Consider the following 69983-nt stretch of genomic DNA (forward strand, 5'->3'; position numbering starts at 1 on the left):
ATGCTTGTCCTTGGTGGTCTCTCTGGGGGTTACGATCTGGGCACAACACCATGTCCTAGGGGGCACCACCCTCCACAGCTCCCATACCCGGAAGCTCTCCAAATCCCACAATTCCTCTCTGTTACTTTTCTGTTGCTCTGATAAAACACCGTGAACAAAGCAGCTTATAGAGTTTATTTGGGATTACAGTTCCAGAGGCATATGTGTCCATCGCAGTGGCCGTAAGCAGCAGGCACGGGGGCTACAGCAGGAAGCTGAGACCTCCGGTCTTGAAGGTCTTGAACCACAAGCACAAATCCAGAGGGACCCTAGGGGGCACCCACACAGGTTTGTTGTTTGTTTTCATCTCAGAAACTCCCCACCCCCCACCCCCACGTACTTCCTCCAACAAGGTCATAACCTCTTTAAACCCCACAAACAGAACCACACCCCAGGACAGGGACTAAGTATTCAAATGCCTGAGACTATGGGGGACATTCAAACCACTATATTTCCTTCTCAAAGGAGGAGGGGGCAGAAAGTCCTAGGCTCCTAATCAGAGCTGGTATTTTTGGTGGTCTTCCCACATTTATGAGCCACCAAGAGTTGCCTCCTTAAGACAGAAGATGCTCCTATCTCCCAGCAAATCTCAAGGGTGAAGTCAAGGGCTCTGTGTCAGGAATCAGAGCCAGAGGCCAAGGATAAGAACAAGTGTGCTGGATAGTTTTAAATCAACTTGACACAAGCTAAAGTCATCCGAGAGAAGGGAGCCTCAATTAAGCAAATGCCTCCATAAGATCAAGCTGTAGGCAAGGCTGTAAGGCATTTTTTGGTTGTTGTTGTTGTCCGCCCCCCACTCCCACCCCCACCCCCAGGGTTTCTCTGTGTAGTTTTGGTGCCTGTCCTGGAACTCCTCCTGTAGACCAGGTTGGCCTTGAACTCAGATGGCTCCCCCTCCCCTCCCTGCCCCCTGCTGGGATTAAAGGCTTGGGCCACCCCTACCCAGCGGCTTTTCTTAAGTAGTTATTGCTGGGGGAGGGGGAGGGCCCTCTGGGTGGTGCTAGCTATCCTGGGGTTCTATAAGAAAGCAGGCTGAGCAACCCATGGGGAGCAAGCCAGTCAGCAGCACCCCTCCATGGCCTCTGCATCAGCTCCTGCCCCCAGGTTCCTGCCCTGCTTGAGTTCCTGTCTTGACTTCCTTTGATGATGAATAATGATATGGAAGTATAAGCCACATAAACTCTTCTTTCTCCCCATCTTGTTTTGGTCACGGTGTTTCATCTCAGCAATAGTAACCCTTACTAAGATAACAAGTAATGCTTCCCAGTGCCCGTTACCCAGGAAACTACAAAGGTGCTAGGAACCAGGATAAAGCCAAAATGTCCATTTTGAGTTATTGTTGATGAGAAACAAGGTACTAGGAACCAGGATGAAGGCAAACTGTACATTTTGGGTTATTACTGATGAGAAACATAGCTGTCATTCTAAAAGGAATTAAGAGACAGTTCAGAGTCAAATCTGAGAACAGTGGCCCAGGGACACAGATTCAGACGATAATGAATGGCATGGCCTGCTGTGGAAGAGGTTACATGAACAGAGGACAGTCATAAGTCAGTGTATTTACCAATGGTTTGCATTGGCGGGGCTTGAGGTGAGCAGACAGAGGGATCTCTTCTTAGGTCTCACATGCACTCTGATGATAATTTTAGCTTTAGGGCTGGCATGGGTAGTGGTCTGCTATGTTCAACAATGCCTTCCCACAGCTTCCCCAACAGTCACAGTGATTCAGGACATACATGAAAGTGCTCAGTAAATGGCTCATGGGGGTAAGGAAGACACGGTCAGGGTAATTCTCAATAGTACCCATCACCAAGTTAGAATGAAATCCTTAGGTGGGCACTGATCCAGTCTGGCCTGTGTCCTTACAAAGGAGGGGGAGGAGCTTGGATGCTGAACACACACAGGAAACGTACAAGCAAAGGTGAGCCCAGGGTAAAGCACCTGGGGATCTTTACCTCCCACTGTCAAAACCTTGAGGGAAGCCGGGCGGTGGTGGCGCACGCCTTTAATCCCAGCACTCGGGAGGCAGAGGCAGGCGGATCTCTGTGAGTTCGAGGCCAGCCTGGTCTACAAAGCGAGTTCCAGGAAAGGCACCAAAGCTACACAGAGAAACCCTGTCGGGAAAAACCAAAAACCAAAAAACAAAACAAAACAAAAAAAAAAAACCTTGAGGGAAGCTAAGGCGCTGAGGGCAGACCTTCCCGCAGAGCCTTGTGAGTGTGCGTGTGAGTCGGCCCTGCCTGAACCTCAAAGCTCTTCTGGTCTCCTCAGACCGTCAATCACTTGGTAGTTATGGTGTCCCTAGGAAACTTGTATACCTGTCTGTATAAAGAGACTTGGAGCTAAAGAAACACTCTAGGACCTGGAGAGATGGCAAAGTACTAGCAACACCGGCATGATCCTCGCCACTGGTGTGAAGTTTCAAGATCCTTTACACACCTATAATCCCAGAGCTGGGGAGACAGAGACAGGGCATCCCTGAGACTTGCTGGCCAGCCTATCTAGCTGAATTGGCAGGTAGCTATAGGTTCAGGGAGAGACTTCGCCTCACAAAATAAGGTGGAGAGTGACTGAGGAAGACATTCAAGGTTGGCCCCTGGTCTACACACACACACACACACACACACACACATACACACGCGCGTGCGCATACACACCCCCAAACGCACGCACAAACGCACGCACACAAACACATACCCTCATATACTACACACTATACACAAAGATAAAATTAAAACAGAAAAATAAACAATTCCAATGGAATCTACACATCCTAGGTGATTGATTGATTTGAGTTTTGTCTTTTTCATTGTTTTGGAGACAGGGACTCATATAGGCCTGGCTGGCTGGCCGGGAACTCACTATGCAGCCAAGGACGTTCTTGAACTCTGGTCCTCCTGCTTCCACTTCCACAAGTGCTAGGATTACAGATACCAAACACCAAGCCTAGATGGTTGATTTTGAGATGGGTGTGTGTGTTGATGAATCCCTCAGGCTGGCTCTGAACTCCCAATCCTCCAGACTCAGCCTCCTGAGGAGATGGGATTCCAGGTACCCTATACCGCAGCAATCCCTACACATACATCATAACTCTGCTTCCAGATCCCCAGACCCCTGAAGGACACTCAAAGTCCGCCTCTTGTCCACATGGTGCAGCAGGGCTGGTTGTGTGCATCTGACTGTTGCTGATTCCATGCACTGGGCTGATATGCGCACTGAAGCCTTGTTTGTCAGGGATTGTATCCTCTTTCTATGAGGTCCCCTGCAAGCCTGAGCCCTGGCTGGGCCAGAGGGAGAGCTCAGTCCCTCAAGCTACCATCTCTGTCAATTCTGACCTTCCTGTGCATTTGCATGGGACACCTGTCTGGCCCCATCCCAGTCTGCTGCCCCTCTACTGCCCAATGTGTCTGCTCTACACCCAGTGCAGGTGGCTCTCTGGTCCCTCCCATCCCCTGTTACACCTGCAGACTTGTGTACACTACAAGCACCTCAACTCAGAGGACTAACATCCTCTTTTCAGTAAATGACAGTTGGGATAAAATCAGAAGCAGGAAGAATAAAAAGACTCGATGAATTTTTAGGAGAGTAATGATGAAGGTGTGCCAGCCAAAGTGAGGTCACGGCCAGGTGCTTCCTGAGTGGGAAAAGCAGGTTGCAAACTTAAGTCCCAAGATCATTCCCTTAACCCCACAAGTTGCATCCAGTATTGTAAAAATGGGGAAAAATTACACTCTTGAATTCCTCATACAATTACTGTGTGTGTGGTTTTTCATTTCATGCCCTGGAACATGGTCCTCAGGAAAATAGTGATGAAGCTTTTAAAAATAATTTATTTGTATTTATGGGTATGTGTACATGTGTTTCTGTATGTACCCACAGATGCCAGAGAGGATGTAGGATTCCCTTGGAGTTGGAGTCACAGATGATCTGCCTCTGGAAGGGCAATATCTACTTTTAACCATGGAGCCTTCTCTTCAACCCCTAATAATGAAGCTTTAAAAAGCTGCCGGGCCGGTGGTGGCGCACGCCTTTAATCCCAGCACTCGGGAGGCAGAGGCAGGCGGATCTCTGTGAGTTCGAGGCCAGCCTGGGCTACCAAGTGAGTCCCAGGAAAGGCGCAAAGCTACACAGAGAAACCCTGTCTCGAAAAACCAAAAAAAAAAAAAAAAAAAAAAAAAGCATTGCAAAGATACAGAATGGATGGTAAAGAGTTAAATGTATAATATTCTTTTCCTTGGAAGCCACCGTGGATCTCAGCTCTAGGAAGAGGTCCTGTGTGGTCTCACAGTTGTGAGAGAAGCAAGGGCCCCCATGTGAGAGTCTCTGCTCCCCTGATGGGTGGGTCACACATGCAGCGTAAACAAGAGATTTTTCCTTTTCTCACAAGGAAACGAATAGCAGAAAAGGCAAAAAAACAAAAACAAAACAAAAAAAAAAACAAAAAAAACTAGATCCCTGAACTCTGAAGCCAGATTCAGGGAAGGGGACTTAGCGGGCTCCGGATTCTGGGACAGCAGCTTGTATTCGGGTGACCATGCACCTGGATCCTCCGGACAAACTCAGCTGCTCCAAAGGGCTGGATGGAAGAGAACTGAAAGCCTCTGCCGATGCCAGGATGAGGTGAAGCCGCTATACCTCTTCCTCGGACACCAGCCACGGCCATGGCACAGGACCCTGTTTGTGAGGGCTTGCACCTTCAGTGCTCGTTGGTTTTTGTCATCTTGACAAACTGGAGTCACCTGGGAAGCCAACACCTCAAAGGAAGACCTGCCTTCATCAGATTTGGCTTGGGCATACCTGTGGGACATTTTCTTAATTGCCGATTGATGTGGGAGGGCACAGATTATTGTGGGTGTTGCCCGGGCAGGTGGTCCTGGGTCGTATAAGAAAGCAAGCTGAACAAGCAAGAGGGCAGCAAGTCAGTAAGCAACGATCCTTTGTGTTCCTGCCTTGACTTCTCTCAATGACAGGCCATAATGTGGAAATGTGAGCCAAATAAGAGCTTTCTTTCCTCTCCTAGGTGTTTCCGTCACAGAGATCCGCCTGCCTCTGCCTCCCGAGTGCTGGGATTAAAGGCGTGCGCCACCACCGCCCGGCCTTAGTAACTTTTTGTTTTGAGACATGGTCCCATGTATGCTGACCAGGATTTCAGTATGTAGCCAAGGATGACTTTTTTGTTGTTTTGTTTTTTCGAGACATGGTTTCTCTGTGTAGTTTTGGTGCCTGTCCCAGATGGATCTCGCTCTGTAGACCAGGCTGGCCTCGAACTCACAGAGATCCGCTTGGTTCTGCCTCCCGAATGCTGGGATTAAAGGCGAACACCACTACCACCTGGCCCAAGGATAACTCTGAACTTCTAATGCCCCTGCTTCTACCTCCCAAGAGCTGGTATGACAGGCATGCACGTCATGTAGGGCTTTGTGTATGTGTATGTGTATTATGTATTGTGTTATGTGTATGGGGATCCAAACTAGGGCTTTGTGTATGCTAGACAAGCACTCTATCAACTGAGTGATATACATCTTCAGTCCCCCAAACTCATTTTTCTCAAATTGTATTGTTGTTATTGTGTATGCATGACACACTTATGTGATAGTAGTTGGTTCTCTCCTTCCACATGGGTCCCATGAATTGAACTGTAGCTACAAAGAGAGCAATGGTCTGGCTTCCTAGTGTCTGTGGGTTCCTGAAGACACAAGTCCTCTGAGCTGTGCATGCTGGGTCTACCTCAGGCCCCTTCCAGCCACCAGTCCTGTTGTACAAGGTTCCTCGTGAGGAGTGTGGGGCCGTCAGAACCGCTTTCTTTAAACTGTGCGTGGATGAGAAGCACTGATTACACACACAAGCGGCCATGGCACAAAATGAGTGAACCTAGACAAGCCAGGCAAACTGAGGGCCTCCCTATCTCTGTCTTTACGTCTTTCAGTGAAGCCACGGAACCCGTGGGTACGCTGATGCAGATGGCATTTTCCAGTCCTCCTAGAAAGGGCAAATTATTTGCCTGGAGCTCGGGTCCACTTGAGTCCCCAAGAAGGGAGGCGGAGCGGAACAGAGGCCAGTCTGCAGCCACTTCCCAGACATCATGATCCGTGTGTGGCGGAGGGCTCAGGAGACAGCAAGGCACTCAGTCCTCAAGAGTGTACCACCCGCAGATCCCCGCGCCTACACCCAGCTCCAGAATCTGGACTGCTAGGCGCTGCACAGGGCAGAGGGGCTGGAGCTGGTTCAGAGTCGCAGGTCTTCAGATGGTACAGCCCGTACTCCCCGCCAGAGGTGCAGATGGTTCCACCCGGCTCGGCAAACCTCTCTCCGAAAGCGGAGGCGGGTGCAGAGGGGGCGTGGTCTGTAGCGCTTTGGGCCACGCCTCCTGCATAGTCATGAGATGGTAAGCTCTGCCTCTGGGGCGGGGCAGGCAGCTACTGGCGGTGGGGCTGGGCCGCTGGGTGGGGCCGGGCTGAAGGAGCGCGGCGGGGCGGGACCGGCCTCCGCCCCGCCCCTTCTGGGCCCGCCCCGCCCCCTGCCTCGCCCCCGCTCGCCGCCGCCCCGCCCTGGGCCAGCCGCCGCGCTGGGCGGGGGCGGGGCCCGGGGCCGGCAGGCCCCGCCCCCGCGGTGAATATTGATGCGGCGCGCGTCGGCGTCGCCCTCCTCCCATTGAGCGAGGCTGTGTCGCGTGGCCCAGCGTCGGCGTGACGGTTGGACGCGGGCGCGGCACTGCGGGTCCCGATTGCTGCAGCCGCTTGTCAGTGTGATGAAGATTGGCACCCAGGTAAGCTGTCACTCAACCGCTCCGCCGCCGCCGCCGCCGCTCTCGCCGCCGCCGTCCCTATCAATCACACCGGCCGAGGCCGCCGCTGCCGCCGCCTCCGCCGCTGCCTCTTCCGCCGCGGGCCGGGCGGGTGGTCGGGCGGGCGGTCGGGCGGGCGGTGCCCGGGGCCGCACTTGACCCGCGCCCGGGGCGGGGGCGGGGGCGGGGAGGGGAGCGCCGATGGGGGGAGGGGGCGCTGCGGCCGCGGCGCGGGGGCGCGCCCGGCTTGTTTTCCTGTGTGGGTTCAGGGGCGCGGAAATTTCTGGAAGGCGGCGGGGCCTCCGCGCTTGGGCCCGCTCGGGGCGCGCGCCTAACCGTCGCTCACGGAGCGCGGCGCGCGGGCGGCGGGGGCGCGCGGGCCGGCGGGGGCGCGCGGGCCGAGGGCCGGGGGGCTGCGAGGCAGGAAGATGGCGGCGGGGTCCGCGGCCCGAGGGGCGGCCCGAGCCAGCGTGGGGCTTCCCGCGGGAGTCCGCGGACGGTGACAGCGTGTCGCGCGTGTCCACGGCCCATCGGGAATAGCTTCTTAGGGAGCGCTTGGCCCGCCGTTCCTGCTCCGTGTGTTCCGGGGAAGGGAAGCGGTGCAGATGGAGGAGAGCGGAGCCCGCCGACCTCGGGGCTCCGGGCTCCTGAGGCCTGCGCCGTCGGTCCCGCCACGCCACCCGGGAGCGCGGGCCGCGGGGCCCATGTTCGAGCGCACGCCTGGGATTTAGGATAGCCGAGACCTAGGTGTCAGGCTCGACACGGAAGCTTCTTCCAGAAGTGACTGCTTTTGCTTTTTCTTTAGAAGTGGGTGCTTTCCGCTAAAGGATGGGAGAACCCGCCCCTAAGCAGGGCTCCTGTCATGGCATTAGAAAAAAAAAAAAAGAGCTTTCTCTAAACACTCCGGGGAAGGATTTGACTGAGGCGGGAACGCGTTGCTAGCACACTTTGTTGCTCAGGTGGTGTCCAAGGGATGCAGCGGAGCATCCCGCTGCAGGAGCGCGGTGAACAGTCTAGGATCCACCATTGTGCGAGGTACCGCCGAAGCTCCCGGATTCTCCTGGCAAACTTTGTCGCCAGGGCACCGGGAGTTGAGGCGCTTTAAGAGAATTCCCTGTGCTTTAGAATTGAGGAAGCATGGCAGCTGGAAGGATAGCGCGTCCCCCACAGTCTGATTCAGGTTGCAGCAGGCTTACGTTTAATTCAGTCTCTCTGGTCTTGTAGCCTAACTCTAGGAAAAATCCTAACGGTGAATTGTGGAAACAAAGTCACCACAGGAGTAGTAACATTCAGTTACAAGCTTGATTTGGGTCGGGTATTGTTAAAACTAGAACTGTTGAGAAGAAAAGAAATTTGCCCAAGTTCCAAGTGTGGATCCAGGAGCTGTAACTTCCCCAGGGTCAAACCGAGAACCAGCCGTATTGAAATAGCTCTCAAAAGTATCGGGCCAAAGTGGAGAGAGTCTCATCTGAGCCCCGGATTAGCTCACTGTGCGGCCACGCTGAGCAGGGCTCTCCAGGTCCTTTGGGAATGTGGGAGGTTTCCGTGACAACTCAGATGCTCTGTGGACATACATCAGCTCACATACATCTGGCCCTACCAGATCTCCTGATCTTACTGTCTGCCTTCCTCCTCCAAGAGCTGGAGATTTTTGGGTTTGGTTTTGTCAGTTTCAGAGCCTTAGTTTAGAATATTAGAAACCCATGTACATTGAGCTATCTTTGGTAGGATGGGTGTACTCCTCCCCCCTTTCCTGACATGGCTATTTGGTGGCAGAGGTGACAGGGAATTCAAGTAATTCAACAGTCAGGGGGACTTGATGTTCTGAGGCAATGGTGTGGCCTCATAGTGGTTGAGGGTAAGAGTCTTTGGATTAGACTGTCGTCCTACAACTAGCCGGGTTGAATCCATGTGTATTACGTTCTGTTAGATCTTGTACAAAGTGAAGTATGCTGTGTATAGAAAAAGTTGATGGTGAAGATTGGTAGGATGAACAAAGTCTGGGCTGGACGGTCATTTGGTACACAAAGGCTGCTAAGTCTTACTTACTGAGAGGATGCTAGGTACGTAGCCTGCTGAAGCCCCTTGTTCATTTTGTCAGCCCCTGCTGTTCAGCTTTTGTTTCTGGAAATTTTCTGCAGAAGGCAGTCAATGTGGTGGCTGGCCTGTGGTTGAAAACTCCTGTTTCTCTGATGTTCTGTGGTTCTTAGGACATTCCTCAGGAGCATGAGAAGAGGATGGAGTAGTTTTTAATTCCAAGTGTTTTCAGGGAGGTGTGGGGCTGAGGAGAAACATCTGCAGTGTCTTCATAATCTTGAAAACCACTAGGTAGGGTTGTAGCTCATTGACAGAGCTCTTGCTTTACAAAGCCCTGAAGCTGATTCAAACATCCCTACCCAGATGATTTTATTGTCTTGGGCCTTTCTCTGGAATGATAGTATAGTTATCCCAATGTGTGAAGCCACAGACAGACCTGTCTTCCCTCTTGAGGAAAGATTAGTGTGGATTGTCAGTGCTCTGTGTGTAAGGTAATTTCTGCTCAGGGTAATCGTGCATCCTAAAGGCCTGTTTAAGTTATTTGGCCCATCTTCTAATAGAGTAAAGCCTTCTCAGGTGACACTGTATATGTGTGCTCAGTGGGATAAGACAACAGGAGTCTAGTGGGTTCCCTCTGTAACCACCATGCCGCCTGGTCCTCACCCAGCTCCCCCTCATATTCTCTCAGTCCCCATTTCTGCCTTTTTCATCCTCTTCCCTTTTCCTTGCCGTGGACTGAGACTTCTGAGTTCTCTTTCCCCACACATCACCGTTCAACACTGACCTCTGGGCTGGGGGGCTGCCTTTATAAATACGAAGCTCCTTCTTCCCAGCAAGCACATTTTACTTTCTGCGTGTGTGAAGGTGCCAGTTTTAGGTATTATTAGGAGTAATTCCCCTCTTTGTGATTGGCTCGTTTCACTTAGTACAATTTCATCGTACTTCAGCTTGTGCCAGCATCTCCATATTTTGAAGCCTAATAAAGTTCCATCCTATGCATGCCCTGCATTTTGGTCATCCACCCATTCCTGAACACCTGGTCCCTTCCTCTTGGCTATTGTGAACGCTGTGGCCCTGAACGTGAGTGTGTGGACATCTGAGACTCTGCTCTCGGTGCTTTTGATAGAGTTTCAGAAGTAGATCGTGTGTCGTGTTAGTTACAGTTTAAAGACTGTTTTTCCACCATGGCAGAGCTCTGCTCAAGGCTCCCGGCTTTGGGGTGTGGAGCGGTGTGAACAGTAGGCAAGCACCCCTGCCATGGAGCCACACTGCTGGCCCCGGTTTTCTCCATCCTCGTTGTCTTGTTAATTTTTTTTTTTTTTGGTTTTTCGAGACTGGGTTTCTCTGTGTAGCTTTGTGCCTTTCCTGGAACTCACTTGGTAGCCCAGGCTGGCCTCGAACTCACAGAGATCCGCCTGGCTCTGCCTCCCGAGTGCTGGGATTAAAGGCGTGCGCCACCACCGCCCGGCCGTTTTATAATTTTAATACATTTCTCTAGTGATTAGTGATGTTGAGCATCTTTTCCAGGGTTTACTTGCCATTTGTGTGTTTTCTTTGGAGAAATTTCCTTTTTACGTTTGCCCACTTTAGAATTTATATTATATACATACATGTTATGTATAAATTGTTGAACTACTTCTGTATCTGGCATTATCGTGTAATTTTATGCATGTTAACAAAAATGTTTCTTATTTTAAAATTTTAAAGTTGGGCCAGAGAGGTGGCTCAGCCGGTAAAGGAAGGCCTTTGTCACCAAGCCTGACAGCCTGAGGTCAGTCCCAGATCCCACAAGGTGGAAGAAGAGAATGGACTTCTACAAGTGACCTTTAACCTCCACATCAGCTGTGGCATTGTACATGCACACAATAAAGAAATACATTTAATTTAAAAATGTGTCACAACTTTCTTTCCTTTCTTGAATATCTGACGGTTATGCCTGATGTGCCAGGCCTTTGGGCATTTGCCTTTTGACATTGTGACATTTTTCCCTCTGAACACTGGCTTTCCTCTGATCCGCTCCACATGGTACTAGCTACGTTACAAGGCCTCTTTCTGCAGGGCACTAGTGATGTTCTGAGCGGCACTGGCAGTGCCAGAGGGAGAATGGTTGTCCTAGGAAGGCTGCTTAGCTTGGAAGAGTGAAGTCCCTATTTTCCATCCTTCCGTTGCTTCCCCTGTGCCAGGGATTGAACCCGGGACACTGTAATCCTAAGCACATACTACCACTGTGCTCTAGCACCTAGCTCTCACAGGACAGTTTCACTGATCTGATAACAAGGACATTACATAAGTTTTGTGTGTCGGTTTGTATTGATGCCAGTGATAGTCATGTAGCCTTAAAAAGCTTTGATAATGGATTTAATAGCTATGATAGACCATCTAATTCAGCCTATCAGAACAGATTCTAAAACCTGTAAAATGCCTTTTGTTAGGTCCAAGGAGATAACAGGTAAAGTGCTTGCTACACAAGTGTGAGCCAAGCTCAGATCCCCAGAACCCACATAGAGCCTGATGTGGTAGCACATCTGGAAGTCCCAGCACTCCTGTAAGATGGAAGGCAGAGGGAAAAGAGACTCCTAGAAGTGCATGGGCCAGCTTGCCTGGCAAATGCAGCAGCAAACAAAAAAGTAGAAAGTGAGGACTGTGTCTCAAGATTGTCCCCTGACCTCTACACACTCCTGCTGCAGCCACATGCCAGCACTCACACCCTTGCACCAACACACACAAGTGTCTTTGTTATTAGAAATTTGCTGTCTTTAATTTGATTCTGTAGATTAATTTGATTCTGTAGATTTTTATTTCGTTTTTTCGCTGTGGAGTTGGGCTTGCTTCAAGCCATTCATTCTTCCGTCTGAGCCTCCCATGTGGCCGAGCTGTCTGAGTGTGGGGATTGTAAGTGTGCCACTGTGCCTGGCACAGGTTTGTTTTAATAGGATTTAATATCTGATTTTATTTGGATATTAAGTTTTAAATGGCACCTTCTCAAGCTTTGTTTGAAAACTAAAGTGTTTTCTTGGCAGATGTCTTCCTTCAGATGAGTTACTTATTGACTGTCTCTGTGCCGGGGGAAGAGAACCTGGCTGTTTATGATTTTTGAGCCCTAGTCACCTGAGACTTCTTAAACAACGAAACTCCTTGGACTTTATGTGAGGTGGTTAATTCCCTTAAAAGCTCCTGGAGAAGGTGTGCTTTTGAAGACAGACCTTGGCCAGTGTTCTTAGAATGCCTTGGCTTTGCAGGTGTATTAAAAAGCAGGTTGAACTTGGACAAAGACCATCAGTTCTTTGGAGGGTTAGTAACAGGAGAATGAAGAGCAGCCTGGCACTCTCGGGTGCTGTCTTCAGTCTTCTGCTGTCAAGTCTGTCTCTGTTAGTGCTTGTCTTGTTCTTTGCAGATACTAGAACTGAACTCGCCTAGAACACCCAGCTTTTCTGGGTTGGGGTGGTTAAGGCTCACTTTGACAGCAGGTTGGACTGGGGAAGTTGTCCTGTGTTGGTGTGGCAGCTGGAAAGGAGGATAGAATGCTAGGGCTCATCCAATGGCTTGACTTATCACCAACTGAGCTGGTAAACATTTTAAGTGGGTTAAGAGGAATATTCTGGGACAGCCGGACTACACAGAGAAACCCTGTTCCAAATAAATAAATAAATAAATAAATAAATAAATAAATAAATAAATGAAAGAAAAAGATGTTTCTCTTTGGTTAGCTATACTTTATTTACACCAGAAGTTAGCACACTATGAAATCCCACTGTGGCCTGCGTGTGTGTGTGTGTGTGTGTGTGTGTGTGTGTGTGTGTGTGTGTGGGCGCGCGCGCGCGCGCGCGCGGTAAAGACCAGAAGTCAAGGTGTTTTTCCCATTTTTTTTTTTTTTTTATCTTTTTAGAGACAGGGTTTCTCACTTAACCTAGAGTTTGGCTAGAATGGCTGGCCAATAAGCTTCAGGGGTCCATCTGTCTGTCCACATGGCCCCACCCCCAGTGCTGGGGTTACAGATGCATGTTACTGTGCCTGGTCCTTAGATGGATGCTGAGGATATGAACTTGGGTTCTCAAATTTGAACAGTGGACACTTTGCCCATCAGACTGTCTACCCAGCCTGATTCAAGCTTTTTCTTTTTTTCAAATGTTCTCTTTTCTCTACATTTCAGTGATTTGTTTTTGTTTTTGTTTTGTTTTTCTTTTTTTTCTTTTTCTTTTTTTTTTTTTTTCTTTTTTGATTTTTCGAGACAGGGTTTCTCTGTGTAGCTTTTTGTGTCTTTCCTGGGACTCACTTGGTAGCCCAGGCTGGCCTCGAACTCACAGAGATCCGCCTGCCTCTGCCTCCCGAGTGCTGGGATTAAAGGCGTGCGCCACCACCGCCCGGCTTGTTTTGTTTTTCAAGACAGGGTTTCTCTGTGTGGCTGTCCTGGAACTGACTCTGTAGACCAGGCTGGCTTCAAACTTAGAGATCTACCTGTCTCTGCCTCCCGAGTGCTGGGATTAAAGGCATGTGCCGCCACCACCTGGCTTTAGAAGATAATTTTAAAGATTTATTTTTATGTGTATGAGTGTTTTTGCCTGCCTGTGTGTAAGTACACCACATGTGTGTCTGGGGTCTATGGAGGCCAAAGAGGGCACTGGATCCCCTGGAAGTGGAGTCTTCCACTTGAACTGCCACGTAGTTCACTGGTTGTGGACTGCCATGTAGGTTCTGGGAAGCAAACCTCTGTCATCTGGAAGAGCACTGTGCACTTCCATGCTGCCCAGGCTCATCTGGAACTCCTGGCTTCAAGGGATCCCGCTGAAGCAGCTCTTGGGCAGCTGGACTGCAGTGAGCGCCTGCACAGCTGGCTTGTAAACATGTTTATGTGTAACTGGTAATACAGGGTTGTTATGGAAACCAACAGGGTAGAGTGTTACTGTTGGCTTTAGGTATTGTAGTGTTAAAATAACCAGTTGATAACTGAAGATAGGTGAGGACAGGGAACATACCACAACATACAAGATGACTGAACAGAAAAACTTTAAGGAAGGAGAATCGAGAAACAAAACCAATCAACACAAACCCAAAATATCAGGAACCACAATTAGTTTAAAAGGGCTCCAGATTAAGCCAAATGATCTGGCTATATAAGGCATCTAAGACTGTCAAGTAGATGGGAAATGGGTAGAAAACTCAATCTACCCGGAGCAACTGCCAGGCAAGACAAATCAAACTCCTGGTTGAAGTACTAGAGAGAGGAGAAAAGCAGTGAGGACCACTGCATGCCACTCAGAGGATCAATTACTAACGTTAAACTTCATAGGCCTTGTATTCTCCTTACCAAGATTGATTATAGCAAGTAAATTAAGTGCGTGCATGCACACACACATCCATGCAGACAGACAGACAGGAACAGAGATCTCCTTGAGAGAGAGAGAGAGATCTCCTAGATGTGACTTCCAGCAGCTCAATGACCAAGAAGTCATCAAAGGAGTGAGAGTGTGAGGCAAGACATGAGCCAGTTCACTGTCAGGATCTCACATGCTTCAATCATCAGAAATGTCTCTGGGCATTGCCAGATGTCCCCTGGGTGCCAAAATTGTCTCCATTTGAGAACTGCTGATACAGAGGATTTAAACAATATGACAAATGAGCCAATAAAGAAGGACAGAAATTTGTGGTAATAAATAAAATGTAGATTGTCTTCATCACATAAACATTTAACAAAATTAGCCATGTGTTAGGATAAAAAGAAAATCTCCAGTTTCAGAAAAGTAAATCCTAGCCAGGTGTGGTGCACCACTCTTGTAATTCCAGCATTTAAGAGATCAGGAGGATTGCTGGGAGTTCAAGGCTAGCCTGGGCTACACAGTGAAATCTTGTCTCAAAAACAGACCCCTCTCCTAAAACTGGAAGGAGAGGTCAAGTATAGTAACATCTGCCTGTAATTCTAGCTCTAGGATGTAGAGGCTGCATCAGGGGTTCAAGGTTCTCTTCAGCTACGAGACTCATTCTCAAAAACAAGTAAACCTGAACAATTAATTCCATGAATGAGAATCTGAGACCACAGTAACACAACCTAGCTTGAACTTTGAAAATGGGCTAAAGATTACTATATGGAAATTTTGAGCCAGGCAGTGGTGGGCACACACCTTTAATCCCAGCACTCAGGAGGCAACGGTAGGTGGATCTCTTCCTTCTGTATATTTCTTGGAATAAAGAGGAGATTCAAAAACTATCTCAGTGAGATGGGACACACCTTTAATCTTAGCACATAACAGGCAAAGGCAAGAGGATCTCCGTGAGCTTGAGGCTAGTTAGGGTTACACAGTGAGACCCAGTCTCAAAAACCAAAAATATTTCCTGCCTCTGAACAAATGAATGACTGCTGCTATTCTCTGATTTACCAATGAATAACTGCATTACACATCCTCACCTCCAGGATAAAGTAGGGCTAGTCCTCAGGAGAAACCAACTCCACAAGTGCAATTACTAGAAAATTAAGAAAGGGGTTGGGGATTTAGCTCAGTGGTAGAGCACTTGCCTAGCAAGTGCAAGGCCCTGGGTTCAATCCTCAGCTCAAAAAAAAAAAAAAAAAAAAAAAAAAAAAGAGAAAATTAAGAAAGGAAGCAGATTAAGCTTTCAGCTTAAGACACAAGAAAAGTAAAATTAACCCAAAGAGGAACAAATCTGATTTTCAGCTTGTTAAATTTGATTATGAAGAAATTAGAGAAAAATAGTTATAAAAGGAGATATGAAGATAGATTGAAGGTGATAAAAAGGAACACCCTAGTTACTTGATGGCAATGCCTTTGAAGAGCTGTGGGTAGTGGATGAAAGCAGAATCTGAGCTGACCTTTTAGTAGAGCATCTTGAACGGCTCCAGACACAGATGAGTGAGTTCTATGGAATCCTCATAGAACAGATCATCCCTATGTTGTGCAGACTTTAGGAATCACTTTCTAAATAATTGAGCTCTGCTGTGTACCCAGCATTGTGATAGTGCCTGGGAGTGTGGGGTGAATAGAAGCAACTAAAGCTCCTGTCTGGAATGTACAGAAGTTGGTGCCTGCAAGGAAGGAAATGCTCCTCAGTGCCTCGTCAGAAGAAGAGGTCTATTACAGCTGTGGTAAGGACTGGGAGGGAGGGGACGGGGTGACTCATGCCATGAGATGACCAGGGGAGTGGGAGTGAAGCCAGTCTAGACAGAAGTGGACGCTGTGCCTTTGGAGGAGCCTGCAAGAAACCTGAAGTGACTGGTGGGCGCCAGGGAGGGAGGGAAAACCAAGGCCCAGCCATCGTTGGATATGCCCAGAATGATGGTCTTTATCTCGTGGCTACAGAAAATCCCTGAAAGGTCTTAGACAGGTATGTTAGTGTCAGGCTGAAGTTTCGGGAGTCTCCTTAAAGACTTGGGGTCGAAGCAAGACTGAAAGCTAGTAGAGCGAACACTAAACTTGGTAGGGCGTGTGCCACATCTCCTCCTTATGTCCTGAGGGGCCTTTGAAAGGGCTTAGGCAGCCCCATGTTTGCAGTCGTCATATCCTCCCTCCTTCTTAAGCTGGTTCCACTCATTGCTTGTAGCTTTCCCCTGCAGAAATTCTACATCATCAATGTCTCCCACATCATAGGGTCTCCCTTCCAATGTCAGTTAATGCTCAGTTTCACACTTCCCTCAAGTCTACATGCAGGGACTCCACCCCGTGTCACACTTTACCTTCCTTTGAAAACTGGGGATAAGACGCAGCAAGACTCTCTAAACCTTGCATTTGTCAGGTTGCAAAGCTTGATTCATATGGAGAACAGCAAACTCCCAGAAGCACTCTGTTCTTAGTCAAATGAATGTTTGTCTTTACAGCCTTAAACCTGGGGGTACCTGGGGCCTGGCAAATTCCTGAGATGTCTTCATGGCATCTTTGTTATTGTCCTGATGAAAAGTACTTGGCTTCTTTTTAACGTCTCTAGTCTTTTCTACAGTTGTGTTTTTGTCTGTATTTTTGGTTTTCTGAGACAAGGTTTCTCTATATAACAGTCATGGCTGTCCTGGAACTCACTCTGTAGACCAGGCTGGCCTTGAACTTACAGAGATCTGCCTGCCTCTGCCTCCCGAGTGCTGGGATTAAAGATGTGTGCCACAACCACCCAGCTCTTATCTGTAATTCTAAGTGAGCTCCTTTTGTGTCTAACCTGTTTTTTCTAAATCTTTCTCTTCTGCTCTTTACTCACAGTTTTTACTGTAAACTTGGCTAAAAGTACCCACCAATAAGCACATCCACAACGTTCATTAGGCCATCTGCTTTCAGTTCAGCCCACACAATTCATCTTAGACAAGATGTAGGCAAGTTCTTTGCCAGAATGTACACAAATAGCCTCTATTTTAATTCTCAGTGGAATTCTCCTTCCTGTCAGAAACATTGTAGGCATACAATATTTACTGTCCACATTCCTGATAACCATTCAGCCTGAAGCAGTTAAGAGCTTTTAACTCTCATCTTCAAGCTTTCCCAAAAATCCTCCCACAAACAAGTTCCAGAGGTTTATGAACCGCTGTGGTCAGGTAGTCGGAGTAATGCACCAGCTTCTTGGTGCTAGTTCTCTCTGTCAGGGGTTGTCATCACTGCAGCAAGACACTGCACAGCTTACAAGAGGAAGGATGACTTTTGACTCAGACTCGGGTTTCAGTCCGTGGTTGGCTGTCATAGCTTTTAGGCCAATGGCAAGACAAACATCATGGCAGGTCATGACAGGATACCTGCTCATCTCATGGCAACCAGTGAGCAGAGAGGCAGGAAAGGATCAGGCTAGCTAAATCATTTAAAAAGATGCCTCTAGGCATACTGCAACAAGACCCTCTCCTCCAAATAGGCCCCACCTTTGTATAGCCTATTCATTATGAATTTAATACATTAACCATTGATGAACTTAGTGCCCCCATCACCCAGCTGTCTGTCAATAGTGTCACCAGCTAAGGATCAAACACATGGTCCTTTAGAGAAGGATACTTCATGTCCAAACCCCACACAGATGCCCGGGAATTCTCTGCTCAGTCACCCTCCTTTTTTTTTTTAGTTTTTCGAGACAGGGTTTCTCTGTGTAGCTTTGCGCCTTTCCTGGAACTCACTTTGTAGCCCAGGCTGGCCTCGAACTCACAGAGATCTGCCTGCCTCTGCCTCCCGAGAGCTGGGATTAAAGGCGTGCGCTGCCACCACTGCCTGGCTTTTTTTTTTCAGTCACCTTCCCAACTGACTCAGTTTGAAAAACACCATGAATGGAGTTGATGAAACTTAACAGGCACCAGAGTTGATCAAGTTACAGAATTCTTCCCTGATTTCCTTGTGAAGTCTCTATATATTATTATATAGAAGAAGAAACTGGAGGACCTTAGAGCTGGATAGAGTGACCTCAGGAAGCTGGTTAACCTTAGACCATGAACTTCATCCATTTCAAAAGTATCTGATTATTTCTGGTATAAGTCTAGTGGCATAGAACAACCATTTTATCATATGCATGCTTTCTGTAGGCTAGAGTTAGAAAAGTCATAGGAAACACCCTGCATGTCCATGTTTGGGTCCTCAGCTTGGGGGCTAGGGTGACTTGATAATAGATGAAGTCTCTTAGGGACATCATTTCTTCTTCTCTTCCTCCTCCTCTTCCTCCTCCTGTTCCTCCTCCCTCCCTACCTTTCTTCCTTCTCCTCCTTCCCCTCCCTCTCCCTCCCCCTTCTCCTCCTCTTCCTTTGTTTTCATCTTCTTTCTTCTTCTTCCAAGGTCTCTCTATGTAGTTCTGACAGTCCTGGAACTTAGCATGTAGACCATACTGGCCTTACAGAGATCCTCTGGTCTCTACCTCCTGAGTGCTAGAATTAACGGTGTACCCACAATACCTAGCTAGGGACATTTTCTTAAATCTGCCAGGTGTATCTGTGAGCTGTAATGTAAGGAGGGGATGTTGGCCAGAGCACTTAACCTGTAGAGGTTCCATGTGAGCTGGGATTTCTTTATAGTCTTATGGGGCTTTCTTAGAGTCTTGTGGGGAATAACCCACAGAATTAGTGGGTTATATAGAATCAGGGAAGCTTCCTCACAGCCTTGGGAAGGTTGCTCATAAAATCAAGGGCTCTTCCTTAGAGCCTAAAAGGCGTCCTCAGTTTTGTGACATTTGCTCCCAGGCCTAGGGGACTGTCACAGGTTTGATGGCTTCCACACTTAGGGGCTTCAGGACCTTCTCACTGCTTCAATACTTGACAAGAAGTAATTTAAGGGAAGAGTTTTGACTCCCAGTTTAAGGGTACAATCCATCATGGTGGGGAAAACATGGAGGTTGCTTGCTCATCTCTGGGAGGATCAGGAAACAGATGAGTGACAGTGGCACGCGCCTTTAATTCCTGCCCTCGGGAGACAGGTGGATCTCTGTGAGTTTGAGGCCAGCCTGGTCTACATACTGAGTTCCAGTGAGTTGGAGGCCAGCCTGGTCTACATACTGAGTTCCAGGACAGCCAGGACTACATAGAGAGACCCTGTCTCAAACAAACAGATGGGGATAGGGTATTTGTGCTCAGCTCCCTTTCTCTTTTTTCCTGTTTGATTCCATCTGAGACCTAGCCCATGAAATGGTACCCCTGCTATACAGGTGTGTCTTACCCCTTACCTCACTGAATTACTGAGCATTTCTTAATTTAATCCAGTTGACAAAACCATCACAAGTTCATCCTTGTCAATCGATACCCAAGCACATCACTTAAAGATTTACTTTTATTGTTTTTCAAATGTGTGTTAGGTATGTGCACGAGTGCAGGTATCCATAGAGGCCAGAACCATAGATTGTACCCAAGTTTCTTATGTTGAGAACTACTGTAGAGAAAATACTCTGTCGGATGGTAGTGGCACACGCCTTTAATCCCAGTACTCGGAAGGTAGAGACAGGCAGATCTCTGAGTTCGAGGCCAGCATGGTCTACAGAGCAGGATCCAGGACAGGCTCCAAAGCTTCTCGGAGAAACCCTGTGTGTGTGTGTGGGGGGGGGGGGAGTGAGTATTTCAGGGGCTGGTGTGGTGGCTCAGTAGTTAAGAACACTTGTTGCTCCTGTAGAGGACCTCGGTTCAATTCCAGTGCCCACATGGTGGTTCCCAACCATCTGTAACTCCAGTTCCAGGGGATCCAATGCTATCTTCTGACCTTCGCAGCCAGTACACACACATGGTCCACCTACATACTGGTATACTGTGGCCAGTATATTTTGAAATTTAGTATTTAGCTTTTTTTTTTTTTCTTTTTTTTCAAGACAGGGTTTTTCTGTTTTGGTGTCTGTCCTGGATCTCCCTCTGTAGACCAGGCTGGCCTTGAACTCACAGAGATCCACCTAAGTGCTGGGATTAAAGGGGTGTGCCACCACCGGCTGGCTGCATTTAGCTTTTTTTTTTTTTTTCCTTCGAGACAGGGTTTTCTCTGTGTAGCTTTGCGCCTTTTCCTGGAACTCACTTGGTAGCCCAGGCTGGCCTCGAACTCACAGAGATCTGCCTGGCTCTGCCTGCTGAGTGCTGGGATTAAAGGCGTGTGCCACCACCGCCCAGCTGCATTTAGCTTTTTAAAGAGTAGTTTAGCTATTTGTGGATTGCTGTTACTCTTCCTTTACATTTGAGTGTAGTTGGAGTATCTCAAAACAGATTTTCCTTGGGATTGTATCTGCATGGCTTACAATAACATTTATGTAGAAAACCCATGGAATCTGCATAAACCATAGAGTCAAAGGAGTCCACTAACAGCAGATCCAAGGTCAGACTGCACAGTGATGCTCTGTCCATCAGCATCCAGCAGCAAGAAGTGCAGTTAAATGTGTGCAGCAGCTGCAGGGAAACTGTGGGCTGCTTTGGGGCCACATCCAGTGAATGACACAGAAGACCTCTACAAGAAGACATTAAACTTAGTACCGGATAGAGATGAAGAACTGAGACAACAGAGGATCCTGTGCTCTTTGAGTGGTTGACTCGGTATTTAAAGACCCTGTCCTCCCTAAGTCACTCATAAATCTGTTACAACAGTTGTTATAAAGTGATTTCTGTATGGTAGCGACTTTGTTTACTGATCCATCCCTGCACTCAAGGCAGATCCCAGCAAGGAGAACAACCCCCCTTCCCCAGTAAATGCACAGATGGATAAATGGTGCAGTGAAGTGCATGCAGGCTGCATCCCTGCCTTTCCCACTCACTGGCTGCTGTAGACTCATCCACACTGCTTTGGGGTTAGTTTGGTTTTGATTCTGGGGACTGAATCCAGGGCCTCAGCATGCCTGCAGACTTGCACATGCTAAGCATGTGTTCTACCACTAAGCTAAACCCCCCAGACCCTTGCTGTGAATTTTAAATGATTTTAAGTAATGAAAATATTACTTGATAGAGCTACGCATGGTGGTGCATGCCTTTTAACCCCAGCAGTTGGGAGGCAGAGGCAAGTGGGTCTCTGTGAGTTCAAGGCCAGCCTGGTCTACATAATGAGTTCCAGAACAGCCAGAGCTACATAGTAAGACTCTATTTTGAAAAAACAAACAAAAATATTATTTATTGAAGTTACTGTCACAGGCCCAAAGAATGTTTTTTTTCTTTTTCTTTTTCTTTTTTTGTACAGTCAGTAAAGCTATTATATGTCTCTACCCTCATGACTTTACATGAAACTGATTACTTCTCAAAGACCCACCTCCAAATAACATTAATAGGAACTGGGTGTTAAATTTTAGCCCATGAACTTAAACATTTTTTTTTTTTAAGATTTATTTCTTTATTTTTGGCTTTAGTTTTTTGGTGACAGGGTCTCTCTATATGGCCCTGGCTGTTCTAGAACTCACTCTGTAGACCAGGCTGGCCTCAAACTCACAGAGATCTGTCTGCCTCTGCCTCCCAAATGCTGGTATTAAAGGCATATGCCACCACACCTGACTAGATTTATTTATTTTTAAATGTTATTTTATGTGTATGAGTGTCTTACATATATGCATGTGCACTAAATACCTGCAGTGCCCAAGGGGGCTAGAAGAAGACATTAGATTCCCTGGAATTAGAGTTATGAATGATTGTGAACTGCCATGTGGGGGCTGGGAATTGAACCTGGGTCCTCTGGAAGAGCAGACAGGGCTCTTAACTAGCCATCTCTCCAACCCTTATTTATTTTATTTTATGGATATGGGTATTTTGCCTGAATGTGCATCACTTACGTACTTGGTGCCTGTGGAGGCCAGAAGAGAATATTGAATCCTGGACCTGGAGTGACAGGTGGCTCTGAGCCTCCATATGGGTGCTGGGAGCTAAACCCAGGTCCTTTGGAAGAACATCCAGTGCTCTTAACCACTGAACCATCTCTCCAGCTCCCTAGCATGAGAACTTTTGAAGAACACATTGGGACCATAGCACAGCTTTAATGCCCAGCAGATTATTTTGATGTTCTTTGTAGGTTTTGTTGTTTTGGGTTTGTTTTTTGAAATGAGGTTTCACTGTGTACCTTCTGGCTGGCCTGGAACTCACAAAGCTCCCCATGTGCTACCGTTTCTGTCTGATCTGGATGTGTCATCGAGTGCAATCAGAAGCGCACTTGCTGTGTTCTGGGACTGTGGCATTTGCTTTGGGAGGGTCCCCAGTACTCTGTTCTGGAACACGGGCATGGAAACTCTAAATCTCTGGGTTGCTACACTGACCCTGGCTTCCCAGATGTGTTCATTGGCCATCATCTTTAGCCAGATTTGCCCAGGAAGGCTCCTCAGTGAGACTGGGAAAACTATCTCCTACAGGGCGGCACCTTTGCGGTATATTACTTTCCCTCCAGGTGCTTGCATGGGAAGTGTTCTGTGAGAGCTGTCTGGAAGCAGTACAGGACCAGCACTGAGTCTGTGACACAATCACTTCTAGACTGACCTGATTTTGATGTTGAACCATCAATAGACTGTTGCTACCCTGGAAGATATGCCTTAGTGGCATTCACAGCAGAGTTCCTTTCCACTCAGCATGGCCAGGGAAGGAGATTATCTATGTAAGGGAGTCCAATGGCTCCTTAGTTTAGCTATTGTTTGAATGCAAATTGTTTAAAATACTTTTATAAGAGGCTAGGTGTGGCCTGGCAGTGGTGGCACATGCTTTTAATTCCAGCATTGGGAGGCAGAGGCAGGTGGATCTCTGAGTTTGAGGCCAGCCTGGTCTAGAGAGTGAGTTCCAGGACAGGCTCCAAAGCTACACCCTGTCTTGAGAAAACAAAAACAAAAATAAAAAAAGGCTGGGTGTGGTGGCATTTAAAATACTTTTATAAGAGGCCTGGCATGGTGGAAAATGCCCTTAATCCCAATACTCAGAAGCAGAGTCAGGCAGATCTCTATGTGTTCTAGGCCAGCCTGGTCTACATAATGGGTTCCAGGACAGTCAGGTATATAGAGAGACTCTGTCTCAAAAACAAACAAACTGCCTGTCCGTGGTGGCACACGCCTTTAATCCCAGCACTCGGGAGGCAGAGGCAGGCGGATCTCTGTGAGTTCGAGGCCAGCCTGGGCTACCAAGTGAGTTCCAGGAAAGGTGCAAAGCTACACAAAGAAAACCCTGTCTCGAAAAACCAAAACCAAACAAACAAACAGCTTTTTATAAGGCTGGAGAGATTGTTCAGTAGTTGAGGGCACTTGACCCAAATTCAGTTCCCTGTCCCTCAGTACTGGCTTCTTACAACCTCCTGAAACTCCAGTTCCCGGAGATTCAGCATCCTTTGGCCTCTACATGGTGCACATAAACTCACACAGGAATGCATACATACACTAAAATAACTAAATTAATCTTTAAAATTACTTTTATATCTTAAGCATCTCAGCCCTTTAGAGACTTATTCCTCCAGTTTACTGATGGTTGAAGATCATTGTTTCCCAGGCTCTCTGTGGGCTTCTTGGTCCCTAGGCAAGACCCAGGAGGAAGGTGGTATGGGTGATAAAGGTACTCATAGCTAGGCATGCATACAGATGGGGAGAGAGGTGGGCAGAGCTTCTAGGGAGGGGGAGGCCCTGTGGTGGGAGAGAGTGCTGCAGGAGGAGGGCGACAAGGTGTTGGGTGGGAGGGTGTACATACTCTTGGTGCCAGGGAGCTGGGGTGGGGGTGGGCTGATGCCTAGGATGGGCTTGGGTAGAAGCACCTTATGAGGCTGGTCATATGACCAGATTTGCATTTCAGAAAGCCTGGAGAATGGTTTGGAGCAAGGCCGGATTGGGCTCTGGCAGCCACGGGCGATGGAAGTCTGAGGAGACTGCTGGGCCGGCTCTGAGGGCGGAAGGGCAGGTGGAAGCAGAACTGAAGGGAAGTCAGGATTTGGAGGAGAACCAGAGTTTAGTCACCACAAAGCCATTAGGAGATGTCTGGATCGAGTTGGAGATGTGTGGGTCTCTGTCCAGAATGGGGTCCTGGGTGGAGGGAACACACAGATTTAGAAGATTTAACAGAGTTTTAAACATTTTAATTCAGAGGCTGGGCTTAGTGGGTGAGGCATGACTTTAATCCCAGCACTTGGGAGGTAGGGGCAGGTGAATCTGTGAGTTCAAGGCCAGCCTGTTCTACAAAGTGAATTCTAGGACAACGAGAGCTACATAGTGAGACCGCATCTCCAAAAAAGAAAAACCACAAGTACTGAACTTAGTTTTCTCACTGCACTCACTCCCATCTTTGGAACGGCTATCTGGAGAGCCACTGCTAGTAGAGTGTTTTCCCACGCCCTTGTACAGACAGCTCTTAGGAGAGTGCCAGGCCAGTACCATCACTTCCGGCGACAGAGTCTGAGGCCATGGTTCTTGTTCCCCCACAGACCTTCTGTTCATCAGCTGCTGACCCGGCCCTCCTCTTACTGATCCTGAGGACGTCCTGACATGGTCGGCACTCGCCCGCCATGGCTCCCCTCCTTTATGTGTGTAAGCAGTTCTGTTCTGCTTCTCATGTCGTGCAGTGTCCACGACATGACCCCCAAGCTATCCCCTAGCACACCATCTTCTCTCTTCCTTTTGGTCTCCTCCGGTCTGTTGGCTTTCCATCGTGCATTTATGTGTATTTTTGACTAGGGCCGCTGTGCCAAATTACCACAAACTGTATACTAAACAGTAGATTGCTCACCTAGCATGTGTGAGGCCCTGGATTTAATCCCTACCACCCCCAGAAAAATGGGTTCTCCTGTGGTTCTGGAAATCATGATCAAGGTGTAGACAGGGCTACACTCTCTCTCTGGAGGATCTAAGGATCTGTGATCTGTCCTTGCCTCTTCTGGCTTTTGGTGATCCTGCTTCGGCTTCCTGGGCTTAAGGGTGTATTCCTACTGTGTGTGCCTCCATCTTCCCATGGCAAACCTCTTTGTGTGTCTCAGATCTTCCCCGCTCCTCTTAAATAGACAGCCAGTCGCTCCATCCCGAGTCCCAAGGCATTTCATCTCAAGACCCTTAGTGTCATCCCATCTGTAAGACCCTGTTCCTACATCTGGTCCATGTTCAGGTGCTGGGTTAGAGTGGGACGTGTCTTGTGAGGACTCAGCTCATCTCCATGTGTACCCACTGTACCCTGACGATGACCAAGTGATTCCAGCCCAGGCTGCTCCGCTCAGTTTCCGAGAAGGTATCTGAGACTCGCCTGCAGCCTGAGATGCCCTGCCTTGTCTCCCTCCCAAGCCGAGGAGCTGTCCTTAGCTGTCTGCTCACCTCAGGACCTGCGGCTCTATTCTTCCAGGTGCTCAGGTGGGAAGCTTGGACCCATCCCTGCTCCTTTAGTTCATCTGCAGGTCCCTGGCTCACCTCCTCTGACTCTGGTGCCTAGGGTTCCCCACCTTGGCTCCTCTGCCCCTCAGCCCTGCAGTCTGGTGTGTCCACGTGGTCAGAGCATGAGTCACCCACTGCTCAGACCTGTTGTGGGTTTCTATCCACTGACTTGCTGTCCTCATTGTAGCCACAAACCCACCTGATCAGTCACATCCCTACCATCTTCTCCACTCTGTTCAGCCATCTTGTCTCCTGGCTTCCTTCTGTACAGGGGTGGTAGGTAGCCTACTACTACTTCACCGGTCAGACTTCTACTTACCTCCTAGTCAGCCTCTATCCCAACCTTGCTCATGGACCTCATCACTCCTGACATTGACTTGCCAGTGTTTGTCGGTAGTTTGTGTCTACCTCCATACCTCTCCCTTTCTCCTCGTGCTCCTGTCCTGTGGGGGCCCTTGGTGTCTCCTACTAGTCTCCTATTCTGCCCGCCACTGCCATGCACTCAAGGAAGGCTAGGTCTCTCTAGGCTAACTCCTGTGCTTCTGGTGTCCTGCCCCCCTCCCAGCATCCTGTATGTGACAGTATTTTCTGGCTCCTTATGAGGGGATGAAGGAGTGTGGTTGACCATATAATAGCAGGTTGGGGCCCAGCTTAGTAAGATGAGTGACTGCTAAGGAAGTGTAATGCTGCCAGGGCGGATTTGGCTTGGAGTTAAGGGGTTGCCCCTCTCTGTATAAAAATACACAGTTTTTAGAAATTACAGATGCTGTGGGATAAAAGACAAGAAATGCCGAGGAAGTGTTAACCAGTGCTCTTCTGCTTTTGTTTTCCTAGACACCACTCACTTTTGACTCAAGATGATCTGATGTCTGAAGTGAACTCTCATCAACCATGATGGCTACACAGACGTTAAGTATAGACAGCTATCAAGATGGACAGCAAGTAAGGGCCTGACCTTTGTTCTGCATCCCGATCATTGCCAGGCAACCCGACACGAAATGTGGACAGTACTCGGTGTGAATGTTCAGTTTCCATGAGCTCACACGACACCTTGAAATGTGTTAGGCATCCATTACAGACCAGAGCTCAGTGCTGTCAGCTGCTCATGCTTGCTCTTTAAGTGACACCACCTCCTGCCCAGCCACGAATGCATGGGTGCATGGAAGCATGTGGTGCTGGGGATTAAAAACTGGGCACTTTGGGGGTGGGGTGGGGTGGCAGTGCATGCCTTTAATCCCAGCACTCAGGAGATGAGGCAGAGGTAGGAGGATCTCAGGGTTTGCAGCCAGCCTGCGTACAGAGTTCCAGGACAGCCACGGCTACACAGAGAAACCCTGTCTCGAAAAACAAAACAAAACAAAACAAAGACCAAAACTGGACACTTGGCAGCATTGTGAGCATTTGGGTTGCTCTCCAGCAGAGGGAAGAAAAAAGGAAAGAGAAGCTGGGTGGGTTTTTGTCTGTTTGCAACACTAGTGATTGAGTCCAGGGTCTCAAGCTTGACAAGCACCTTCCCGTAGCTGGGCCCCTTAGGCGGGGTGTCCTAGAGGTTTTGTTGTTGTTTGGTTTTGAGACAGTCTTTCTGCGTAGCCTAGACTTACCTTGAACTCACAATCCACCTGGCTTGGTGTCCTAAGTGCTGGGACACAAGTGTACACCATGTACCTAGCTCTGTTTTTTTTTCCTCTTCCCGCCCCTCCCCTTAGTCCCTTTCTTCCTCCTCCTGCTCTTCCTTCCCTGATACTCTCTTCACTTCTTTTGTTATTATTTTGGGACAGAGTCTCTGGTAGCTAAGGCTAACCCCAAACCTTCTCAGTAGCTGAGGATGACCTTTAATACCTGATCCTCCTGTCTCCCTCCTGAGTACTGAAATTATAGGTATATGCCAACACAGCCAGCTCTGAGTAATTCTTTTTCTTTTTTTCTTAAAATGCAAATCTAATAGTATATCTTCTCCCTGAGCCCTGAAGTGGCTCCCCGTAGGTGTCAGGCAAGGTCCAGACTGCCCTAGCTCTGTGCCTGCATGCCCCGATGTCCAGACTGCCCTAGCTCTGTGCCTGCATGCCCCGATGTCCAGACTGCCCTAGCTCTGTGCCTGCATGCCCCGATGTCCAGACTGCCCTAGCTCAGTGCCTGCATGCCCCATGGACTCCCAGGCATCCAGCACCTCATGACATGGCATACTCAGGTGCCTCTTTACCTCGAGGCTCTGCTTGTGGTTGTTCCAGTTACTCTTCCCCTCTTGTCCTCTAGGTCTTTGTTCAGACTAGCCTTCTATCCGCCATCTGTGTGTATCCCCACACCAGAGGGAGCAGTGCAACCTCCTGTGGCAGGGCCTGATGCTCTTTAAGGGACATTCCATGACCCTTTGTGGACAGTCACACCATCCTGACATAGAACACTTGGGTTCCTCCTTCAAAGTCATTTCAAAGAAGACTCAAATAAGTCTTGTAATGCTTTTTTTTTTTTGTCTTTTTCCAAGACAAGGTTTCTCTGTGTAGCTTTGGTGGCTGGCTGTCCTAGATCTCGCTCTGTAGACCAGGCTGGCCTCGAACTCACAGAAATCCACCTGGGTCTGCCTCCCAAGTGCTGGGATTAAAGGTGTGCACCACCACCACCCGGCTTGTAATGCTTTTTTATACATACAATCTGATCACCTTTTTAAAGAATAGTTTGGGGCTGGAGAGATGGCTCAGAGGTTAAGAGCACTGGCTGCTCTTCCAGAGGTCCTGAGTTCAATTTCCAGCAACCACATGGTGGCTCACAACTATCCATAATAGAATCTGATGCCCTCTTCTGGCATAAAGTTGTACATGCAGATAGAACACTCATATACATAAAGTAAACAAATCTTTTTTTTTTTTTTTAAAAGATTATTTTGTATAATGCCACACAGTGGCGCACGCCTTTCATCCCCGCACTCAGGAGGCAGAGGCAGGCGGATCTCTGTGGGGAGTGGGAGTAGGACACACTTGGTTAGTGCTTCCTCAGGATGGGCAGAGGCAGGGTGGTCTCTTCTTAAGGACAGGTAAGAGATTCAAAGGAGTTTTGCTGCTAGAATTCTTTGTGTTGCTATTGGCAGTTATATAATCTTCCAGCTGTAGGGTAAGTAGCCCTTTATGTTTTGTATTTTGTAACAAAATATCTCCTTTTACAGATGCAGGTGGTAACGGAGTTAAAAACAGAGCAAGATCCCAACTGCTCTGACCCGGATGCAGAAGGAGTGAGTCCTCCTCCCATGGAGTCTCAAACCCCAATGGATGCCGACAAGCAGGCCATTTATAGGTAGTGCCAGGGTGTGGAATATGTGGTTCGCAGAGAACCAGGGAGAATGCAAACAGTGAAGTGGAGCCCAGTGCTGGGATTTAGTCTGAGCGGGGAGGTACCATCGGGATATTGCAACTCCTGGGGAAACCTTTTCAGAGATGTTACTTCTAATAAGAAGAGAAAAGGTTTTATAATATAAATCTACATGTTGGGTAACCTTTCAGAGAAGTCTTCAGGCCAGGCATGGTGGTGCACACTTGGAATATCAGCACTGGGGATAGAGAATTCAAAGCCAGTTCCAGGCTAGTCTGGGCTATATAACAAGACTCTCAAAGGGAAAGGGGGCCTTGAGATGGGTCAGCAAGGAAAGCACTTTCCATGTAAAACATGATGACCTGAGTTTGATTTCTGGAACCCACAGAAAGTGGAGAGAACTCTACAAAGTTGTCCCCTGACCTCCACATGTGCAGCTCTAGAAATTGTCATTTTATTCTGTAGACCTCAGCTACCTAGGTGACTCCTGAGTGAGGTCATGTCCTGCTGTCTGGACCTCAGCTACCTAGGTGTCTCCTGAGTGAGGTCATGACCTGTAATGAGGACTCACTTCAGTTATAGGATATCTCCTTGGTTTTCTTTTCTTGACTGGCTTCTTTCACATAAAATGTTTTAAACATGAATCTGTAATATACAATCTTCTGGGACTTTCTTCCTTTTTGAGGCTAAATAGATTTTTTTTTTTTAATTATGTATACAATGTTCTGCCTGCAGGTATGCTTGCTGGCCAGAAGAGGGCACCAGATCTCATTACAGATGGTTGTGAGCCACCATGTGGTTGCTGGGAATTGAACTCAGGACCTCTGAAAGAGCAACCAGTGTTCTTAACCTCTGAGCCATCTCTCCAGCCCGGCTGAATAGAATTTTGTTGTGTATATCTATTTATCTATTTGGGTTACTGCATTTTTTTTTTTTTTTTTTTTTTTTTTTTTTTTTTGAGACAGGATCTCTCTTTATAGTCCTGGCCTGGCCTGGCCTGGCCTGGCCTAAAACTCCCTTTGTAGATCGAGCTGCCCTTGAACTCATAGAGATCAGCCTGCCTCTGCCTCCCTAGTGCTAGGATCAAAGGTGTGCCACCACTGCCCAGCTGTTCTTTCTCCTTTTGACTGTTAGTGCACTCTGAACGCATATGTAGATGTACATTAGCTGTACACAGTGTACTAGGAGCTTCTGTCAGGATTGTCAGACTAGAAACATCCTATATATTTCTCATAGAGTAGTGGGTCCATGCAGTATATGCCACTCAGCATTAAAAGGAAGGAATTTGGCTGCATGAAACTTCTTACATGAATCCCAGCTGTCTCATGCTGAGTGAAGGAAGCTCTTCTCAGAAGGCTTGCAATTGTATGATTGCTTTTACATAACACCAAAAGAAAACTTGATGATGGTGACCCCTGCTGGGCTAGGGATTCCAGCATGGTGCACCAAAGGGGGGAAAGAGGAGGTTTGGGGTCCTGATGTGACTAGACACACACATAAGAGTCTAAGCACCAAGAACGGTCTATTTTAAGTTGGATAGTTCACAGATAAAAATTTAAATACCTTGGCGGGGCAAGAGTAGTGTGAACGAGGCCAGCAAGGACTGTGGTGAGACCCTCTGTCATGAAACAAATAGCAAACAAATGATAAAAAAATTATGAAAAGATCACGAGTTTTGAAAAATTATTTTCACATAGCTTAAAATTAATCCAGTTAAAACTATTTTGCTGGGTGGTAGTGGTGGAAGCCTTTAATTCCAGCACATTGGAGGCAGAGACAGGCAGATCTCTGTGAGTTCAAGGCCAGCCAAGACAGAGTGAGTTCCAGGATAGCCAAAACTACACAGAGAAACCCTGTCTCAGAAAACAAAAAATAAATAAATAAAATAAATACTTCATGAAACACTTCCACTCAGACTAGCCATGCAATATAAAACAAATTAAAAACAAGTAACAGATGGATTAAGAGAGATGGCTCCGGGTGGAAGAGCATGGCTGCTCTTCCAAAGGACCCAGCTTCAGTTCCCAGGAGATCTGATGCCTTATTCTGACCTCCATGGGTACCAGGTGTGTACATAGTGTGCATACATGGAATAAAAAAAAGTTCTTTGTATGTAAACAAGTAATGGACTGTTTAAAAATCATTCATACAGGCCAGACAATGTGCACACCTGTAACTTCAGTACTTGGAGGCTGAGGCAGAAGAGCCTCCAGTTAGAAGCCAACCTGGCCCGGGTGATGGCTCCCTGTCTAAAAAGGGTGGAGGCTCATTGGTGCACACATCCCAAAGCCTTCCTGGAGAGATGTGGCACACCTTTCCTCTCTTCCCCCGCAGGCATCCGCTGTTTCCATTACTAGCTTTGCTCTTTGAGAAATGTGAGCAGTCCACGCAGGGCTCTGAAGGTACGACGTCTGCCAGCTTTGATGTGGACATTGAGAACTTTGTCAGGAAGCAGGAGAAGGATGGGAAGCCCTTCTTCTGTGAAGATCCGGAAACTGACAACTTAGTGAGTAGAGTCCATGCTTTGCTTCTTCGTGTCTTTGTGTGTGTGTGTGTGTGTGTGTGTGTGTGTGTGTGTGTGTGTGTGTGTGTGTGTGACTTAAACCCCGCCCACGTCCTTTACCTTCCTAGTCTTCTAGTTTCTGACTAGTTTCCCCTTTAACAATCGTACTGACTTGTGCTCCCTCCCGAGGTGGGGGCTCAGTCCTCTCATGGGTGTCTGTAAAGACTTGCTGGAGCAGGCTGCTTGGTCCCACTGGTGTTGTGAGTGCAGATCTAATCTTAGAAGCAGGCTTGAGTCACCAGCGAAGCAGCTCCCTCCTGGTGCTGATCCCAGCCGCTGTACCCTCTTCCTGTCCGACCCAGTAGCAAGGGCTTTGAGGACACAGGCAGTGCCAGCGTCCTTTGTCAGGGCACCCATACTGTCTGCCCTTCTAGCCAGAGCCTCTCCCCGATTCACATGACCTCAGAGCCCCACAGCAAGGTGTGTTCTCCAGGTTTTGTGAGTACCTGGAGGACTCCAGCCTTCAGCGGGTCTTCATCATCACGGATAAATCGCGTCGGCCTTAGCTCTAATACTTTTGACAGATGGCTGTGTTCAACTTGGCCCTGTGGTCTCTAAAATGCCTATCTTTTGAGTAAGGATCAGAAGCGCTTTTGGTCCTGGCCCGTCCCTGGCCTGACTCAGTCGAGGGGACAGGTGTCCTCTACACCCTGCCAGTACCACCTCATCTAAGCCCAGGATCTAGCAGAGCTCATGCTCCATAGCTCTTGTTACTGACTGGTTTCTCACAGCATCAAGAATGTAGGTGACTTCATACTCCAGCCTGTGGCTGAGGGTCTGGGCCTTGTTCACGGCAGGGGATGCCAATGACATGGCACTGTTGGTATTAGTGACTCATTGCTAGAGTGTAAGTATGCTCAACACTTGGTGACTTCCTATTAAACAACGGAGAAATAATAGGAGAAGAACTTGGGGATGTAGAGCTAGGCAAAGAGTTCTTAGACTTGACACCAGAAGTATGATCAGAAAAAGCAGAGCTGGCGGGTTGAACTTTGAGAACCGCCTCTAGGATAGGTGTGGATGTTGAGATGGAGTAGAGTGAGGCTGTAACCCCGTCATCTGCAAGCATTGAGCACACTCCCAGGAGGGCCGTGCTGAAGGAGGCACCTTGTTCCTGTGTCCGTCACAGGTGCAGCCGGGCTGGGCAGAGGCACTGGAGTGCTGGGACACTTTGTCTGTCTGTGTAATTGCTAATGCTGCTCCACTTCTCTTGTCGTTTCCACCTAATAACTGAGCAGTGTGTGTGATAGTGGTGACTTCTGATAACGAATGGCACGTTTTTCTCACTTAACGGTCTTTCTTTTCTCTACCTCTAGATGGTGAAAGCAATCCAGGTCCTGCGCATTCATCTTCTTGAACTGGAAAAGGTTAATGAACTCTGTAAAGATTTCTGCAGTCGGTACATTGCTTGTCTGAAGACAAAAATGAACAGCGAGACCCTGTTGAGTGGGGAACCCGGGAGCCCGTACTCCCCTGTGCAGTCCCAGGTACCTGCTTTGGGCCCATCGTGCTTCTTGGTCACTGTAGTATTGATCACGCATTGACTCCTTCAGAATTGCTGGCTGCCTTGATGACAGCAATTTCTTAAGTCCAGTGGCATTAAGTGCCTTGTCACTGGTGTGCCGCCATCACCACCGTTGTTCACTTTCCCATCTTCCCAATTAAATACTAACTCGTCCTACTTTCCCCTGGCCCTGGCCCTCTCATTCTGCTTTCCATCTCTGTGAACTGATGATTCTAGGATCCTCACAGAAGTAGAATCATCCGGTATCTGACTAATTTCACTTCTCAGAACGTCCTTAAACCTAGGCAGGGATGAGGCACCGTTGTATGTTAGCCATTCTGCTGTGTGGTGGTATTTCATCGAGGACTTTATTTGTGTTTCCCTGATAGCAAATGATACTTTTATGTGCTGATCTGCTGCTATCTGTGTGTTGTCTTTGCTAGGAAAGTCTGCCTGTGTCTTTTGCTTGTTTTTTGTTTTTTTTTTGTTTTTTTTTTTTTAACTTTTTTTCTTAAGTTTCTGAGTTTTGCAAGTTCTCATTGTTTGCAGATATTCATCTGCTTCAGCACCTGTTCTTAGCAGCTCCTACTGAACTGCTTTTCCCCTTTTGTCAAAAGCCAGATGGGCATGTTTGAGGAGCCTCGATGTCTGGGGTTCTGTTCCATTGTCTGTGTGTCTGTACCACCAGGCCTTGAATACTACAGCTACCTGGCAAGTCTCAGCACTGAAGAGATGCTTTCCTCCATTTCATCATTTCTTAGAATTGTTTTAACTCTCTTCTAGTTACTTTGACTTTCTTTATAAATTGTCAACGATGGAGTGTAGATCTACAAAACAAATCTCACTGTGGGTATTGATAGCATTGCAGTAACCCTCTACGTCAGTTTAGGGGAACTGACATCTTTACTGTGTGACTCTTCAATCCAGAAACATGCCACATCTCTGCCTTTATTTACATCTCTTAGGGCTTTTTCTTCAGTGTTTTGTAGTTTTCAGCATAATGAACCATGTGCTTTTAGAAGTACATCCAAGTAGCCAGATGTAGTGGCACATGCCTTTAATCCCAGCATTTAGAAGGCAAAGGCAGGCAGATCTCTGTGAGTTCAATGTCAGGTCAGCCTAGTATACATAGAGAGTTCTAGGACAGCCAGAGCTACACAGTGAGAACCTATCTAAAACAAAATTACACACAAGTATATCTTTGAGTGACTGTAAATGGCTTGTGTTTTTAAAGATTTATTTATTTTTAGATGTATTAGAGTTTGCATGCATCAATGTATGTGTACCTTGTCTGGTGCCTGAGGTAGCCGGAAGAAGGTATCAGACTCCCTAGAACCAGAGTTTCCAACAGTTGTGAGCTGCCGTGTAGTTCCTGGGAACCAGACCCGTCCTCTGTAAGAACCCCATGTGCTCTTAACTGCTGAGCTGTCTCTCCAGCCCCTGGATTGTGCTTTGTAGGTTTTGTGTTCATTGCTAGCCTATAGAAAAGCAGTTGATTTTTAATGTCCTGTAGAAAGATCCAGAAGAAAATCAGATAAGCCTGTGTGTGTTTGTGAGCAGATGTCAGCTGTAGAAAGCAGTGGATTGCATTTTGACTCTGCACGTGTGTGTGGTGCTTTGGTAGCGCTCACCCCTTGGTTACTTCCTCAGCCTTCTTCCCTGCCCCTCAGAGCCCCTCTGACATTGGTGTTTGCTCTCATAGCCTATGACCTGACCTTCTAAGTAAGGTATTCATTCGGTCCATTCCCTAGATCTTGACTTCCCCTGTGTCCTGCACCAGTGGGAACAACTCTGTTGACCTCTGTGCATTGCTTCCCTTCTCTTGCCTCATTGCATTGACTGAAATACCCCTTGCTGACTAAGTGGGAGAGCAGAGTTCTTTCTCTTGTCTCTGGTCTCTTCTGGTGCCTCTAAGCCTGTGGCGTCACCTTTGAATGTGTTCATTCTGTCCTGAAGGGTCTGGTTATGGAGAACTGTCAGCCTGAGCCAAACCTAGGAGACAGTTGTGGTCTGAAAGTACCTCCTGGGCTTGGACAGCAAGAGGAAAGCCACATACACACTCTTGCTTTCTGAAAACCGTCGACTGAGTCTGCTGTGTGTTCCCCGCCTGCCTTGCCTTATTGCAACATTATGATACTGCTTCCTTAGACGTTTTGAACATGTTTTCTGTGTTCTAATAATCCCCACAATGTGTGTGTTCTGACATCCAGCAGATTCAAAGCGCCATCACAGGCACTCTCAGCCCCCAGGGGATCGTGGTGCCAGCATCAGCCCTGCAACAGGGAAATGTAACCATGGCAACAGTGGCAGGTAGGACCACCTAAAAATGGACATCTTTTCCATGAGCTTTTGCAGGAAACAGATCCATTATATTAGAACAAGCACATATATAAATGCCTTTTAACTTCTGGGTTTTTTTTCCCTCCTTGATTTCACTGTATTTTACTCCATGCCAGTTACTGATACAATAGTGCTAGAGTCTAGAGCAGTTTGAATACCTGCTTCTCGTTGATTTTCAGCAAGGATGCTGTACAGATTGAGTTTTTCTAGCAAAAGCATTTGGGGGAAAGGTTTTTATATAAGAATTGACTATATAAAGCAAGGGGCTGGAGAGGTGGCTGAGCTTTTGTTAAAGCACTTACTGCTCTTCCAGAAGATCCAAGGCTGATTCCCAGCACCTGCATCAGGCTGCTCACTAGCTATAACTCCACCTCCAGGGGATCCCCTGTGGGCACCTGTGCATACACACACACACACACACACACACACACACACACACACACACACACACATTCACTTTTTCTTTTTCTCTCTCTCTTTCTCTCTCTCTTTCTTTCTTTCTTTCTTTCTTTCTTTCTTTCTTTCTTTCTCTCTTTCTTTCTTTCTTTCTCTCTCTCTCTCTCTCTCTCTCTCTCTCTCTCTCTCTTCTCTCTCTCTCTCTCTCTCTCACACACACACAATTTAAAATAATAAAATATAAAAAGAAAAGCTGGGTGATGGTAGCACATACCTTTAATCCCAGCACTCAGGAGGCAGAGGCAGGCGGATCTCTATGAGTTCCAGGACAGCCTGGTCTACAGAGTGAGTTCCAGGACAGCCAGGGCTACACAGAAAAACCCTGTCTTGAGAAACCAAAACAAAACAAACCCAAAAAAACAAAAAAGGAAAGAAAGAAAAGATACAGCAAAAATTAATTAGGGTTTCAAATAACATAGTTTTAAAAACACTTGGTGTGTGCGCGCGTGCGTCCACAGGCGCCCATTTTTGTGCATGCATCACAGCATGGGTGTGGTCAGCGGACAACTTGTAGTAGTCAGTTCTGTTTCCACCACATGGGTTCCAGGGGTCAGACTCCTGTTATTCAGGCTTGGTAGCAAGCTCTTTTACCTGCTGAATCATCTTGCTAACTTTTCAAATAACAGAGTTTTTAATTGTGCTAGTCATGGGACCTGGAAACTACCCAGAATCATGAATTGGTGGTGCCAATCAAGGAAAAATACTGCCTTAGTCATAGTATCATTTTCATAGCAAAACAATTAACAGGAAGAGGCAGGTAAAGCATTTTTCTGCTCTGTGTAGAATATTGCAGATATAAAAATCAGTAAATGGAACAGGTATGAGGGAGTGGTAGACATGTTCTCTGTATACCTCTCAGAGCGGTGCAAAGGGAATTTCAGTGGAACAAGACAGCTGTCGCTAAGAAACATAGCTAGGACACAGTGTGGTGATGTACCAGGAGGCAGAGGCAGGCAGAGCTCAGTGAGCTCGAGGACAGCCAGGGCTACATGGAGAGACCCTGTTTCCAAACAGACAAATGAGAAAGGGAAGACAGACGGAACTAGAGTAAAGGTGTTCATTGTCCAGTTGATGCTGGGTGTATGTCATTGTAGGGAAGAAAAGCAGACACAGGTAAAAGGAAGGACCTGCCAAGTCCCCAGTGACAGGCGCCAGGTGCCGTGCAGGCCCGAATTAGTGTGATCATTTGTCTGACCTCATAGTTTGCACAGTATTGGTGACCATTTGAAATGCTTAGAAGGCTCACCCGATAGACTTTTCATTTCTTCCATAAGCATATCAGCAAGAATGGCTTTAAATCATTAAGACGTGAAAATAGTGTAATATTTAAATCTCTTTTCCTTTTTGAGGTGGCACAGTGTACCAGCCTGTCACCGTCGTCACTCCACAAGGTCAAGTGGTCACACAGGCGTTATCTCCTGGGACAATTAGGATCCAGAACTCCCAGGTGTGTGGTGCCCTCTAGGACTTGTGATGAGTGCTTTTTAGATGGGGTACAGTGGAGCAGGCTCAGCCGTCCCTTCTCTGTGACTGTCTTTTGTTGTCAAGTAGCCTCTGGTCGGTTTGTTTCTTTCCATGCTTCATCTCCCTTATTGTGGAAATTTACAAAGTTCAGAACAGTCTGAGGCACCAGGAAAGTTATTCACAGTCCCAGAAGCAGCCATGGCCATGGCGTCACTGTGAATGCATATCAAGACTCAAAGTCCTGTAGATGCAGAACAGCCAGGCAGAGTTTTCAGAACCACAAAGCCCAGACTGTACCCCTCTCCTGAAGCTGCACCCCAAGCTCTGGGATCATCCCAGGCCTGTGCTTTGCATTCTCTGTGTGACTGGGGTACTTTGTGGAGGTCAGGCTCTGGGTGTCTGCAGTAGCAATTCTTGGCTCTCACCTTCAGGTGTTTGGCTCCTCAAATAAGAGGTGACTTGTGGCACATTGTGGCCATGGTCATTCTACAGTCTTCCTATTCCTTTGTAATAACATGGGGAAGTTGGATCTTCAGTGCTGGAAGACCCCCTAAGTTTTAGAAACATGAATTTTTTTACATTGAATAATTAAAGACAACGTTTAAAGTATAGTTTTATTCTGTGGATATTGATTCACTTTGTGAGGTCTCTGTCCATGTCCTTATCAAGGACTCTCATGCCTAGCCCCGGGGTATGGCTGCTGTCTTGAAGGAAAAGCAGTCCAAGTGGGCTGCAGTGGCTCTTGGTGGTCTGGGTAGTCTGGGGCTGTCATCCTGACCACACAGGTTTGGTGACATCACTAGAGAAAAAGATGCAGGTGCCCCTGGCATCGGTGGGGGACATCAGAGACTCTCCGAGCTGTGTGACTGCTCAGGCCCAGCCTACACAGGGAAGAGCTAGAGCTCACTAATGCTCACTTGTCTCCCCACCAGCCTGCTTCTCTTGGGCTCTTCCATTTTAGACATTTTAACAATAGAGCCATGTCCAATTACCGACTAGTTTTCAAGACAGGGTTTCTCTGTGTAACAGACCTGCTGTCCTGGAACTCACTCTGTAGACCAGGCTGGCCTCGAACTCACAGAACTCCCCCTGCGTCTGCTCCCAAGTGCTGGGATTAAAAGTGTGCACCACCACCACCCAGTGAATTATGCTTTTTTAGGGGAAGACATTATAAGTCAAATAACTTACTAGTACTGTAGAAAATACTCCATTTGTTTTGTTGAAAAAGAAAGTTTTTTCTTTTTTTATTTGTTTTGGGAGAATTGGGACAGGGTTTTGCTCTGTTCCTGGCTGTCCTGGATCTCACTGTGATCTTCCTGCCTCAGCCTCCCAAAGGATAAGAAAGTCTTCTGTGTAACTGAATCTTCTTAGGAATAAAGGTTACCATTTAAATAGCAAAACTACCAAGTCTGAGGACTTCAGAAGAGTACTTCCTGACCTGTTGTAAAAACCCCATGACCTCATCCCCACACTGCTTTCCACTGTAGTACAGGGCTCCCTGCCTAAGGCACATGGCAGACCCAGGTGGATTGATGTTGCCACACACAAGCCTCTGGTCAGAAAGTGCTGCATCCTGCTGCTCCCAGAGGAGGGTGTCAGCCTTGGTCGGGACACTGACCTGGCCACGTATGGCCTGGTCCTGACGACAGTAGTGGGCTGGAATTGACTCTGACTTCCTGGGGGATGACCACTGAGAAGTCTTTAATCATACTGCTAGCACACACCCATGGAAAAATTGTTTTGAGAGTGAGGACTAGGCAGGAGGTAGGTTTTCATGTGCCACGAGCCGCCCTTAAACTCTGTATCTGACCAAGAATAACCCCGGACTTCTCATCCTCTGCTTCTGCTTTCTGAGTATAGGACACAGGCTTGTGTCACCCACCGTTCCTGTTTATGTGGTGCTGGTGACGGAACCTAAGGGTACACACATAGCCGCAGCCCCACCTGCCCGACCTCTGATTTGTACCACTGGTCCTCGAAAGAGTATCAGCGTTGACTTCCTCCTCTCTCACCGTTACTTGGAATTTTTCTGTCAGGTTGGGGTGGGCCACAGTTAGTTTAGTCCTCACAGAGCACCGTAGTCAGGTCACAGATCTGAACACTTCCCTTGGCCCCCAGGTCCCCTCCGAGTCTGTGAGCCATTTATTCTACTATTTGCATGTGTTTCTAAAGGCGAGCGTGCCTCTGATGAATGTCCTTGAAACGTCCTTGCCCGCCTTCCACTGCACCGGGGCTCCCACCCAGGTCGTCCTCTCCAGGTGCACCAAGTCAGTACTTATTGGCAACACCCAGCACCAGCTCCCCTTGTGCATTCAGCCACAGTCCATGATGCTCTGGCTCTCGGTGTGCTTTATTTGTGTGTGCGCCAGGTTTTCATTATGTCAGTGTCCAGTGCCACACGATACATCCGTGCTCTTGTCCTGCCAGAGCCAGCTGGTTCAGGGCTGTCTTCGAGGCCTGGCCCATTCTGCTGGACCTTATGATGAAGGCCAGGGCAGAGGATGCAGATGGAGGCAGGAAGAGTGTGTAGGGCGGGCACAGAGCTCTCAGGCTCCTCTCTGGTATGCCACCCTCCAAGAGCTTGGAAGCTTCATGACACAAGTAGCATTGATGACCCCACATTGACTCTTGGTGATCCCCCTAAACTTTAGCCTCCTTGGTACACTGCAGAGGTTAAGGTCTGTGATTCTGCCCCAGTCTAACTTGTGAATAGTCCCTGCCTGGGGACTGCAGTCAGCAGTTGACACAGCTGAGCATATGGGAATTGTCCCTTAACAGTTTGAAGAGTCTAAGAATTGTAGGACTTGCATGCTGAAAAAGTGGGAATAAAGACCAATCTATGTTGACAGTGTTACAAGTGTCCTCAAAAGATGAGTCAGTACAGGGTTTCAGCACGTGCCTCTTCACTCACGGTGAGGAAGCCTGAGAGCCTTGCTCGGTACCTCCTCCATCTGAAGTTGTAAGCTGCTGGGTGTGCCGTCATTCAAAGCCTTTCTGACATTTGTCAATTGTATGAAAGCTTCAATTGCAGTTGAATCAAGATCTCAGCATCTTGCATCAAGAAGATGGCTCCTCCAAGAACAAGAGAGGCGTCCTTCCGAAGCATGCCACCAATGTGATGCGGTCGTGGCTCTTTCAGCACATCGGGGTAAGAGTGCATTGGATACACCATGGGTGACCCTGAGACGCCCTCCTGGCTTATGTCCTGGAGAAACTGACTTGTGTTTATTCGGCCCAGGTCTAAGTTTGGTATTACGCTGTGTCCATAGTGGGGCTTGAGCACAGGTCCCCAATAATGACTTCAAGAAACTTAAAATGCAGCAGGGGTCCCCCCACTGTACAGAGAGAGTCAGCTAAGCTACTGCTTAGTTGTGTGTGCCTTTGGGTCAGAAAGGCCTCCTGTGAGATGGGCTGACTGGAGAAGGGGACAAAGACAGGAGCCAGCAGCACTGTTCCTGCGGTGGATCTAAGGGGAGGCAGGAGGTCCCAGGCATGTGGAGCTGGGCACAGCGAGGAGAAGCACACGTGCCTTGTTTAGTTTCAAGCGAGTGGCCCAGGCAGGAAGAGGGGCACCTGGGGTGACGACGGAGAGGGCCATCAGCACAGGCAGTGTCGGGTCAAGGACAGGAAGTGATGCCCAGTGCAGTGGCTGTGGTGCAGCGGTCACAGTCCCCACGGAAGTGCTGTGTTGGGTGCGTCTCTTTCCTCTGCGGGTCAGTCTTAGCACACTTCCCTTTAGTGCCTTAATGTTTCTCAAACCTGAGCCCTGCTCATGAGGACCAGTGAGGACGCAGTTCCCTGTTTTCCTTGCCTCTGGCCCGCATCTCTTTGCAACACCTCGTTTTCCAAGCAGTGGGACAGCAGTGACTGCTGGCTGATGTTCTGGCTCGGTGCTTGTTTCTGACCTCACGTTTGGTTTATTGGTTAGTGGATAAGGGCTCCACCCCCGGGCCCCACCTCCTAAGTTTCCAGCACCTCACTATAGCAGCAGCCTAAGGACCAAGCCTGCAGCACAGACCTTTGAGGGACAGTCAGTGTCTGCACTTTACCAGCACGTTAATCCAGCAGAGGTTTGTCCTAGGAAAGCCACGAGGGATGACGTCAGTCTACCCCAGTGTCAGTTCAGTCTCACGGTTGAAGTAGATGCTGGGTGTTGCTCGTGCATCAAACCTAACAAAGCTGATACAGAGGTGCTGTGTCAAGGCTCAGATGTCGCTGGGCACAGAGGATGCCCCCCAGCAGGCTGCAGCTCCCGCTGCCATTACCTGGGCACCTTGGGACACTGGCCGACCACATTCTCGTCACACACTGACAGCTGCTGTAGTGTGGGACATTCTTGGTCAGGGAAGAGAGATGCTTCATTCTTACATTTTTTTTAGTGATGTATTTATTCTTCTTTTATGTGCATTGGTGTTTTGCCTGCCTGCATGTCTGTGTGGGGGTTTCAGGTCCCCTGGAACTGGAGTTACAGACAGTTGTAAACTGCCTTGTGGGTGCTGGAAATTGAACCCGGGGCCTCTGGAAGAGCAGCCAGTGCTCTTAACCACTGAGCCATCTCTTCAGCCCCCTTCATTCTTATCTGAACATTTCTAAAACAAGGACTTCTAAAACTAAAGTCTAGTTGTGCTGAAATCCAACTGTATCAGCTTTTTCTCTTGCTTATTTGTATATATCTTATTTGCCTGGATAAGCTTGGGTTTCCCTTTGAAAATCCAAAGCCCACTGTGACAGTAACCCTCTTTATTTTTAGCATCCCTACCCAACAGAGGATGAGAAAAAGCAGATTGCTGCTCAGACAAATTTGACACTGCTTCAAGTCAACAACTGGTAAGATGACCAGGGCTGACACCACACCTATTACTGTGGCCGCGGCTGGCCACCCATGTGCTCTGACACCGCACCTATTACTGTGGCAGCACCTGGCCAACCATGTGCTCTGACACCACACCTATTACTGTGGCCGCGCCTGGCCACCCATGTGCTCTGCGCTGCCACCAGAGTGCCGCAGCCGGAGATGGCATATGTCAGGGTATATTGGCGCATGATTCCACCTGGCTTCTTGCTCTCCTTTGGAAATATACCATGGCCAGGTGTGATGTCACACGCCTTTAACTCGGCACTCGGGAGGCAGAGGCAGGTGGATTGCTTGTAGGTTTGAGGCCAGCCTGGTCTACATAATAGGTTCCAAGATGGCCAAGGTTGTTGAGAGACTCTGTCTCAAAAATCCACAAACAAACCCATGCCATCACTTTAGGCCTGCAGCTTGGGGACACAGTCTTGCACGAGTCCCTGCAGTCATTCTGCTGCATGGTGAGGATTAAAGCCATTCACCAGAAAGGCCTGCCTGGAGAAGACCACCATGTTTACAAGTGAAACTTTCTCTGCTAGGTTTGGGTCACACTGTTGGATATAGTGAGCCTGGGCATGTGTTCCTGTTGGGAGAACTGGCATTCATCAGTGATAGTGGTGCACACATGTAAGGTGCTATTCTAGCCCAGTAGTCAGTCACTTGTCTCTGTTTCACTGTCTTCAGATGGAAAACTGTCAGCTTCATAGAATTAGCATTTGAAAATGGAGGCATACACTTGCACTCAGAAGCATGGCCAGCTTCGAATCATAGCTATGCTATCACCATCAACATGCCTGTTGCAGTTCTAGAGTAAGCCGTGCAGCTGGCCTGCTTATTCTACCAGAGATGCAGGAACTATCCTTCAGGGTTGCATTGAACATGCCTACTTTCTTGTGTTTGGGCCAGTATTTATTAGTTAAGTAGCAATAGTAGATCATACTGCTTGAGTTATTTCCTGTTAAGTCCTTTAAATATAGTGCTGGCAAAAACTTAAGGATTCAAGCATGTTGCTATGAATACAGTGAACCATTCTTGACTGGCGCTCGATCTCTCTCTCTCTTTTGTTGAGATGGCTTCATGCAGTGTAGCCCAGGCTAGTGCTCCTCCCGAGTGCCTGCATGATTACTTTCACCTGGTATTGGCATAGTCTCATATTTGACTGATGTGTCACCCCATTGACAGATGTTCTGGGAGGAGACTGGTGGCTGCTCTGGGCCCTCCGTCACTGCTGGGCTCCTCCATTCACATCCTTGTGTGCCCACCGTGCTGCTACGCTCCAGAACTGTCTGGTCTAGAAGGCTTAATACCAGCTTTTAATTTTTTAAAAAAATATTTATTTTAGCCAAGGCGGTGGTGGCGCACGCCTTTAATCCCAGCACTCAGGAGGCAGAGGCAGGCAGATCTCTGTGAGTTGGAGGCCAGCCTGGTCTATAGAGCTAGTTCTAGGACAGCCAGGGCTACACAGAGAAACCCTGTCTCAAAAACCAAAAACAAACAAAAGATAATATTTATTTTTATTTTATGTGCATTGATGTTTTGCCTGCATATCTGTGAGGGTGTCAGATTCTCTGGAACTGGAGTTACAGACAGGTGTGAGCTGCCATGTGGGTGCTGGGAGTTGAACTCAGAATCTCTGAAAGAACAGTCAGTGCTCTTAACCACTGAGCCATCTCTCCAGCCCGCAGCTTTTAATTTTTGAAAAGTGGTAAGGTGACTCTTGGGTTCTTAAGTTTCTAAACTCCTTTGATATCTTTAGTAGCTCCTTGTACTTTCCTTGGCTTGCATTCCTCTTGGTGCATGGGAGGGGGGACACCCAGTGTTAGCCCTTGTGTCTGCCTCCTGTCCCTGAATACCTGTCCCGCAGTGAAGCCCTGAAATGGCACCTGGGACCTTGGTAGGGTGGCCTCAGGTTGTTAGGTAGCTTCATCTAGGACCACTTTGGTCCTGAGGCTGCGCAGATGAGGGTGTTCAGAGAACGTGTGTCGCCACCCCAGAACCTGCTTTGTCTCTGAATCCAGGAAATCCAGGGAAAAATTATATGGAAAGGTCATGTGAATCTAGGCTGCCAACTCCTTCATTCCTGGCACCCTGAGAAGGGTGACCACAGTAAAGCTGGGTTGATCCAGGGTCCTGTTAGGTTGGAGATACTGTGGGACAGGTTCCAATCTGCTTGGAGCCTCTGTAGGATGCTTCAGGGCCTTGTCTGTTGCTGTTGACTCTAGCAAGTAGAGCAGTGTGGGCAGGGCTCCCCAGGGGAGTGCCAGGGCAGCATCTGTATCAGAAAAAGCTGAACCGGTGAGGTGCGCAGGGCTCCTTCTTGGTCTTCACTTGTTACATTGTCACATTGAAAGTCAACTGCTGTGGTGTTCTGGAGGCCAGAGGTTGAGGCAAGTCATCTTAGTATGTCCCCAATGGGAAGCCACGCCAGCCCACCTGGCCAGCCTGTTCTCTCTGCCGCTTTCTCTCTCTCTCTCTCTCTCTCTCTCTCTCTCTCTCTCTCTGTCTGTCTCTCTCTCTGTCTCTCTCCCTCCCTCCCTCCCTCCTCTCTCCCTCCCTCCCTCCCTTCCTCCCCTCTCTCTCTCTCTCCCTCTCCCTCTCCTCTCTCTCTCTCCCTCTCCTCTCTCTCTCCCTCTCCTCTCTCTCTCTCTCTCTCTCTCTCTCTCTCTCTCTCTCTCTCTCTCTCTCCTTTCTCTCTCTCTCCCTCTCTCCTCTCTCTCCCTCTCTCCTCTCTCTCTCTCTCTCTCCTCTCTCCTCTCTCTCCTTTCTCTCTCCCTCCCTCTCTCTCTCTGTCACAGCTCAGGTGTGAGCTCTTCATCTCACAGAGCAGCAAGATCTCCTGGAGATTTTGTCGCTGATGTGGGCTGTGTGGCTGCTGAGTGTGGGGGGCAGGCAGAGCTTCTCATTGGAAATTGTCTTCTGAAAAGACACGTCTCTTTTTAAACATCCTATTAGTAGGGTGGAGGGTCACGTGTGCCATGACACGCATGTGGAGGTCAGAGGAGAACTTAATGGAGTCAGCTGTCTTCCTACCTTTACGTGAGTCTGGAGGTGGGACTCAGGTCACCAGGTGCCTGTCCCGGCTGAGCCATCTCACTGACCCCAGCTCTGGTGACCCACAGCATCTCACTGACGGCTCAGCCTGAGAATGTTCTGCAGCACAGGCCACACAGGCTCACTGTGTTCACATTTGAGTCCTTAGCAGAGAGAGTCAATTTCATGTTGGTATGAATATGTAATTCACAGGAGTGGAAGAAATCAGACAATATAAATAGACCACAACAATGCTGTGGAGACACTGGTCTTTGTTTAAAATTTAAAACAATTTTTTTCTTTTCTTTTTTTGAGACAGGGTCTGCTTGTGTAGCCCTGGCTGGTCTAGAAGTCAATATATAGCCCTGGCTGGCCTTGAACTCACCTGTCTTTGCCTCCTAAGCTCTAGGACTAAAGGCGTGCGTCACCACGACCAACTGTCTGGAGATCTGGATAGTCCTGAGCTTGTCAGTTGTTTCCTCTTGTGAGCATGGTTCCTAAAGGGTGGAACTCCATGCCAGTCTTTACAAGCTCTTTGTCCACACACAGGTTCATCAATGCCCGGAGACGAATTCTCCAGCCAATGTTGGATTCCAGCTGTTCAGAGACTCCAAAGACAAAGAAAAAGCCTGCTCAGAACAGGCCAGTTCAGAGGTTTTGGCCAGATTCCCTTGCATCAGGAGTAACACAAGCCACACCCAGTGAGCTCGCCATGTCAGAAGGTACGTCACTTCGGATGGGCAACGGTGGGGACAGTGAGCCAGGTCAGCTGCTGGGGCTGGGAGCTGTGTGCCTGACATGCCCTTCCTCTGCATGTAAGACTCAAGACTGGCAAGATGGCTTATTGGCTAAAGGCACTTGCCACCAAGCTTAATGCCACCAAGTTTGATTCCCACGAGAGAACCACCTCACCACCTCCTGCAAGTTGTCCTCTGATCTCCACACCATGCCCACATTACATTACACTCCCACACGTACTAAACAAATGTTTGAAAAGAAATAAAACAGGAGGAGGCTGGGCAGTGGCGGCGCACGCCTTTAGTCCCAGCACTCAGGAGGCAGAGGCAGGCGGATCTCTGTGAGTTCGAGGCCAGCCTGGTCTACAGAGTGAGCTCCAGGACAGGTACCAAAACTACACAGAGAAACCCTGTCTCGAAAAACCAAAAAATAAAAAAAACCAGGAGGAAGCATCGGCGGATGGATGTTAAGGCTCAGCAGTGGTGGGGAGTCACGGTGTGCACGCTGCCCGTGGGAATGGTTCCCTGTCTTAAGTATCCTTAGCGCGGTGCTCTCGTTACCTCCCATTTTCCTTTCTTCCCCTCCAGCCCTCGGCAGGGACAGTGGAGTCGGCTCTCCTCATACCACCTGGCCTCTTCCTTAGGTGCCTGCGCCTGTCTCTGGCTTTTGACCCTTTCCTTCTCTCTCTGTCACAAGCCACCATACTGACGTGTGTGCGAGCTCTTCAAAGTCTGGGTTGTTTCGTATGTGATCAGTTTCGTTTTGAGACAAGGGCTCACTGTGCTGCCCAGGATGGCCTTGAACTCCTGGACTTAAGCACTTTCCCTCAGCAGTTCTGACAAGTGTCACTGTCTTCAACTGGGGGTGTGTGTGTGTTTGAGTGCATAGGCATAGTGGTGCCTTCTTTCTTTTTCCCTCAGCAATAGTCTGCTAAGTGCTTAGGAAATTTTGGGACAGTTTTTAATTTCTTTTTTTTTCCCTCATAATATTTTTATTGATTATTTGGGAATTTCACATCATGAACCCCGATCACATTTACTTCCCAGTCCTCCCAGGTCCATACATCCAACTTTGTAAACCCCCTCCCCCCAAAAGAAGAAGAAAAAGCAAAAAAAAAAGTCCAGTTTGTGTTGCCCATCTACTCACTGGAGCATGGTCAAACTCCCGGTGGTCAGCCCTTCCTCCCCCTCTCCCCACCCCATGCCATCTTGTGGAGAGCTGCATGTCAGCATCCTTGTCACACTTTTTAAGGTGCTCGTCAAGGCTTCCTGTCTAGGCTGTTATTTTTTTGTGGAGAGGGGTTCTGGTGTGGTGGGGCAAGGGTTGTCACAGAAGCCTTCTATGTTGGTCCCTCTCTCTCAGCTGTGAGTCAGACCACTGCAGGAGTAGCCTTGCCCTTCACAGTCAGCAGGAGCACCGTCACGGAGTTTTTCATTTCTTTAATGTCTTTTTAGAGTGCTGGATATGGAACCACTAGCCTTGCACATGCTGCTCGACCACTGAGCCACATCCCCCAGACCCACCCCCTCCTCTTTCAAGCCTTCAGCTGCCTGTGTTCGAAGTCAGTGTCTGGCACTTCCGTCCTTTGCCATGACTTCATGCTGAGTTGGTTTCCGTTACTCTGGTTGGCACATCACTGCCCTTCCTTTGCATAACGTTGCTTCTGCACAGTGCGATTTGACCGTAGACGAGAGGCTTCACCTCCCAGAAGTGGTGTTTGAGTATTTTGTACCCTCCTTTGGTGCAGGGACATCTGATACACACACAGGTGTCTTAGATGTAGACTGAGCAAACGGGCAGTACCTGTCTGTGCGTGCAGTGCTTTTCTCTGAGTGCTAGTGAAGACAGTGACACTGGTGTGCTCTGCTTCAGGTGCCGTCGTGACCATCACCACACCTGTAAACATGAACGTGGACAGCCTCCAGTCCCTGTCCTCAGACGGGGCCACCCTGGCTGTACAGCAGGTCATGATGGCGGGCCAGAGTGAAGACGAGTCGGTGGACAGCACAGAAGATGACGGAGGTGCCCTGGCGCCCACGCACATCGGCGGGCTGGTGCTGGAGAACAGCGACTCTCTGCAGTAGCCGCGTCAGCAGGGCCAGCGCGGAGCCGGAGCACCTGACTCTTTACTGTTTGCACAGCAAACATTTTACACAGTTTTCTTTGTAATATGTTTTATATGTAGATATAGAAGAGTGCACTTTTGTATTTCACAGCAAGCTTCAAGATGTCTTCGCTGGTGCAGCAACTTCCTTCAGATGTGCGTGTGTGGGTTTTTAATGCCGGAAACGTGAGGAGTGGCCCTGCCCCTGAGTCCCTGACGAGATTAAGGAACAGTGCTGCCATTTTCTAAAAAATTATGCAGTTGCAATTGAGTTCTGTGGTTTACAGCAGATCTGGGGCTGCTGCTTGTGTGGCCCACAGGTCTGAAAGATGATCTGCACTTGGGCTGCAGGGCAAGAGGACGCTGGCCCTGGCGGGCTGTGAGTGCCCGCGACACACTGCGTTCTCTCTGGGCACCATTTGCCTGCTTCATTTGCTATATAGAAAAAGAAACTCCTATTTTTACCTTGCTGGGATTATTGGATAAAAAGCTATTTTTATAAATCAGTTATTAATTGGATTATGACTATATTGAGGATAAATTTCTAGAGAAGGAACAGCACATGCTTGTCTTTCGATTTGGGATGTTCTGAAAGGCAGCTGCCCATACGTGGTCTCCTCCTCCCCGGGAGGAGGCTCGCCATAATTGCTAAAAGTAAACAACCACCAAGTGAACTTTTGATATCTCCAGTTTGTTGTGTTCCTCTGTGATGCTCAGATTGCATCTTACACTTGCTCTAGGCATCTTACAGAGTGTACTCAGTAGGATGTGTGGTGAGTGAGGGCTGACGCCATGCAGTGCCCTTAGTGTGCCATAGCTCTCTGCCATGCCTAGTCCAGCCTAATTCAAACCTGACTGCAGTTACATGGCTGCCCAGCCATGGTAACTGGGTGGTAATTTTAGTTGTTGTTTTTTTGTTTTTTGTTTTTTTTAGTTAAAACATGTTATACATAGAATGTTTATTATAAACTAATATAAATGTGCTCTACCCCACTGGCTCAGAGCTGGGGTAAATATCAAACACCCAAACTGTCCTATATAATGGACAGACATCTGGAAGTTAGAACCATGGAGGTATCGTTTCAGTGGATCCACTGTTGGCTCACAGGCGTCCATGGCTCTCTGGCTGTCACACACTCTGGTTGCATGTTGCTGCTTTCATTTCCAGGGTCCTCCCCTTCCAGTTACCACTCACGATTTAGGACAGTTTGGGGACTTCATTTCCTGGCGTCATGACAGAGCAGGCTGAGGTTTGGGGGTTTGCTTTTGGTTTACTTGGGAGGCTTTTTCTCCGAACACAAGTTCCCTGCTTCGTGTTGAGTGGCTGTATTGTCACAGATGGTACCTAGGCCCACCTGCTGATGGACAGCTAGGCAGCTGTCAAGGGTGCCATGCCTTGGGACCCAAGGGTGGTGATTGGTTATGGACCAAGGTTACCTAGAGGGACGTCTTTAGCTAATTCACATTTTTTTTCTGCAATGGTTCACTGCCCTCCTCCCCCAAATATCTTGGTTCCCTTTAGTCATGGAGCACACCTGGACAGCCAAGTAGTCGACAAGAAAAACAGGCTCTCCTTTCAAACCATGTAAGGAGCCTGCACTACAAAAAAACAAAACAACAAAATAAAATAAACAAAACCAAAAGACTTGCCAGCAACTCTTTTGAGGAGAGAATAATATTTTAAGCAGTCTTTCCATTACTTATTTGCAAATTGTTTTCATGTTTTAAGTCAGGTATCTAAAAGCCTGAAAGACTGGCTATGTTGGGTTTAGAGTAGAAATGCATCGGCCTGTGAGCTCCTGCAGAGGTCTGCCACTCTCCCCAAAGGAAACATAGTCCCTGCTGTCCCCCTGTGGGCCAGCTGGTGGCTGCTCTAGCTGGGATTTGAACACAGTGATGCGCATGTCCTTTCCAGTTGAGATCAGCTTTCCTAAGCCCCGAACTCTCTCACCTGCTAAATTCAGAGGGATAGCATGAAGATCATAAGAGAACCTGGGTGTGGTGGCACACTCCTGTAATCCCAATGCTCAGGAACTTGAGACAGGAGGTAAGCCTGGGCTACATAACCTGACCCTGTCTAAAAAAAAAGATTGTAAGAGAGCTGGCACAGGGTCCTAGCCTGAGTTCCTGTCCCCCTCCCATGCATACTTCAACGCTTTTAAGTAGCTCCCGTGAGGCAAGCTGTTCTGTTTCTTACAACGACTGCCCAGCATATTTGTTGTCGTCAGTTGCACCTTGAAGACACTTGCTGCTGACTGGGCACTGTGGCATGTGCCTGGAATACAAGCACTTAGGAAGCTGAAGCAGGAGGATTGCTGCAAGGCTGGCATCAGTCTCTGATGCATAGTGAAACCCTGTCTCAAAAACCCAAGCAAAACTCCTGCCCTCCTTTCCTTGGCCTGTGGAGAAAATCTGAAAGTACATCTCCTTTGAGCTTTGTTTAAGTGGTCAGATTTCAGCTTTCATTCCTAGTCAAGTCCTCCCTAACATTGGAGCCTTTTGAATGTGTTCTGAGACCTACAGGCAACCCATGTCATTCCTGCTGTTTGGCTGCCTAGCAGAAATCTAGACTGGCTGACCGCCCATCTGGTGGGCTCGGTTTTCTCCTTTTTGAGTCCAGATTGTCAAATGGAAGTGTATATGCAATATGCACTGTGACCCTCTGGCTAAGGCTGGTGGGCCGCTGTGTAGCCTGCTGAGTGCCCCTGTTGGAGCAGTCGGAGCCTTGCTCTGCTCTGCATAGCTCCCTCACGCTGGCAGGGAATACCTACCCATCCTGAAGGCTTCTCCTGCAGGGAGCGACAGAACTCGGCAGTCTGCCTTTTTCAGTTAAGTTTGGTCTTTGAAACTGACAATCTTTAAAATGTGAATACTGTAACAATATGTTTTCTCGGATTGTTGTCTTTAAAAGGATTTTTGTGAAGCAATTGATTTATCAAAGAAAAAAATTAAAAACAAAAACATGCCTTGTGGGTGACTGATTCTGTCCAGCTTGTGCCACCAAGCTGCTTTTACACGGTAAGTGAGATTTTCCGATGGTCACACATCTTGCAGTGACACCCAACTCCCTGGGGACCAGCTGGCACTGTACCAGCTGCTGAGCCTCATTCACACCTTCCAGGGTCTGGGCTTCGGTTAGTCATTTTTCAGGAAAAAAAAATTGCGAAACACTTTCCATTGTTATTTTTTATAAATGGAATTGCTTTGATGTAACAAGAAAAGGATGACTCCATGGTCCACACTGGAAAACCCCCTATGAGGCGGATCCTGAGCACATCCAAGGTGCACAGGAAATTGTCTAGGTGTTGTAGGTACACACACCACACACACACACACACACACACACACACAGCTTGTGCTTGGAGCTGTGGATCAGAGGGGTTTTTCCTCGGAAGTATGTGAAAGGGCTGGGGATAGAGCTTGGTAGACGCCTGCCTGGTGTGAGCAGAGCCCTGAGTTCAATGTCCAGCACCCCTTAAATGTGGCACGGACAGACACCCTCATCATCCTGGCAGCTGGGAGTAGAAGGTCAGAAAATCAGAAGTTTAAGCTCAAATTGAGCTGCATCATAGGTCTGAGATAGGAGAGACCTTGTCTAAAAAGACAAAAATAACATTCTGACTTTCAGAAGGTGGAGGTGTGTCATTGTTGAGCTCTGCTGTGTAAGGTGGACAGATGACCTCAGACCACCAACAACCAGGCTCTCAAAAGGACTTCATTGGTGAGACGGGAGAATTTGGTTCATAGGTTTGGTTTATCAAGCTCTGAAATGATGTTGTGGCTAACAAGATTAAACACCCCTATTTAGACAGAGACAAGCAGATTAACAGTGGCCTAGCAGAATAACTGCACATAGGTGGTACGTTTGGATTAAAAGCTTGGGGTTTTTGCATTTTGTTGATTTATACAACGTTTAGCGTGCAAGTCTTTCTGTGGACTCCAAGAGGAAGCCTTGGTTCGTAGTTTTTTTTTGTCCTTGTACAAGTAGATCTTCAACCTTCACTGGATCCTATGATCTCCTTCCATTTTTCAGACCTAAATGTTGCCAAGTATAGTGGATTGTGCTGATAATCCCAGTATTTAGGATGCTGAGGCAGGAGGGTTTCAAGTCCAAAGACAGCCTGGGTGACATAGCCTGTCTCCAAACCAGAAACAAACCTAAAGACCTCTGCAGCTGTGGTATCTGAGTACATCTGCCTGAGGAGATTTCCATAGGTAAACAGCGAGCTCTCCTCTGCAGAGGGCCCTCTCGTGGGGCATCACCAGAGAAGACTGCTCAGACATGGGCTTAAGCCAGCACAAAGTTTATTAGCTGGCCTGGTGGACTACACTGGGTGCTCGGGATTCCAGTGTGGCCCAGAGCCTTTCTCAGGGTGAGCTTTTAAACACAAAAACCATGACATGCTTCAGTTAACAAGAACAGCTAGCCAGAAGTGGAACTGCAGAAGCCAGAAAGCAAGGTTGGCACGTCTGTAGACTTTCTCAGAACTACGGACTGCGATGGATGAAGTCTTGGTTTTCATTTTGGTGGGTGGTGCTGCTATATGTGGAATTTTATAGCCTAAATGGTACTTCCATCATGGAGTCAGTTGTGCTAAGGGCTCTGTTAGACTCTTCCCTCCCAGTCTCTTCCTGCCTGGCCTTCAGTGTTCTGGAAGGCCGGTGTGGCCTGAGCTCAAGGGGTCATCTGGTGAGTGCTTCATAGGCAAGCAGCATTTAGAATGGTTGCGTATGCCAGTGATGCCGTCCTGTGTTCTGTTGTTGGAACCCAAGACTTGGCCATGTAAGAACAGCAATGGTGTTAATATAAATTGGGAATCCTTTCATCTCACACTTGGACAGTTTTTAATTATTTTATGAGTATGGGTGTTTTACCTGCATGTATGGCCTGATGCTGATGGAGGCCAGGAGAGGGCCTTGAATGCCCCGGAACTGGTGTTACAGGTAGTTCTATGCCACCATGTAGCTGCTGGTGATGGTCCTGAAGAGCAGTCAGTGCTCTTAACCACTGAGCTGTATCTTCAGTCCCTGTAAAGGACAGCTTTAAGGGCAGTGATGGCTTTCAGTTTCTCCCTTGCCTTTGGCAGGACTGGAATGGGGACATAGGAAAAGGGGGACACAGGAAATGGAGCTGGCCAGCCAGGTCCTGAGACCCAGGTCACCCCTTAGGTCAGACCCAGGCATACATGGCTGGGACCTGTGTGAAGGACCTCCTGTTCCTGCAGGGCTGGCTGTGTGCAGCAGATGACTCCCACACCTGAGGGTGGCTAGTGTTCTGCTTCCATGGTGCATCCTTTGAACCTCCAGCTGGCCTCGTCACTGTGGGCTTGGTGTCTGCACATCCCCCTTCTTCATATCCATATATCTGGTTTCCAGTTTGCCCTTCCACACCCCATCTTTCACATGCCGACGTGCTCACTCTCTACCAACTCTCAACTCCAGCACTGTTTACCTTCCTCTGAGGATGGGCCTTTGTCCCCAGCCCCTTCTGTGGCAGTCAGAGGAAAACATTTGGGGGGGGGGGTCAGTTCTCTTCTGCCATTTGGATTCCAGGAATGGAACTCAGTTCACCAGGCTTAGCAGCAAGTGCCTTCACTTGCTGAACCATCCATCACGCTGGCCTGGGTACTTCTAAAAGTGTTTGAATATATATTTGAAACAAGTCTTGCCATGGGGCTCAAGTTAGCCTCAAAACTGGCAGCCCTGCCTCAGCCTCCTGAGTCTGGGGTTGTAGGTGTGTGTCACTGTGCATAGCCCATCATTCTTCTTAAAATGAAGCAGTGTGGGCCTTCCCGTGGTGTCCTTGACCCCTCTGGCTCCTACAATCCTTTCTCCTCCTCTGCAGGATTCCTGAACTCTGCCTAATGTTTGGCTGTGGGTCTCTGCATCTACCTCCATCGGTTACTGGATGAAGCCTCTCTGATGACAATTGGGCCAGGCACCAATCTGGTCACAGGAGACAGCCAGTTCAGGCTACTTGACTTATCCACTATTGCTAGGAGTCCTCCCCCATAGACCTGGGAGATTCCCCTGTACCCTGACCCTGGAATATCTCCCCCCACCTCCCTACAGCCCCCACCCCGCCGCTGCCACAGCAGCTCCCCCTCAGCATTCTCCCTCTAGGGGCTTGCAGAGACTGAACCAACAGCCAGGGAGCCTGCATGAGACTGACCTAGGCCCTCTGCATGGATGTGACAGTTGTGTCGCTTGGTCCTCTTATGGGACTCCTAACAGCAGGAACAGGGGCTGGGTTGTCTCTGACTCTTTTACCGGCTTTTGGGACCCTACTCCTCATACTGGGTCACCTTGCCCAGCCTTAATACATGGGGAGGTGCTTAGTCTTACTACAACTAGATATGCCATGTTTTATTGATACTCAGGAGACCTGCCCTTTCCTGGATGGAGAGGAAGGGGAGGGGAGTAGGAGGGGGGTGGAGGAGAGGGACTGGGAGGGGAAGATGGGGGGAGGCTGTGGCTGGGATGTAAAATAAATAGATAAACCAAAAAAAAAAAAGAAATGCAGCAGTGAGCACAACTCCTAGAAGCCAAGATGGTTTTCGAACCCTGCACCAAAGCAAAATCTCTCCCTATCAGCAAAGAAACCGAAAGACAACCCGATTTAAACACGGGTGGAGCCTGTGGGATAACTGTAGTTGCTGGGCAGCAAATGTAAATCACAGAGTAAAAGGCACCAAGGTTGGGGAGGATGCTGAGAAAGGTGCTCAGGAACACACAGGCGAGGATGTGAAATAGTGCAGCCCACTGCATCAAGTGAACACGGGATTGCAGCGAGCCCAATCCGGATCTATGGAGGGGTGGGGTGGGGGAGATGGGTTCAAGCAGACACGCGCACAGAACTTCACAACAGCCAAGAGGTGAAAACAACACACACGCTTGTGCACGGTTGAGCGGAACAGAACCAGGACCATCCACATGCATGAAAAGGAACAGAACTCCGACACAGGCCGCAACATGAAACCATGAGATGCTCACGCCAGGGGAGATAAGGTAGACACAGGGCCATAGGTGTGTGTGATTCCGTTTAATAGGAAGTGTCCAGAGCAGGGAAACCCATTGAGACAGCTAGTGGGTAAGTGCTTGTCAGGGAAGCAAGGCAAGGTGAGGAAGAGCTGCTTGATGGGGGGGGGGGGGGGGATGGGACATGAATGACCCAAGTGGTACCACTGTGCAGACACTCAGTTCACAGCCATGGGTCTCAGGTCACAGGAACTGCGCCTTCATTAAAACCCACATGCTCCCATGCTGGGGACCAGCACTGCCCCTGATGATGAGCACAAAGTGGGTCCAGGGTTTGCCCGTCCCCTCTAGGGAGGACACTTTCTGGAACCCTCAGTCTTGTTGCAATTGTACTCTGTGTCCATCTTCCCTGGCTGACATCCCTCAATTCTCCTGTGACACCAGAGGACACCCATGCAAGCTACTCAGGCTCAGGAGTCATTTATTTAGGAAGCTGAGTGTTAGGAGGAAGGCTGGGCCTCCGCGGCTGGTCTGAATAGCCACCTGTTGGTGCCACCTGCTGGACTTGGGCATGGAAACGGGTAGGTGTCTCTGAAAGCCCCAGCAGGGAGGGTGGAAGCCGGTCCCGACTTCCCGGCTCTATTTCCGGTTCTGCTCACGGGCTGCCACGAAGTTTAGCAGGTCAACGGCAGTGACAACCCCGAACACCATCTGCCGCTCACTGGACATGCCACTGCTGTGGTCTGAGGAAAGGAAAGGGCTGCTGGATTACAGGTGAAGGGATACAGAGCTGATCCGAGGCCACGGCCTGTTGGAAGCAAGAGACTCCCCATCTCCAAGCAGGAACAAAGTATCAGCCACTGTGGCTCCAGCTGAGCCACATGGGCGGAGCCAGAGAGCAGTTCCTCTCACCAGCCCTAACATAGGATGCTGGGTGCTGTCTGGAACAAAGCCAGAAACCAACCCAGGCTCCCCAGAATGGACGAGCTGGCAGGTGCCTCCTCTCAGCCCATGCCCACAGGCCACGTGCAGTGTCAGGGCCTGGGCACGCCTCAGGCCCTCTTTCTGTCCAGAGTCCTGCCTGGCACCCAGGGCCTATTCAGCTCAGCCCACCTGAGTCTGTCTGCAGACAGGTTTCTCAGACTGGAGCTCCCCGTCCGCTTGGGCCTGGCCCTGCACCAATGGCCTACAGGCAGAGAGGGCCATGGCAACAGTTTTCTATCCCTTTGAGAGGATATGGGGAGCCCAGACTTCGGTCCACAGAGTGATCTAGGTGTAGGTGGGGCTTGCCCACACTTGCAAGGGCCTGAGAGGCTTCCCACAAGTAGGGGTGTCCCTGGCCCAGGACTTTCCCTGGTTCACCGGTTTTTAGGGTCTCTAGGCTGACGACTTGGCCTGTAGCCCTTGGCACATTGTGCACCTCCACAGTGCTGGGCCGGGCCTTCATGCCAGACCCTCCCTCTTCCCTGCAGATACATGTACTATCAGGCCTGTCCTTAGGAGAGCGTCTGTGGTTGGCACAGTCCTTGGGAGGCTCAGCAGGCTGCCCAGTGTCTGAAGACAGAGGCCCCCCCCTGGGAGAGACCCATCAGGGACAGGCATCTCACTGGCCTATCTAGAACCCCAGAAAAGGGCAGGGAAACTCAAAAGAATTCCACTGCTGCCTTTTGAAATCACTGAAGCTAAGGGACCCCTTGATTGGCTCTGGGACGCCCACGGAGCAAGTGACAGCAGGCTCCAGTTAGGCTGGCTGATTCCCACGCGGGGTTTGATGAGGAACGGTTTAGGTTTGTGACAACGCCCTGTCCTGTCACTCCAGCTGACCCTGAAGTGGGAATTAATGTTGTTTTTTTTTGTGTGTGTGTGTCTGAGATGTTCAAAGATCGGGAGCCCCCTCCACCCAACCCAACCTCGGGGGTCCGGGGCCCTAGATACCCTTGGAAGGGTGTGATTCTGAACATGAAGGCCACTTCCTAGGGGCCGGGATGGGTGGGGCGTACATACCTGTGGGCCCCCCCACCACTCCTGACCAGGCCTGGTCTCGTGCTGTAGAGCCAAGGACGGGAAAGGGGTTAGACATGGGGCTGCCCCCACATGCAGGCCAGCCTTGAGACTAGATATCAGGCCCTCCCAGTTCTTACGGATTGAGGAATGAAAATCAACACCCCTCACCCCACTGGGACCTGAGAGTGTCATCCCCACCTGCAGACGGTGACACTGGGAGGACTCTCGGAGAGCAGGAAGGACAGACTGATAGGCACAGAGACAAGTGTGGTTCACAAGCTGTCCTTTTAACAGACCCCCAGAGCTGCGCTTCGGAGTACCCCCTGGAGCCCATCAGAACCAATCAGTATCTCCTGGCGGTATGTCCTCAAGGGCCAAGAATTCCAGCTGTCACAGGTTTCTCTGAGACAACCCCCAGCATCCTTAGAGAATGCCTACTGTCTCAGCCTGTGGGCCTAGGACAATGTCATGCTATCTACACAACGTGAGGGCTCCCTGGAGCATGATTCGGCCCTGTGTGTCCTTTGGGTACATGACCGGATTGACAGGCCCCTGGAGAGAGGTTCAAGATGTCAAAAGCTCTGGTGAGAAGATGAGGGCCACGGACTCCCCATCCCCCACTAGGGAGCATGCCCGCCTACTGCACAGAGCAGGAATGTGTACCATGAGAGCCTGGGCCAGGCGTGGCCAGTGGCCAGGGCTGAACGCCCTTGCCCCCAAACAAGAACCCGGCGCCGAGCGGACCCTACTCACATTGGATCTGCTCATGGATCACCAGGGCGAAGTGGTCCATCTCCAGGATGTGGGAGAGCATGCCCAGTGTGTCAGTCAGGTGGATCTGCAAGAGAAATTGTGTCCATGCTGGCCCTCGAGGACAGGGCCCCATAGACTTGATGAAGGCAACAGGCACAACATTCGCCATAGCCGCTCAGATGAGTTTCCAGTAGAAAAAAGGCCCCACAGAGCCTTAGAGCACTCTGTGTTGTAGCAATCTGCCTGAATAGCGGCCATTCGATTCTAACCCACGGCCTCTGTTTAGAGGCCAAGCTAGTGGACGGACCACTGTTTGTGGGGCCTATGAAGGAGAGACGGACCGAGAGTACAGAGTTTTTCCTGGGATGCACACAAGGTCAATGTGACGGGGTGACTTTCAATCAAAGTGACCTCGAACCCCCTAAGCAAGCTGTATAGTTTCCAAGGGGGGGGGGTATGGGTCGGGGACCCACTTCCGGCACAGCAAACACTAGGCCTGCCTTGAAGGCCCAGCTTCTGCTCACATTCCCACTCCCCCTCTGGAAAACACTCATACCGGTTTGAACTGCTTGTAGAGGACTTTGCAGACTTCATCTGACGGCTGCACCTTCCCAGCAAGCAGGGATGACAGCATGTTCCCAAGAGTCACCATCCCTAGGATGGCCCTGGGAAGAGCATGGAATTTGGTGGGGAAGAAGAGGCAAGAGTCAGAGAGGAGTGTCTGGCCAACTCTGAAGGGCTCTAGCAGGCCTCAGCGTGGCAAACATGGCTCTGGCAGGCCTTGCCAAACTGTTAGCTAGCCACCAAGGCCCATCCCTTTATTTGGCCACTGACTCATTCCTAAGACAAACCACCAACGTCCATCTATCCAAGTATTAAAGTCCAGCAATCAAATGCTCCCCTTTTGGCTCACCTAATTAACATGCCCAATCAAAATTAACCAACTCATCCTAACTCGGGGTTTCCCCCTTTCTCTCTCTTTTTTTTTTTTTTTGGTTTTTCGAGACAGGGTTTCTCTGCGTAGTTTTGCGCCTTTCCTGGAGCTCACTTGGTAGCCCAGGCTGGCCTCGAACTCACAGCGATCCGCCTGGCTCTGCCTCCCGAGTGCTGGGATTAAAGGCGTGCGCCACCACCGCCCAGCCCCCCTTTCTCTTTAAAAACTGCCATTGGCCTATGGGCCACGTGTGTCTCCTCTCTATCCAGAGGCCGTCCTCGGTCCTGTTCTCCCCACCTCCCTTCCCCTTCCCCCTCGTCCTCTGTCTCCTTCCTGTCTTTATCTCTGATCCCCACCCTCTGTCCCTCTGGGGCAAATAAATCTCCTTGTGCTGAGAACTTGGTCTTGGGGTGTCTTGTGCTGACTTCAAGGTCCTTTCAAACTTGACCCAGGAGCTGGAGAGATGGCTCAGGTACCAAGAGCACTGGCTGCTCTTGCAGAGGACCTGGGTTTGCTTCCCATCTCCCACATGGCCGCTCACAAACATCTGTAACTCCGGTTCCAGACCTGATATCTTCTGACTGCCGCAAGCACTAGGCACACAGGTGGTGTACACACACACACACACACACACACACACACATACACACACACACACACAAATGCACATATATCAAAACAGTTGTAGGCATACAAATAGAGTTGGAGTGGGGAGAACAGAGACGGACAAGTAAGCTTACAAGTCCTGTAGTGTTTATGTCCCCTCAGGGGTCCATGGTGACCAGCCATCAGACTTTGGAAGCTAGACATAGGATGTTGGTCAACTGGACCTCCCTACCATACATTTCTCTGGGTGCCACCACCCAGGGTGCCTGTCACCTACTCCCTAGGGCAAGGGTGGGTGGGCATACTACCAATGAACTGGGGGGGACAGAAGCATTAAGACCCCAAGAGTTAGTATGGTCTAGCCTCAGCTGCTCAAGGACAAGGCAGTCAGCAGGCTGTCTGCAGCTCTAGACACTGTATGCAAAGTGACCACACTCAGCCTGTTGCTGCCCATCCCATTTGGTGACGTGGACACAGAGGCCTGGGCAGCAGGATCTAGGATCCTGGCACAGTCTAAAGTCAGAGCCCTGGACTTGGGTGAGGGTGAGACTGACCCTGACTTGTCGACCACGGGTGCCTGGTCGAAGCCTTTCTCCCGGAGGATGGTGATGGTGTGTTCACAGGTGACGGTGGGTAACACAGTCAGCGGTGCTGACAGACTCAGCTCTTGAACACGCAGATGCCACCACCTGAAGGAGGGGGCAGAAAAAAAAAAAACAGCATGAAGCAGGGGATAGGGCCACAAGAGGACCACCATGGTGGGAAACCGGAAGGCTCCCTTTCCCACCCATCCAGGGATGACAGAGCCAGGCGGCATCCTTACCAGGGCCTCTTCACCGAGAGCTCCTCCTTCAGGAAACCCTTCTGTAGCATCCACTTGTCACTCAGGAACTTGGACCTGCAGGGTCGGGGTGTCACTGAGGCCTCTCTACCCAGTGGGAGGCACATATGTGGTCAGGGGCGAGTTTCTGAGGGCCTGGCAACTAACTGCCTTGGGCCTTACTGTTTCAGCAAAGGATGTAAGAATGGTTGAGCTCCAGGGAAGCTCAGTCCCAGAGAACTGAGGGTTACTGGGCACGTAGGCTGAAGGTCTCTGTGATCTGGACCCCTCTTACAGGTTCCTGAGCATCCTCCTCCTTGGACCCCCAGGTCTGCCTCAACAGAGGGAGCCTTTTCCATTCTGACCAAAAGCTAACAGGCTACAGTGCTGTTAGGCTCTGTCCCAAGGAGGCAGGCTGAGGAGCAGCAGCACAGGACAGAGGTGGCCTCTACTCCAGCACCAATATGAAGTCCATACTCGTGTACTTGCATATAAAATGCTCTGGGCCTCTTGAGCACACGCACACATACCCACACAAAACAGAACCATGCACACACACAAACGCACACACACAACAGGCCAACCATGTGCTGGGGGGATGGCTGGCCTCCTGGATTGCTTGTCAGCCTACCTGGAGGCCAGCGGGATGCCCATGCACCATGCCTGGCCGTGCCAAGCTGCCAAGCTCAACACAAACATCGCTCTATAGCTCACAGGCTGCGGAGGAAGGGCAAGAGATGGGGAACCGCTCTTGTTACCCATGAGGCTGGCGGCAGAGCAGCTCTCCCTAGTTCAGCCAGGAACCCAGGCAGTTGACAGGACTTCAAACCTGCTGGTCACAGGTGGCCAGGCAGAGAGCTGGGACTGTCCTGAGGCTACTGAGCAAGCACAAGTCCTAGGAGAACCCAGCCGGGGCACACTCACCCTCCCAGATCCAGTTTAGGACGGCCGGTGAAAGAGCAGAGCGGGTGGGCGGGAAGCAAATTAGGATTTCCCCCCATGAAAACATCAGGACAGCTTGGCCCATGGCGCCCAGAGCCCCAGTGGGGTAATGAAGACAAACTCGAGAGACCAGGACAGAGGGGTATATAAGGGACATAAATGTCCACCAGAGCTGTCGCCATGGACACACACACACATGCACACGCACGCACGCACGCACGCACGCACGCACGCACGCACGCACGCGCGCACACACACACAGGCTCAGGATAGAGCCATACAAAGTGAACACTGGCTCTGAAGACACGGAGGATCCTGGGGCTAGCAAGCTAACAAGACCCAGCTGTCCACTACCCTTCCCCGACATCCCACGGTCAGCGCTTCAGTGACAGCAGCCAGGAGGGCGACAGGGACCAGGGGTGTGTCTTACATGTAGTTCCGCACAGAGTCAGGCAGGATGACCACGCAGCGCTGTCCTTCCTGCAACTCCTGGGCGGCCTTCACGGCCACAGCCATGGCACTGCCTGAACTTCCACCTGCCAAGAGGACCGTTAGACTTGCCCACATGCTTGTGTGTGCATCCACACATAAACACACTGTGTATGTATAACCCACACACGTATGCCAGCACTCGAGAAGGACCCGTGGGAACCATTCAGGCGTGCATCTCACATACGTGCTCTGGAAGTGTTCATACATGCTCTGAAAGAATCTTTGGAATCTCTGGACAGAGAACAGGCCGTAAAGGACCCTATTCCTCTGCATTATCTTCCTCTTCATAGTCAACGGAGCTTGCATTTCATAATTAAACATCACTGAGGAATTGGGGAGACCCTGGGACAAATGAAGTAAATCATGCTCATCCAGAAGAGGGGGGTCATGGTTCCCCAAGCTAAAGCCTGACACTGAACCAAGAGCCAACCGAGGACAACATGTGTCTCACTGATTGCTCATAGCCACCATGCAAAGCAAGTAGGTGATATCAGGTCTCAGGTAATGAGAGTCCTAGGTTCACCGTGACACTGACCATAGAGGGCCCTGGCCCTGGGACCTCCAGAGAGAGCCAAAGACACTGTTGCTGCCTCTCCAGTTTGGGCTCCTCCAGACTCAGCCCAAGAAGGTGCAAGTCAGTCAGAAAGGTCACCCTGGTGCCTCTTACAGAGAACCATGGCCCTGCCTCTCATCTCTCGATGTCTGGGTTTATATCACTTACACTGAGTGCGGGGGTGGGGGTGAGGGGGTGGGAGGGAGTGGGGGGGTTTATAAACTCACTGAGAGAACCCAAGCCACAAGTCTCCTCCTAGTGGCCATGTTGAAAATTTTTTTCAATCAACATGGCTTGTTCCTACTCCCCTAATAGTGCTTGGCTGTTGAGGACCTGGCCATTCTGGGGCTGATTGCCTTTCCCTGCCCCGTTCCAACAAGACTTAGAACAGATGGGGCCACGTTTATAGGGTGAGTTCGGGTACACTTGGTGTTCTCCAAATCTCAGGTCTAACTCAACCTGCCAGGGCCTTTGCCACCCCGTGGTCAGGCAATGGTGCCCTGTCCACCCTGATCAGGATGACTGAGGAGCCCAGGGTGGGAGGAAGGCTGCGGAGGTTGCTTCTGATTGTGACTCGGCTGCGCAGAAAACTACGAGGGCAAGAAGTACTGTCCCAGCTTTCTCTGGACTCCCTCGCCAACCCCTTCAGAGGACTGGGACCCAGCATGCCACAGCCTGGAGCTGCTGCAGATTGAGCCCCCCGTTCCAGGGACAGGGCTGTTTAAAGTGAATGAGGGGAAAAACAAAAAACAAAAAACCACCACAAGAGCTTGCCTCAAACACTAGAAGGGCAGACTGAAGCCTGGGCCCTGGGCCTCATGCTCTCATCGCCACAGGTGACTCCAAGAGGCTGCAAAGGATAAGCAAACAGCTAAGGAAGGAAGAGCCTGGACAGACGGACAGGAAGGGAAGTTACTGCACTCACACAGCCTCAGAATGCCCATGACTTTCATGCATTTGGAGTAGGCCGTCCCCTGCCACCCTGCCACCCTGCGGGGGGCTCGCCCAGCCACTCACCACACAGCAGTCCTTCCTGGGCGATGAGCATGCGGGCAAAGGCGAAGGACTCCTCGTCATTGCTCTTGAACCACTTATCCACCACCTGTGGCAAGAGCAGGTCACGGGCCTCAGTTCAGGTGGAGGGGCCCTGGAGGGGGTGGGGCAGGGCCACCCCACAGAAGCCTTCCTCCCCCTGGATCTGCAAACCTAGATGTCTTCACCCTTCCCTGCTCCGTTATGCTTGGAGGAGTAACTCAGACAACCCACATCTTTACGGGGCTGGCGGCCTCTGCTAACAGTGGCCGTCCGTCCTTGTCCATCCTTGTCTGTCCTTCCCTTTGCATCTCAGAGCCTGTGTCCAGCAATGTCAGGCATGAATTTGAACATGCCTCAAGCCCCTGTAACCACACTCCCTATCCTGTCCCCTCAACACTTGGGTCAGCTAGAGTGCCAGAATGCAAAAGCAAGTCCAGGATCTGGCAGCGGCCTGTGGCTCTGCCTGGGGGAACACTTTGGCCCAACCTACCGCCCTGTCCAGGACTGTGGGGATGAAGTCATAGCCGATCCCTTCCACCTCGTAGGCTGTTTGCTCCGTCTGGTTCAGCTCCTCAGGCTCCGCAAGGATGGACCCTTCAGGATCTACACCAATGATCTGCAGGGTGGGTGGCTTTAGGGCTCAAGCCAGAGAGAAATCCAACCCATCCCTAGGCAGCCGCCATTAGAAAGGATATTTCCCGCTAACGTATGCCTGTTAATGGCCAGCTCACAGGCTGCATATGCTAATCCCAGATTAGAGGAAGGGAAGTCCTCCAGAATCTCAGGCAAGAAGCAGGAAGGCCACAACCTACTGTGCCTAATATCCAGCACTGGGTATTTAGAAAGATACTTCCAAGCCGGGCGGTGGTGGCGCACGCCTTTAATCCCAGCACTCGGGAGGCAGAGGCAGGCGGATCTCTGTGAGTTCGAGGCCAGCCTGGGCTACCAAGTGAGTTCCAGGAAAGGCTCAAAGCTACGCAGAGAAACCCTGTCTCGAAAAAACCAAAAAAAAAAAAAAAAAAGATACTTCCAGGGCTGCTGTAGGAAGGGTCCCAGTCATGGGCATGTAGCGAGCCTCTGGGGACAAAGGATAGCTCTGGACACTGACATCTTCCTGGACTGTCTCCAGAGGGTGGACAGTCTCATGGGGAGAAAATGACCCTGTTTCTTTGTGCCCCTCATCAAGCCTGGTCCTAACTCAGTGATTCTCAACCTTCCTAATGCTGAAACCCTTTAATGCAGTTCCTCATGTTGTGGTGACCCCCAACCATAAAATTATTTTTGTTGCTACTTCATAATGGTAATTTTGCTACTGTTATGAATCGTAATGTAAATATCTGACATGCAACCCCCAAGGTGGGGGAGGTCATAACTTACAGGTTGAGAACTACTGCCCTAACTCAAGACAGTCTGGGACTGTCTCTGGTGGCCTCTGGGCTAATCCAAAGGGCTTCACCTCACTCAGAATGGGAGCCCCCAGGATCCTGTGCTCCCCAAGTTCCTCCTGGGCAACTTGATACAACTCTTCAAGACAGCAGTGGGATGAGACAGGAATGTGGGAGGAAATCAGTTCCCAGGCAGAGGGGCCTCCCAGCCTGATGTCAACAGCACTGAGCCTCTAAACCCAGCTCAGGCCACAGGCAAGCGAGCAAGTCCAGGCCCACCCTCTCAGCCACCCAGTCTGCAGCAGCACCCCCCCCCATGGGGCCACACTCACTTTACAGCCAGGGCACTTCTCCTTCAGCTTCCTGGCGATACCTGTGATGGTGCCACCTGTGCCCGCTGAAGCCACCAGCATGTCCAGCTTCCCTGGGGGAGGGAGGACATTCTCAGGCCACGGCTCAGCCAGCCCTCCACTCTTTAATGACCATTGGTGGAAATACACTCAAGCCAAAGCAGGTCCGTGGGATAAACATCGCCCGTCACTGCCTCCATCTGTGGCCAGCGTGCCCAAGGCAGAGGCTGCTATCTGTCCTGTGACCTTGGCCTTTAAACCACCAATGTAGCTGAATCTGCAGGATGGGTCACAGCTGGGCAGCTAACAGTCTGGCAGAAGTAAGCTGTCAATGGTGTACCTTCCTAGGCTGTCTGATTCTTATATAAGAATCAAACTGGGTTTTTAGGATGCAGGGAAAATGCCCGAAGGCTGAGAACTGGCCCAGGCTCTCTCATACCACTGAGGGTCAGCTCAGCATCAGGCATGTCTGAGCTGGGCAAACTCAGGAATGAAGCAATGTGCACCAACTCTGCCAGATGAGAATTCTCGCCCATAAAACCAGGTTAGCAAACACCTGAGCTTTTATTGGCCAGTTCCTGGGCACCGAACAAGTCTGCACCCAGGCCAATGCCAATACCAGGTTCTAAGTGGGAAGCCAAGGGTGGGACCTTCCAGCGCCTTCTCCCATGAGGCCCTGAGGGAGGTGTCCCACCAGCCCCAGGAGCTAGGCACTCAGCATGTATACATGGTTCCAGGGAGCCTCATGCTATACTAGAATAAGCTAGCTACAGCTATCACTATACAGCTCCAGAGGTGAGAAAGAATGAAGGTCAAATTCAATGCCCCTAGCTGGGCATGTGGCTCACACCTTTAATCCCAGCACTCAGGGAAGGCAGGTGAATCTCTGAGTCTACAAAGCCAGTTCCAGAACAGCCAGGGCTACAGTGTTTCTGAAAGAAAGAAAGAAAGAAAGAAAGAAAGAAAGAAAGAAAGAAAGAAAGGAAGGAAGGAAGGAAGGAAGGAAGGAAGGAAGGAAGGAAGGAAGGAAGGAAGAAAAAGAAAAAAACGCTCCAGTTAGATCTTGACCCCTAGCTGTGAGGCCAGCACCAGCATGCACTCAACAGCCCCTACAGCCTGGAGGACATGGGGGTGAACACGCAGTCTGAACCACATGTCTGGACACAGGGAGAGGCACCAGCAGAGGCCAAGAGGCCTCAGAGGAAGACTAATGTCTCCAGAAACTATTTCACAAAGACAGGTGTTTAAACTGGGTTTAGCAAAGAGAGGGTAAGTGACTTGCGCACTCCCCCAGGTAACCACATTTGACTGAGTGTGGTAGTTCTGTCAACTCTGCACAACCTAGAGTCTTGAGGGAAGAGAATCTGAATAAGGGACTGTTTAGATCAGGTTGGCCCGTGGGCGTGTCTTTGAGGGACTGCCTTTTTTTTTTCCTCTGGTTTTTCAAGACAAGGTTTCTTTGTGTAGCCCTGGGTGTCCTAGAACTAGCTCTCTAGACCAGGCTGGCCTCGAACTCACAGAGCTCCACCTGCCTCTGCCTCCCGAGTGCTGGGATTAAAGGCGTGCGCCACCGCCGCCCGGCTTGAGGGACTGTCTTGATTATTTTAACTCATGTGGAAAGACCCAGCCACTGTAGGTGGCACCGTTGACTGTGCAGGAGGAAACCCTGGGCTGTCTAAGAGCAGGGGAAGTGAGCTGAGCACCAGGCATGTATGCATGCTCTTCAGTCCGGGCAGTGTACATGTCACGTGACCAGCCGCTTCTCGTTCCCGCCTCCTTCACTTCCTCGAACCGGAACCTGGAACCGGGAGCTGAAACAAACCTTTCTCCCCTGAGTGGCTTTTTGTCCCCGTGATTTATCACAGCAACAGAAACGAAACTAGAAGAAGAAAGGACTGCAGTCGAGGTGGGTGGAGGCGTGGGAAGCACCCACCGTCACACTGCTGCAGGATCTCCTCGGCCGTGTCATCATAGTGCGCCAACGGGTTGCTGGCATTGCGGTACTGGGCGGAAGAAGAGAGGGGCTGTGAGCTGGCCGAAACCACCGGCACCATGCACGGACCCCGGACAGTCAGCTCCGTGTGGGCCAACAAGTTCTACAGCATCCTAGAGAACCTCACCTCGGGAACCTCCCATACAAGATATGAAAACCAGGGTCATCACGATGTGAAATAACCCGGAAGTGAAATGAACAGGGGACTAGGTCTTGGGGTGCAGGCTCTTGGACATTCTGCATCTTCAGAGCCCAGAGGGTCCTCTGGAAGGGATATCCCAACCTCACTGCTGACCCAACACGGCTGGGTTCTGTCCAGTGGGACAGCCTTCCGACACTGGCACGGGGACAGCAGAAACCAAAGGTTCTGTCACTGAGCAGGGGGCCCTGGAGCACCTCCCCAGAGGGAGTACTGTCACCCTGCTCATGCTGGGCAGAGACCAATCTCCCAGTCTCCCAACAGGGCCCCACAAGAATCCCTGACCACAAATTTGCCTCCTGGAGGAGCAGGGGTGTGTGTAGGGGGGAAGACATGACATCTGACCTGGTCCAGAATGTGAGAATTGGGGATTTCGTTCTTCAGTCGCCACGCCACTCCCACATGAGACTCGGGGGAATCGAACCTGGCGTTGGTGGGTGTCCTCACGATCTCAGCTCCCAGAGCCCGCAGCACATCCACCTGTGCAGGGAAAACCATGCCTTAATCACGGGGGCTGGTCCCTAGAAGGGAGAACACTCTGGAAGCCAAAGCTGATGCAGCAAAAGCTCATCAAGCCACACCCGCCCACAGGCCACGCCCCTAGTGACCACGCCCTCCACCCAGCCCCACCCCCAGGCTGCCCTGAGCGCACCTTCTCCATACTCATCTTCTCTGGCATCACGATAATGCAGCGATAGCCCCTCACAGCAGCTGCCAGAGCCAGCCCGATCCCTGAGGGCCACATGCAGAGGGTGAGAGGGGTCAGTGCCCAAAATCCTGTGCCTTCCTGCCTGTGCCCCTGCCCGGGACACCTGAGACAAGCCCGAGAGGCATGGAAGGACAAAGGGCCTCTGTTCTGGGGAGGAACCCCCACACTCTGATGGCGATCTTAGGAGATTTATTCTGGCAGCCAGGTACACAGATGTGCTTCTGGGAGGTAGGCTGCACAGAACAAGCTGGCCAAACTTTCCCTCTTGCCCTCCCGGGAGGTCTGTCTGCACAGGCCAGGGACTTTCAGCCTCTGCTCAGCACCAGCTGGCTCCACCCTCACCTGTGTTCCCAGAAGTCGGCTCAATGATTGTGTCCCCAGGCTTCAAGGTCCCAGCTCGCTCAGCATCCTCAATCATCCGAAGGCTAATGCGGTCCTTCACGCTCCCACCCGCATTGAAGAACTCACACTTGGCCACTGAAAGCCAAACATGAATCAGAGATGGGAGAGGAGGACTCTCCGGCCCCCACAGATTCCTGCCACCCTCAACAACCCAAAACACCTCCAGGATGAGGGCTGACTGGGTGTTTGCAGTTCTGGGCATCTCTATACCCATTGCCCACCTCTGTACCTAGACACCCCTGGTCATAGCTGGCCTGTCTCCCACCTGCCCTGTAGACCCATGGCAACACTAAGTGAGAGGTAAGGACGGTCAAGAGCCCGTGGGCGGAAGGTTAGAAAACATGTCCCAGCAGAATGAGTACAGGCAGTGAATGGCTGGATCCGAGCCCACACACCTCTGCCAAGGTAGCCAGTCCAAGCAGCCCCAGATGGACCACCTTAGTCCCAAAGCCCCTGCCAAAGTTGCCCCCAGCTCCTCCACTCTTGATTGTCTCTATCATCCGTGGTCAGTGAGTCCAGCCTTTGTGCTCAGTCCAACCCCACCTGACACCACCTCCATGCTGGCGGACCCTTCCTCACTCTTTAGTCTCACCCCACCCTCACCTGACACCACCTCCATGCTGGCGGACCCTTCCTTGCTCTCTAGTCTCACCCCACCCCACCTCATAGGTGTTCCAGGGCTAGAGAAATGCCCTATTCGAGAACCATCTTCTTGGCTGGCTCTCGGTTCTGAAACCTACTGCAAACAGATTGCCCCCTCCCCAAGCTAGAAGAGATTCTGGGGGCATGGAGGGACTTCGTTTGATGTCTGCTCCCTTGGCCCCATGACAGCCTCAGATCTACAACACCCCCCCTCCAAACCCCAGGCCAAGCCAACTTACCTCTTACTCATAGGCTATGACTGCCCACACCTCTGCTTGGGAATAGCTCCCTGCGAGCAACCCCTTCACCAGTGACCTTCATTTTTACCTTGGACCTAATTCCCACTCTTTGTCCCATAATGGGCTGGGTGACCTGCCAGACTCCATGCAACTGGGAGGACACAGACAACGGCTTCCTCTGCAGTCAAGGCTGTCACTCAGCATAAGCTCCACCCCCACATAGGACCCTCCACCCCAATCTCCTCATTGATGCTCTCTGCCTAATATGGTGGTAGCTCACGCTTTTAATCCTTGCACTCTGGAGGCAGAGGCAGGGCAATCTCTGCAGTTCAAGGCCAGCCTGGTCTACATAGTGAATTCCAGGCCAGCAAGAACTAAACAGTGGGGCTGGAGAGATGGCTCAGTGGTTAAGAGCACTGGCTGCTCTTCCAGAGGACTCAGGTTCAATTCCCAGCAACCACATGGCAGCTCACAACTGTCTGTAAATCCAATTCCAGGAGATCTGACACCCTCACACCAATGCACATAAAATAAAATTAAATAAATTTTTTAAAAAAGGACTATACAGTGAAACCTTATCTCAAAAAAAAAAAAAAAAAAAAAAAAAAAAAAAAAAAAAAAAAAAAAAAAAAAGATACACTCTCACAGTGCTCCAGCTTCACTTCTGCCTCTACCCAGGCGGTAACCTGCCCAGGCAGGCTCTTTCATCCAAGCTTCCCTGGCCATCAGTTAGAGAGAAGCTGTCTCAGTCACCAACACACATCCTGCATCCCAGAAGACCCCAGTGCCGACACCCCCAGAGACACCCCCAGCCCCTCAGCTCCAGGTCACCCCGAGGCCCTGGTCCAGGATGCCTGAGGCAGCCTTAGCAGGGCCACACACTCACACAACTCGCACTTGAGTCCTGCATTCTTTGAGATCTTGTTGATTCTGACCATGGGGGTGTTCCCAATTTTCCACAGAATATCTGGCAAAATTTTTGGAGATTCTGTCCTAAAACAGAGAGAGGAGGCCATTCAGGAAACAAAAGAG

General features: G+C 49.7%; 2 protein-coding genes across 7 annotated transcripts in view; one reads left to right on the forward strand and one right to left on the reverse strand.

Annotated features, from left to right (window-relative positions):
• The first annotated feature begins 6680 nt into the window (after window positions 1–6680).
• Window positions 6681–50881, forward strand: Pknox1 (PBX/knotted 1 homeobox 1). Of its 5 annotated transcripts, none has more exons than XM_037200252.1 (12): window positions 6682–6805; window positions 25308–25546; window positions 26402–26509; window positions 28725–28852; window positions 31202–31373; window positions 32747–32917; window positions 35145–35244; window positions 37080–37177; window positions 40214–40342; window positions 41945–42021; window positions 45623–45795; window positions 47684–48143. In XM_037200252.1, the coding sequence occupies exons 3-12, from the start codon at window positions 26459–26461 to the stop codon at window positions 47893–47895; spliced, it is 1311 nt and encodes a 436-aa protein (XP_037056147.1). In that variant the 5' UTR covers window positions 6682–6805; window positions 25308–25546; window positions 26402–26458; the 3' UTR covers window positions 47896–48143. The 5 variants fall into 5 exon arrangements, with proteins under 5 accessions (XP_028740899.1, XP_037056147.1, XP_028740898.1 ...); XM_028885064.2 differs by lacking the exon at window positions 6682–6805 and adding an exon at window positions 24446–24736; XM_028885066.2 differs by lacking the exon at window positions 25308–25546 and having other exon boundaries at window positions 6681–6805; window positions 35148–35244.
• A 4061-nt stretch (window positions 50882–54942) lies between these two features.
• Cbs (cystathionine beta-synthase) overlaps window positions 54943–69983 on the reverse strand; it is a 23084-nt gene continuing 8043 nt past the window's right edge. The window contains exons 3-17 of one of the 2 annotated variants that reach the window (XM_028885068.2): window positions 69838–69944; window positions 68011–68145; window positions 67612–67691; window positions 67305–67439; window positions 66701–66770; window positions 64750–64841; window positions 63523–63648; window positions 63015–63099; window positions 61383–61488; window positions 60014–60088; window positions 59745–59879; window positions 58207–58315; window positions 57651–57735; window positions 56898–56939; window positions 54943–55636 (exon numbers count right to left, since the gene is read on the reverse strand). In XM_028885068.2, the coding sequence (XP_028740901.1) occupies window positions 55533–55636; window positions 56898–56939; window positions 57651–57735; window positions 58207–58315; window positions 59745–59879; window positions 60014–60088; window positions 61383–61488; window positions 63015–63099; window positions 63523–63648; window positions 64750–64841; window positions 66701–66770; window positions 67305–67439; window positions 67612–67691; window positions 68011–68145; window positions 69838–69944 (1486 nt within the window). In that variant the 3' untranslated portion in view covers window positions 54943–55532. The remainder of the gene's footprint in view (window positions 55637–56897; window positions 56940–57650; window positions 57736–58206; window positions 58316–59744; window positions 59880–60013; window positions 60089–61382; window positions 61489–63014; window positions 63100–63522; window positions 63649–64749; window positions 64842–66700; window positions 66771–67304; window positions 67440–67611; window positions 67692–68010; window positions 68146–69837; window positions 69945–69983) is intronic. The other variant, XM_028885069.2, reaches the window with a different exon arrangement.

This window comes from Peromyscus leucopus, chromosome 16_21, assembly GCF_004664715.2.
Source record: "Peromyscus leucopus breed LL Stock chromosome 16_21, UCI_PerLeu_2.1, whole genome shotgun sequence".
Taxonomy (NCBI): Eukaryota; Metazoa; Chordata; class Mammalia; order Rodentia; family Cricetidae; genus Peromyscus; species Peromyscus leucopus.

Excerpts from the sequence above, each read along its gene's own strand:
- Pknox1 (XM_028885065.2), top strand. The coding sequence starts at position 26,459 with ATGATGGCTACACAGACGTTAAGTATAGACAGCTATCAAGATGGACAG. Across the intron at positions 35,245-37,079 it reads AACCATGGCAACAGTGGCAG|GTGGCACAGTGTACCAGCCT; the intron begins GTAGGACCACCT and ends TTCCTTTTTGAG. Across the intron at positions 42,022-45,622 it reads CTGCTTCAAGTCAACAACTG|GTTCATCAATGCCCGGAGAC; the intron begins GTAAGATGACCA and ends GTCCACACACAG.